The sequence below is a fragment of the Hippoglossus hippoglossus genome, chromosome 5 (assembly GCF_009819705.1).
Source record: "Hippoglossus hippoglossus isolate fHipHip1 chromosome 5, fHipHip1.pri, whole genome shotgun sequence".
Taxonomy (NCBI): domain Eukaryota; kingdom Metazoa; phylum Chordata; class Actinopteri; order Pleuronectiformes; family Pleuronectidae; genus Hippoglossus; species Hippoglossus hippoglossus.
This window is the reverse complement of record NC_047155.1, coordinates 1,493,956-1,545,153: the sequence shown is the minus strand read 5'-3', so window position 1 is coordinate 1,545,153 and position 51,198 is coordinate 1,493,956. Positions and strand designations below refer to the sequence as shown.

At 43.5% G+C, this 51,198-nt stretch overlaps 3 protein-coding genes and 1 long non-coding RNA gene across 7 annotated transcripts; 3 read left to right on the top strand and 1 right to left on the bottom strand.

Annotated features, from left to right (window-relative positions):
• The first annotated feature begins 691 nt into the window (after positions 1-691).
• LOC117762215 (cytochrome c oxidase subunit 6C-1) lies at positions 692-2,931 on the top strand. The gene is made up of 4 exons (XM_034586733.1): positions 692-810; positions 2,233-2,347; positions 2,520-2,652; positions 2,800-2,931. The coding sequence occupies exons 2-3, from the start codon at positions 2,243-2,245 to the stop codon at positions 2,643-2,645; spliced, it is 231 nt and encodes a 76-aa protein (XP_034442624.1). The 5' UTR covers positions 692-810; positions 2,233-2,242; the 3' UTR covers positions 2,646-2,652; positions 2,800-2,931.
• An 887-nt stretch (positions 2,932-3,818) lies between these two features.
• LOC117762186 (serine/threonine-protein kinase 4-like) lies at positions 3,819-26,375 on the top strand. Of its 2 annotated transcripts, XM_034586706.1 has the most exons (11): positions 3,821-4,170; positions 7,914-7,994; positions 8,728-8,856; positions 9,437-9,551; positions 9,669-9,833; positions 10,249-10,416; positions 10,626-10,763; positions 11,246-11,377; positions 11,496-11,697; positions 20,993-21,144; positions 26,092-26,375. In XM_034586706.1, exons 1-11 carry the CDS (start codon positions 4,133-4,135, stop codon positions 26,248-26,250), a joined length of 1,479 nt encoding a protein of 492 aa, XP_034442597.1. In that variant the 5' UTR covers positions 3,821-4,132; the 3' UTR covers positions 26,251-26,375. The 2 variants fall into 2 exon arrangements, with proteins under 2 accessions (XP_034442598.1, XP_034442597.1); XM_034586707.1 differs by lacking the exons at positions 20,993-21,144; positions 26,092-26,375 and adding an exon at positions 13,181-13,353 and having other exon boundaries at positions 3,819-4,170.
• A 5,528-nt stretch (positions 26,376-31,903) lies between these two features.
• On the bottom strand, positions 31,904-39,835 carry si:dkey-43k4.5 (potassium voltage-gated channel subfamily S member 2). Of its 3 annotated transcripts, XM_034586705.1 has the most exons (12): positions 39,665-39,835; positions 36,960-37,139; positions 36,034-36,167; positions 35,460-35,624; positions 35,208-35,379; positions 34,479-34,562; positions 34,244-34,405; positions 33,731-33,814; positions 32,966-33,058; positions 32,740-32,799; positions 32,235-32,601; positions 31,904-32,199 (listed from the first exon to the last, which is right to left on the bottom strand). In XM_034586705.1, the coding sequence occupies exons 2-11, from the start codon at positions 37,128-37,130 to the stop codon at positions 32,341-32,343; spliced, it is 1,386 nt and encodes a 461-aa protein (XP_034442596.1). In that variant the 5' UTR covers positions 37,131-37,139; positions 39,665-39,835; the 3' UTR covers positions 31,904-32,199; positions 32,235-32,340. The 3 variants fall into 3 exon arrangements, with proteins under 3 accessions (XP_034442596.1, XP_034442594.1, XP_034442595.1); XM_034586703.1 differs by having other exon boundaries at positions 31,907-32,199; positions 32,235-32,799; XM_034586704.1 differs by lacking the exon at positions 39,665-39,835 and adding an exon at positions 38,484-38,969 and having other exon boundaries at positions 31,907-32,199; positions 32,235-32,799; positions 36,960-37,166.
• On the top strand, positions 37,682-43,866 carry LOC117762210. Its single transcript, XR_004613966.1, has 3 exons — positions 37,682-37,712; positions 43,382-43,724; positions 43,820-43,866. It is a non-coding gene; the product is annotated as an uncharacterized LOC117762210 (long non-coding RNA).
• The last annotated feature ends 7,332 nt before the right edge of the window (positions 43,867-51,198 follow it).

Below are 51,198 nucleotides of genomic sequence, written 5' to 3'. Positions count from 1 at the left end.
AACATCATAACAATTTAGGAAGATAGATAGATAGATAGATAGATAGATAGATAGATAGAGTGATAGAGTGATAGAAGATATAAATAATGGTAATTATGGTTATAATAATCATCATAATAATCATCATCATCATCATAATAATAATATTCTGGTCAGATCACAACATTAGCTCAAGCTGAGCAGTATAATACTGCCACCTTGTGGACAAAAGTGGGAACTGAAGGAGCAATCAATCTATGAATTATCAATTACTATAATTGTATATATATATAAATATATATATATATATATTATATATATTATATAGTATATCTTTTTTTATATCTTTTTTTTTTTTTCTAGGAACAGTACAACAACAGTACGGCTTTTTTGTGCAACTGGTATATATATACTTATATGAGTATATATATACTTATATATACTAGCCTACAAAAAAAACGTTATGGCGGAGCGTTATGGAAAAACGCAACAAGAAGTCGCCAATTTTTGACGTTACACGTTCGATCATATCAACTTTAAATAGTTTATCTTCGTTGTTCTTGTTTTATATCCGGGTTATCAGATTAGATATATGGTAGATTTACTTTATATATATTGGACTTGTGTTTTATACTTATATATATATATATATATATATATATATATATTAATGTGAATATATAGAGTTTGAATCCTGTCCTCCTCCCCCATGTCCTCAACTCGCCCCGCTTCGCGTTCTCCGGTGCTTTGTCCCTCTGCGGCTCCAGTAGCAGCTCTTCCGGTAGAGAATCGGTGTGTTAGCGGTTTAAGTGAAGGTCGTGAGTCCAACCTGTGAGTATTCCTGCACCCGAACCGGTTCAGACCCTCTCCTGGGTCCACGGTGTAACCCTTTGACTCACTAACTGGACCCTGGCACCGGGATCTGACCCGTGTCTTTAATTCCAGCCTCTTTCCTCGGACGTCTGCGGCTCGTTAGCACTTAGCTTCCCCGAGCTAGCCAACGTTATCTCGTGCTGTCCTTCTCCCGACACCTCGCGGGACGCAGTGACAGTTTAACGTTAGATTTGTCTGTTAACGTGTTAACGTGTTTCAGCTCTAATACCGGTGTCGAGTCAAAGTGAACACAGACAGTCGAGGCCGGACATGTCCCAGTGACATCACGCGGATTTGACCCTGCAGCTCAGCTGGTGGACTGCTTGTGTTTTATATATTGTTTAATATCGTTATATTGACATTATATTTAACAGCTCCTGCTGAAGTTAACGTGTGTGTGTGTGTGTGTGTGTGTGTGTGTGTGTGTGTGTGTGTGTGTATATGATCTGTGCTGAGCTGCGTTCAGCTAACTGAAACTATAGTAATATTAAATAGGAAAGACGTCATCTGGACCAAATCAACAAATGTGCAAACTACTCGTTGACATTTTCTTTATTATTATTATATTATTAATAAAGTGACTCAGATTCAGCAGTGAAGGACAAACTGAACGTGTGATGCTGAACCTGTTCTCGGTTTCTGTCTAAATGGTGTCAGACATTTCACTTAAAGTCTCGTCAATGTTTGAAATCCACTTTGTTAAATGTGTTTTGCTCATTGAAGCTTATCACACTCACGTAAACCACTTCGGACCAGATCCAGATCTAAAACCACTTCACATAGACCCGTCAAACTGGACTGGATTATCCCGCAAGCTTAAGACTCTTTAAAACACGACTCACAGTTTGTTCCATGGCAACAAGGACATGAAAGCACAAAGGACATGTAAAAATTAAAATAGAGTCAAATAAAATGGAAGATGTAAAAAAAAATGTTCAGCAGACATTTTAAATACCAGAATATTTATCAGATTTAGCTTGAAACCACTCGGAGCTTTATTAAACATTTTTGACTTCCAAGTGTCCTTGATGCCAAAGGTCACTGTAGACATTGGATTTGTAGATGATGCAAGCGGCCGTAGAATTACAAGATGAGAGTGATTGCTTTCAGCTCCATCCCACTGCTCCTTTGTTTAGATAAGTGCCTTACAAATGGTTATTATTATTATGTATTAGACACACACAAACAGAACACCACATAACTGAACTGAATGAACAGATCCATGATCCAGTTATTTGAGTCAGTATCGTAATGTCACCTGATCCCAGTGCATCCCTTCCTCATGCAGTAAGAGAAGACATGATGCTGGGACTGTGCGTTCATGTCTTCACCAATCAGATCTGATTTTAGAGTTTGACCGGTGCCTCCTCTTCTCTGCAGGTGATCCACCATGTCTCTGCCAAAGCCTTTGATGAGGGGGATGCTGTCAAAGCGTCTGAAGTTTCACCTGCCCATCTCTTTCGCGCTGGCTATGGGGGCTGCGATACTGTTCAAGGTGAGCGCAGCACAGCACAGCACAGCACACACACACACACACACACACACACGGCCACATCCTTCAAAATCAATCACTGAAACTCGATTCTGACATTTTCAACTATTTCAATTTATTTATATGTTTTGATTGAAGCTGTGGATAAAATGTTTCTTTTCTTTTTGTCTTGCAGTACACAGTGACAGAGCCCAGGAAACAGGCCTACGCTGATTTCTACAAAAATTACGACTCAGTCAAGGAGTTCAACGCCATGAGGGAGGCTGGCATCTTCGAGAGTGTGCGGCCCTCAGGAGAGTGAAACCACTGTGAGTCCTTTCAAACTTCAACTGTTTTTTACATTAAATATTCTCACTTATGCGACATTACAAAAACATAATATTGGATAAACCACAGGTCGTTCCAAAAACATTAAGAACAATTTATAATTGTGGCGTTATGTTTTCTTCTTCCAGCTCTAGTTCCCCGTCATTGGTTCCTGGTCCGAGGATGAAGTTCCTTCTCTTTGATGTAATTTACTGATCAGATGTGAACTTCGCTTTTCTCTTTTGTTCCTCTCAATAAACTATTCTATTAATGTAAAAGTTCTCTGGTCATTGTCTCGTGCTTTTATAAAGTTTCTATTATACGTTTTTTTAAATAACCTGCAATCCAGTATTACTGAAACTGTGACTTATGTGCTATAACTAATATTGACAATTGATTATTTACTACTTATCTGAAGTGTAGATACAAAGGGCTCATTCTCATCTCATTAAATGTGACGAGGTGCTAATAAACACAATTATGATTATTATTTTACACATAGATCGAACTAAATCCTGGACACTGGACCTTAGACTGTATATAAAGATGAACCATGTGACAGCTCCCTGAAAGTGAAGCCATTTACCATTTCAGTAGTAATATGACTTTATTCTGATTAAATTACTTTATTTCAGTAATATGACTTTATTTTGAGCAAATTACTTTATTTCAGTAGTAATATGACTTTATTCTGATTAAATTACTTTATTTCAGTAATATTATGACTTTATTCTGATTAAATTACTTTATTTCAGTAATATTATGACTTTATTCTGATTAAATTACTTTATTTCAGTAGTAATATGACTTTATTCTGATTAAATTACTTTATTTCAGTAATATCCTGACTTTATTCTGAGTAAATTACTTTATTTCAGTAATATGACTTTATTCTGAGTAAATTACTTTATTTCAGTAATATCCTGACTTTATTCTGATTAAATTACTTTATTTCAGTAATATCCTGACTTTATTCTGATTAAATTACTTTATTTCAGTAATATTATGACTTTATTCTGATTAAATTACTTTATTTCAGTAATATTCTGACTTTATTCTGATTAAATTACTTTATTCTCACTAAATGTAAGCGGGCCCGTGTGTGCAGCGCCCCCTCTCGCCGCTGACTCGTACTGCAGGCTTTGTGTGCGCCGCCCCGCTTCCTCTTCTCTTCCGGGTTGTGTCTTCCTCTGGATGTGGCGGCGCAGTCTCACCGAGTGTCACCGAGTCGAGCGGAAGAAGAGCAGGATGAACCGGGCGGGCAGCACCGGGCAGCACCGGGCAGCGGACCGGAGTGTGTTCACCGACTGAACCGAGTGTCGGGGCGTCATGAGCGGACCTGCTGTGTCTCTGAACCCGCGGCAGTGAGTGTGTGAGCGGCCGAACCCGCTGCTAGCTGCCGCTGTTAGCATTAGCACAGCTGCTCCGTGAGTCTGAAGTTCGAGCAGAAAGCAGAGGAACCCGGAGGAACCCGGAGGAACCATGGAGAACAAGGTGCAGATGAGGAATCACCCCCGGAGGTAAAGAGCCCCAGCCCGGACGGAGCGAGCTCCTCACTCCTCCTTTTGTCTTTACTTCTTTGTATTTCTTCGCTGCTTCTGCTCAGTTCCCGGTGGTTCGTTCCTCTGCTGCCTCGGGACTCGGTTCGATTCCCGCTCGTTACAATACATCTCCCCTGAGTCCTGAAGAGGATGAAGTACACGTTCACAGGGTTTTCACAGGTACACAACATGTAGTCAGAGTAAAGACACGTTCATAACGTCAGGTGAGGACTGTTCACCGTGTTTAAAACCTCCAGTGAACGGATTATAATATAGTTTACTCATGTGTTTGTGAATATAACTAATGACATTTAACACTTAAATCTGTTCCACATGTTTAAAACCTCCAGTGAACGTGTTTGAATGAAACACAGACAGAACATATGTAAGCAGAGTAAGGAGGATTTGAGTTGAAGGGACTTTTCCTGGGGATTCCTGGCGGTATATTATAAACAAAATTTATGTAGAATAACATATTTAATAACAACTACAACTCCTGTAGATGCACAACTGGAGGCTAGTGTTAAAAAACAGCAAAGGACACTGTAATTAGCTGTTTTTGAATTTAAATGATAATTTCAGTCCCTTTTTTAAGCTTTTCCAACAGCAGCTGGTCCCAAAACATCAATGTTCACTGAAACATCTTTGGAATTGTAGCGATCGAGGATGTTAATTTGAATTCTGGGAAAATATAAAATGTATTTTCTTACATTTTATATTGTAAATAGGGTTAATCAGCCCTTTATTATAATGAAACTGCTTCTTACTGGTTTCTGGGACTGAAATAGATAAGAACAGATAAAACAAAATCTATAACATTGAGCTTGAGCCTGTGTTGATCTGTTGTGTCAAACCTCAGGATTTGTCACTTTCAAATCCGCGCTGATCCAGTTTAATGCATTAACTCCACTTGTTGATCTCCGGTAAGTCGGAGCACATCGGCTCAGTGTGGAATCAGACGCAGTCATTCATGTGCATCAGTTGAATGTGTGGTGGGTTGTTCCTCTGCCGACAGGCGCCAAAGGCGTCCGTCACCACAGAGCTGGTTTTGTGGCAGAAACTTTGACTGATGCTTTGGTTGATAACACGGAAAAAGGTTCAACTCTGCCGGATGTAGTTTTCAGCTTTTCAGTTGTATGTCACAGTTTGGCTTCTGGTTGTTTTAAGTACAATGTTGTAAATACAACATCTGCAAATAGACATTCAAGAGTAGAGTGGAGTAAAAGTTGTGCTTATAAAAATGCGTGCGTGTGTGTCATGTTTGACAGTAGGAACTGACTTGTTCCTTTTCTATCCACTTATCAGGAGGATGCTCGTTACACACACAGCTCACTTGTTATCGTGTCCATTCACTCGTCCACTGTTTCCTCATTCAACTGACGTAAGACGGACGTTTTCAGTGTTTCCTCCGCTAAAACCTTCATGTTTCATCTGAGAGGCTCCTCGGTGCCTGTATTAGTTTTTAATACATTTTGTTTCAATATTAGTTTACTCCTCTTAATTTAGATATTAAATGCCCAATAATAACCAGTAGTTGTTTTAAATGAACAGGCACAGCATGTTTTATCCAGCATCACCAGCATAGAAATATATCGGTCGATAACTTCTGTGTTGTCTTTGTTGTGTTGTGTGTTGTGTGTGCACTTTGACGCAGCTTGACTGAATGTAACCTTTGGGCCTTGGTGGAGGTTTAAGCTCCAATAGTGATATTCTTCTATTCAATATGATAAGTCTGTTGCTGGTTCACTAGTCGTAGAAGAACAACACAATAAGCAGTAGTTGTTTCTGAATGTAGGAGGCAGGTCGGTTGAACTGTGACTGCGTTCCTTTCAAAAATAGACGTGGAAACTTGAAAAATAAGAAAACAAGAGCTGAGGGAAAGCATGGGGCATTTTAAATATAGCAGTGTAAATATTTGGCGTGTTCTGTACTTTAAGCCACTGCAGATATGCACACATACATTTGCAAAAGTTCACAGAGGCTTCTTGAAAAGCAGATTATGGGCTGTTACAGTAGATCATCGGTTCAGTGCTTATTTAACTGTCTCCTGTGGCTTGTGGCTTGAAGTGGAAGCACTGGGCAGTTTGGCTGGTGGCCGCGCAGAGTTTAAAAACCAGTCCGGGGGGGTTAAAGAAAGAAAGTCACAGACTCACTGACAAATCAGGTCTTTTATCAGCAGACATACGAGAAGACTCATTACAGTTTGACCACATGGCGTCGCTGAGGTTTTTACAAGTGTTGCGTCAGTGTCTGTCTGTCCGTGATCACGTCTACACAACATTTTACTTCCACACTCACCTCTACAAACCACGTCCCGTGACACACACAACAGCAACACCTAACAAACAGTACACATGCACATTAGACAACAATACCAGTAACGGATGAGGACATCAGCATTAACCACTATAGGACTGTGAAGAGGTCAAGCTGGTTCAGCGACAGAAGGTCTTCTTAACACCATTGGGTTAAATGAAATATTAAATGAAAGCCTCGACACATTCACTCAAAAGTCTTTGTAACACAGAACAGAAATCAGACTGGAGCAGTTTGGCCTCATGCCTTTGATATCTAACTTTGCTATTTCCTCCCGTCTTCCTGTAATCATCCTGATCGGTTTGTCGCCGGCTGCATCCAGGACATTTCTGAGTCTATTTTTGTTCCGGACTATTTTTGTCTTTTGAGTTATCAGACATCAGAGACTTGTTTTTGTGCTGCTCACGTCAGGAGAGAGAGAGAGAGAGAAAAGGTGGAGAGCCACAGTTCACCCAAAAGAATGATTTTAATATTCTGCTTCTGATTGTATTAGATCCACACAGTCTGATTATAGAAACTAATAGAAAATAGCTGTTGGTGTTACTGACTGATCAAATCCTTATTAATATCTGGACTGTTTCTATTCTCAGATGTGTCTTTAAAAAATACAAAAACACATCAGTGTAAATAGGCCGCGACACATAAACTGTTTCTGTCGCTTTCTAATTCGTGAAGAGAGTTATTAGTCACTGGTCCATCTGTGCACTCAACACTATGAGTCAATGGGGATGTTTGAAAACCTGTTGGACGAAAACCAGGGGGATTCACAAATGAATGTCACTCGTGGTGTGTTTTCAGCGACTTGCTGTTCTCCAGTCAAACGGGATATTATAGTTCTATATAGACATAAAATGTGATTGTTTTCTGCCTAATTCTGCAATGATGAAATTTAGTTAAAAAAGAAAAGGTGATGAGGAAAGAGATTGAGATGAAATTCAGACTTTGACAGAACGTTTGGGAGGTTTAAAGTTTGGGCTTTTTACCTTTTTATAAAGTGATTATTTGTGGGTTTTGTGCTGTGAAGTTAAATCGAGAGATGAATGTGTCACCGTTGGTTGAAACAAGCGCTGATCTTACTCTTTGTGTCTCTTTAAATACATTGGTATTTATTTCCATATGTTCTGGGACTGAGCCCCAGTGTGTTCGTCTGTCTCAAATTTGGGCTTTACTCAAACTAAAGAAACGAGCTCGGTTAGCTGGACTTTCAGCAGAGGGGGTTTCCAAATAGGTTTCCAAGCGTTGGACGCCTCCCACACTCCCTCCCCTTTCATTCTCCTGATGTATCGGTACCTTCAAGTAATCATTATTTGAAGCCCTACCCTGAAATATCTACGTGAAAAGGTTTCAGTTTCACGTTGACAGCGTCTTGTTTGCTGCTTCACGTCTCTGTCGCTCTGTCTCTGCAGGCAGCTGAAGAAGCTGAGCGAGGACAGTCTCACCAAGCAGCCGGAGGACGTGTTCGATATGCTGGAGAAGCTGGGTGAAGGGTGAGTCGTCGCTCAGAGACGTCACAGAAACACCACGCTGTCCTGACAGACGTGTTTCCACACCTCAGTCTGCGGATCTTTGTCATTTTGAATCAACTTTTCTTTCCATTTTCTCTCCTCCACTCATTCTCTATCGCCCCCTCCATCTCTCTCTGCCCTATCTTCCTCCTCGTTGTTGACATGAAGCTCCTCCCCCCCTACCATCAACATAAACATTGCCTCTTCATTTCCTGTGTCTCAACACACTTCCTGTTCTGAGCCGCTGATTGACACTGTGTGTGTGTTTCTTACTTTTTGTTTGTTCATGTAATCTGGAGTGTAACACAATCATCAGCCACCACTGGCGTTTAATGTGACTAAACTACACACCAGTTGTGTTTGAAGTTGTTCACACTGTTTTCTGCCTTTTTATTGATTCAAGCAGGTCAGATAAAAAACAGATGTGTGAAAATGACCAAAACCAAACAGGAAATAATGACACCTGACACCAAAATGATGTTCCCCACACATCTTGTCGTCTATGTGAACACGTGGCTGAATATCTCATTTGATTTGTGTTGCTTTTGTGAAATTACAGAAAATCTGATTAAAATTCAGCTATTTACAGCTGCTGTGTGACAAAAACACACATTTGATCTCACAGTTATACTTTTGACTCCTGAGCAGTTTTGGTTGGTCACGTCCTCACTCACAGGGAACACCTGAAACACCTGAAACATCTGTGTCTCTGCAGGTCCTACGGCTGCGTGTTCAAAGCCAATTACAAAGAGACGGGGGAGATGGTAGCCATCAAACAGGTTCCTGTGGAGTCTGATCTTCAGGAGATAATTAAGGAAATATCCATCATGCAGCAGTGTAACAGGTACTATTGTGAATTATAGATTTCCTTAATCTTACATGATGCTTTTGCTGCTAAAGATTTGGGTTCTTGTATATTCTTTAGTTTTCAAATTATATGACTTTAGTATATGTTTGATAATGTGTAATTCAGGCAGCTTCAAACTCGCCGTGTTTATCTATTTTTGTCCAGAATGAGCTGTTAATGGTTTGAACTTCTGTGGAAACAAGAATCTCAAACTGTCTGTTATCAGGTTTGTTTTTTGAGACCCTCCGCTCCTCCCGACCAAAAGACTGCGGTCACGAAACTTGTGAGGGGAAACGGCAGGAGCGCCATTTGTTTATGAAAGATTTACTATCACACAGTCATTTGTAATAATAATAATAAAAGTTTTCGTAGGTCTTACCTTGTCACTTTGTACCAAACTATGACTGTTGTTTCATTTTCAGGAAGGCAGGATGCTTTTAACTAACTAAAACTGTGTGTGTGTGTGTGTGTGTGTGTGTGTGTGTGTGTGTGTGTGTGTGTGTGTGTGTGTGTGTGTGTGTGTGTGTGTGTGTGTGTGTGTGTGTGTGTGTGTGTGTGTGTGTGTGTGTGTGTTCAGTCCACATGTAGTGCGTTACTATGGCAGCTACTTCAAGAACAGTGACCTGTGGATCGTCATGGAATACTGTGGAGCCGGATCAGTTTCTGATATCATTAGAGTACGCAACAAGACGGTAATGTAATACTCAAAGACACACACACAGTTTACATAATTTCTTTATGTAGCAGCATAAAGACACAACGATTGTTTTGGCTGATGTCTTTTCCGTTCTGTGCGTGTGCACGTGTAGATAACAGAAGAAGAGATAGCCACCATCCTGCAGTCGACTCTGAAGGGTTTGGAGTATCTTCACTTCATGAAAAAGATCCACAGAGACATTAAAGCAGGAAACATCCTGCTGAACACGGAGGGTCAGGCCAAACTGGCCGACTTCGGTGTTGCCGGACAACTCACAGTAAGAAAACAAGGATCAAATAAAGAGATAGAATATGATGGGTACACGAGGAAGTACATGAACAGAGTGCAGTGGCACAGGAGGGTTGCACGAGGATGAGGTTTTCTGTTTATTAGAAAACTTAATTACTATTTTTGGCGACTTTGTTAATGGGAAATATAAACAGGTACCGTACACCAAAGTGTTCTGTTAGATTTGACCTGTTTTACTTAAAGACAGACATGAGCAATTCAATAGAGAATGAATTGACAATTATCTCAATCAATTCCACACATTACCCAGTGTTCATATTTGACTAATACTCCAGTAGGAAGTAGGATCTCACCATTAAGGCTCAATAGCTTCTGGAAGTCGTGCAGGGTTTTTTCATCAAACTGCATATTGAGCTGTCACGTCTCCGCTGCGCTCTCCTCAGGACACCATGGCGAAGAGGAACACGGTCATTGGCACGCCGTTCTGGATGGCTCCAGAAGTTATACAGGAGATCGGCTACAACTGCGTGGCTGACATTTGGTCTCTGGGGATCACAGCGATAGAGATGGCTGAGGGGAAGCCGCCCTACGCTGACATACACCCAATGAGGGTGAGCGAGTGTGTCTTTTGTCTGTGTTTGTGTTTAAAGGTGAGAGGTCAAAAGAAAGTGTTTTTTTTAAGCTGTTGAGAGGTTCACCCCCCCCCCCCCCCCCCGACGATGGAACGACTGAAAAAGAGTGAATATCAGGTTTAACGATTGAATGAAAAAGTGTTTAATGAATTCAGTTTGTGTGTACTGAATTATATTTCCTCCTCCAGGCCATCTTCATGATTCCCACCAACCCTCCTCCAACGTTTCGGAACCCGGATCTGTGGTCGCCGGCATTTCAAGACTTTGTTGGCCAGTGTTTGGTGAAAAACCCAGAAAACAGGGCGACTGCCACTCAGCTGTTACAGGTAACTCTATGTCACTGCTGAATTATTTTTGCTAATAGTACATGAAGTAGCATTTGTAAGGAAATGATTGATCAGATACAGATGATACATTTAGATCAAATATAAACCTTTTACATGACTGAACACATAATAATCTTAATTTGACTTTTCAAGAGCTTCTGGTGATAAAAGTCGACACCAGTGTGGATTTGCTTTAAACAACAACACTGAGCTTTCCGCAGCAGAGTTTATACGTCATGTTCCCCACATGCTCCTGTTGTTGTGAAGGAGTCTGACCTCCTGCTGCGTCCTTCATATGTGAAACACAAACTCCAGACACTATTTTACAGACACGTTCCAGAGTTGATGTCTGAAAACAGCTCATGTAAGAGCCGTTCAAATTGAATTGCTCATATGAGTGTGATTGTATTTGCTGGTAAGGAAAATGGAAAACATGTAGGATCATACCTCTTCTCATCAGTCCTTTCTCTCCCCTCCTTCAGCATCTGTTTATCAAGACGGCCAAGCCCAGCTCCATCCTCAGAGCCCTGATCACAGACGCCATGGAGATCAAACTGAAGAGACAGGAGGAGGCGGAGCAGAGAGAACTGGACGCAGAAGATGACGACAATTCGGTAAAGACACGAGGAGTCATGAAATTATGAATGAAGGCAGGAGAGGTTGTGTCAACTTTCCCAGATATAAACAATCAATCCTCTTGAAAGGAGACTTGGCTTTCTGCCTGTGTTTCAGGATGAGGACGAGGTCGACCAGGGGACGATGGTGCGGGTGGGGTCCGGAGACTCTGGAACCATCCGGTCCGCTGGCTCATTAGTGGGTTCGCTGGGCGGCACGGCACGGACCATGATCGAACACGACGACGGGACCATGCAGTTCCAGCTGGGGACCATGGTCATCAACTCTGAGGATGAGGAAGATGCTGGTACAATGAAAAGTAAGTTTTTTTAAAAAACTGTTAATTAATAAAACCCAATGCTGATTTGCTTGGGCTGAGACTCGCAATTATTCACTGATTATGGTCTCAACAAACTGTCACCAAAGGGATGGCAATGCATCCTTTACAAATGGGCCTGTACATGTGCAGACACACGTCATGATGTCAGGCCATGATCATGATTATGATGTTTCCCGGGAACAGAAGCGATGCAGATAAGGAACTCGTCAGAACTATGTAAAAACTAAGTTAAGAGAGAATGGTTTGGTCTTTGATTCAGTTTCCTCCTTATTACCTGAAGAAAAACAGAGAGTCAATGATTCACCACGAACGAGTGCTGCTGTCTGTTGTTTTCATCCAGTAGAGGGCAGAGTGTGACCATCAGACTGTGTGTGTGTGTGTGTGTGTGTGTGTGTGTGTGTGTGTGTGTGTGTGTGTGTGTGTGTGTGTGTGTGTGTGTGTGTGTGTGTGTGTGTGTGTGTGTGTGTGTGTGTGTGTGTGTGTGTGTGTGTGTGTGTGTCCTCCCTCTGCCTATGTGACCAACTTCAGTTTCACTGTTTAACTTTTCCCTTTTACTGTCAGGGAGCGTGGTGCGTTTGTGAGTTGTCAATAATCACTAAATTTACTTGACATATTAAATTTAATTCATTGTAGTCGTACATAACCTTAAGTCAAGATGATAAACCAGCAGAGCCCTTCCTGCAGTGGAGGCATTACGTTGTGCTGTGGTGTCATTTCAGGAGAGATGCGATCGTGCTGCAGGAGTCTGTTGGGAGTGTTTTTATTTATTATTGCAGTGTGGGAGTAGTAAGCGTTGGATGTATTGGCGGTTTTGGAAGGAGTCTCAATAAGAGTTGGACTCTGTTCATCGGCGCTGGCAGTCTGTGGGTGTGTTGTGTTCTGTGTTTGTTTTTATACGCTAAGAATTAACCTCAGTGAGCAGCTACAGCAAACAGCGTTAGTGTGTCTGTGTGTGACCTCAGTGCCGTACGACACTTTTCTAACCAACATAACTTTATTTTCTCCGATTGACTTTAGCGTCCACCTGAGTGAAAGTTTGTTTTTAGCTTCTCCCACAACACAATAACAAATCCATACGCTACACATACATCTGACAATATTGAAAATTAGCAGCTTGTTTACAGGAATACCAGAGAGTTAATCTTATAAAACCACCAGTGTTTCCTGATGCAGTCGTTCTGTGTTCTCTGCCTGTGTGCAATGGATTTCTTGTTGACCTGTGGGCAGCTCAGACTCTGAGTGTGGTGGGTGTGATGTATCTGCAGTTTGTGTGTTCATCCTTCCTGTGCACAGCTCGGTCAGATATACTGTTAAGTAGTTTTTGTGTCTTGCCTATCACCTTCCCTACATCGTTAACACGTCTGCAGAGCTTGTTTCTGTGTCGTACTCTCACTTTACTGCACCAAGCTGTTATGTTGAATGAGAAGATGCTTTCTACAATCCTCCTGTTTGCTATTTAAAGCACGTGTCAGCTTCCTGATCAAAACCAGTCGCTGGTTCGCTCTCTTTGAGTTCTCATCAGAACAAGGCTACTGTGGAAGATTACATCATAACATCACAACTCCTACACCACATCTCATGAGATGTTTGCTCAAGCCAAAGAAGTGTGGCAGCGTTTAGAGCAGCCGACTGGGATGAGCAGCACTCTGATGGTCACTGGGGTAATTTCCCACCATGCATAGCGCTGCTGAAGATGTCAGAAGGAACTGGAATTTAACCACAGGACAGCGAAGCGTCTGCAGAGTGTCCTCAGACAGGTAGACACCACAAATATCAAAGTTACAGCAGCAGTTACATTTCATTGTCATGATAGTTTGATGGCATCTTAGGAATCACTGTGAAATGTATTTTTTTAAACAGCTATCAGCTGATTAATCAATATCGATATCAGTACATACAGGTCCGGCCTGAGTTACAATGCAGAACCTGGTGTGTGTCCATCTGGTTGTGGATTTTATTTCCCATGTACTTCCCTCTAGCTTTGTATTAACGGGCACATTAACACAAAATTCAGCTGTGTTGTTTATCCCGTTTGAGAAACTCTGATAGGTCGATGTTGTACAAGAGTCAAACGTGTCCCCCAGCCACAGCAATGCGAGCGCTGCGTGAGATTATACAAGTGACCAGGATCCGTATCCTGCCCTAAGACCAGCACATTGAGGGGAGCCGGTCTGAAAGGGCAATAACACACACACACACATCCACTCTGTCTCCTGCCTGATGTCCTGCTATTAGGTTAGCATAGATCTCCACTGCAAGCAGTTTAAACTGCATTAACACTGGAACATTTAGAATTTATAACTGCATTAGTATCCTTGTATCCTCCAGTTGTGTGTTTGTGAGAGTGTGTATATCTCTGTTGTGTTTCGTACAAAGTTGTGTGTGTGTCCCAAACTAATTGACTTGATTGTCCAAAGCTGAAGAATCAAGACAAAGAAATTGATCCTGTCTGAATGTTTCAGAATGATAAAAAGCCTTTTAATTTACACTGATTAGCCACTAACCCTCAGTCACTAAAATCGATGTTAGAAACCTCTGTCACGCCCAGGCCCGCTCTGGTCTCGCCTCTTTCCTCCGTGTACCGATTCTGAGGGGCTGTTTACTTTCATTTGATTTAAAAAAATTAATACATTTCCTCAGTGTTTCATTATTTTCCTCAGAAGACCCTGGGATTCATGGTCAGCACAGGAGCTCCTCACCAGGACTGCCCCAGAAATACAGTTCAGAAATCAGAGCACAGATAAATAAGAAGATTAAGATCTTTGTGAAATGCTCCTTTTGAATTTTTTGATGGGTCTCTGGTAAAGTTGTCCTGTGTCCACGTCGAGATCTTTTCGACGGCAGCTGCTTCTTCACATATCCAGTCGCAGGCTGAAAAGCAACCGTATGATTTGAAGTCTGTTCATAAGAGAACGAGAGCATCGTCTCTTTTTAGAATATCAGTTCAGACATTTATTGCAGCTGAGCTCCTGAGATATTTTAAGGACTTAGTTTGAAATTTTTTTTTTTGCTCTCTCCAAGAATAAGATAGAATCCAAAGCACAGACACACAAAACTTCACCACAAGATAAATAAGCGATGCAGTCATGACATTTGTCAAGTTCAAATCCACACAATGCAGGATTTGCTCTTGGCTATACTCCTCGAGGTGCGATGCGTTCGGAGCCCCCCCCCCTGTGCACAGCTGTGCACACGTGCTTTTCTGGACAAGCTGACAGAGAGGAAACTGGCAACCTGAGAAGCCAAAGAACCACGTCGGGTGTGGCAGTGCGCGTTTGCACACTCACTGCACTCAACTCAGAGTAGAACATTATAGCATATAATCTAACAAGCTAACACAGCAAGCAAGAAGCTGATGCAGTTATCGATGTCTGAGCACGACGTGTATCAAATCACATGGAAGTGTTTGGCAAACTTGATAAGCCCTCCATTGAGATTTGTTTACCTGCTTCTTGATGATAAACTAGTGCGTCGACAACATCACATACAGCCAACGTCAAGCAGAGCAAGATAAAGGAAACAGACCGTCCAATAACAACAGCGCCACTTCAACATCTGTCCTGCGGCCTCTTTAAGCTCTCGCCAACAAGTTGAGTTTGCTCTTCATCTTCCACTTCCACGTCCTCTGTGGTTTCCTCAGTGGCTCCGTCATGACATCCACACTGAGAAGAGCGAGCTAGACGGATCTCGAAGCTCGCTGTCTGGTTGCTGGTGTGCGACGTTAAGCATGTCGTAATGTTCCAGCTCACGAGGAGAATTCCTGTCTCCCAGGGGGCACTGTGGCAGACTTGCCATTCTCCATTTTATAAGTTTGTTTACCATCAAAATGTCTCTGAAGTTGCTATTTCAAGGTATAAAAACGACCAAGTGTTGTTTTAACTTGTCTCTGTATCTCACACAAATGTGACTTTAGCAGCAGCCGACATTCGGAAGTGAGGTGGTTCAAACTTTCCATCTGTTGGTTGAAGTGCACGCAGATGGAACCATTATGTTGACTTAAATAAATAATTTAAATCACGGCTCTCTGAGCCTCTACAGTGTTCTCTGATCCTCAGATCTTAAATGCTCAGTGAATGCAGCCATTACACCGTCTTTAGTTGCATCTTGCTCTATAGTAACGTTCAACAACAAGCAGCACAGTGAACTATATTCACACTTAGAATAAACGCAGAAGTGCATTTTCTAAAAGCCTCTCCATAGGAGTTCTAGTTGAAATGATTTAATGCCTGTGTACCTGCTCAGCTCTCTGCACTCTATTAAAGTTGAATATTGTTTTGGGAAGTTGCAGCAGCAGATGGCAGCTCTCTTTGGAGTCCACTCTGGTTTGGCCTTCACCTTGAATTCAAACGTGTGGTTCTCAGCTCGGTTTAGAGGCTGCAGCACTTGTGAGAGTGTGTGGGCAGAATAAAGCATCAACACCACTGTGGTTAGAGACTTAAATCCCAATGAGGCCGATAACAAAGCCATGTTTATGAATTTCGTTTTCTCTGGTTGAAGAATGTCTAACACCTGATTTGTTGTCAACTGTTGTTAAAGCCCAACAAATGTATACATCCTCCCAGCAACAGCCTGCTGCCAAAGGTATAAATCCCATTGAACATTTTCTCAAGAACTTATGGGAAGCTTCTTCAAATTTGGTACAAATGTTCAGAAGGTCTCGAGGATGAACTGATTAAGTAATTCTGCTTTCAAAATTGTACTTTTGAGAAGTAGAGTCATTCTCTTGTTGACTTCTGTAGAAACATCACTAGGATTGTTTTATATTCAAGTTCTGCCAAAAGATCCCTTTCTCCTGAATCTCACTCACTGGATCTTTCAACCTGGAAAGTTTTACAAAGTTTTACAAAGCTCCACCGAGATAAAAACCAACAACATTTCTACTTTTTAATTCAAAGTAAACACAAACATGTCCACTTCCTGCTGCGCTGTGAGCACTGGGAGGTGATTAATGATCAGACTGGTCCGAGCAGAAGGAACAAAAATAATGGGCCCGTCTGTGGGCGACAAACATTAACGACTGAACTCTTTTTTATTTCTGTCTTCTTTTTATTTTGTTAGTTAGTTTGTTGAGTTTTTTGGGGTCTCAGCTGATCTGAGTGGTTCTGGGTACACGGACAGATTCTCCAAACCTCCCAGTGATAAAAGCTGCTTCCAGTAACAAACTCGAAGCTCGTTCTCTCCAGTCACTCATCACTGAGGCGTGTCTGTTGTCAGCACGTGGAAAAGTGATGACGGAATCTATTTGTTAAGAAAAGGTGTGTGGGTGCGGCAATGAGCTCATTAAATGAAAGACTAAATTGAACATATCTTGTAAGTGTTGGTGCATCTCTCAGCTCCCATGGACTCACTCTGATGTTTTCTGAACATTTTTACCAGGGGGCTGGTTTGAGAAGTTTCAGATAATTTGCGGAGTCACTGACTTGGACATCTACATTTTCACACACAGCCCTCTGAGACTTGAGGTCCTGTCTGAGAGCAGCTGCAGTTGCACAGAAACTGGATTAAGGCCAAGATGCAGATGTCGCGATCGATGCTTTGTTTGAGAATCTCCCCAAAAAATGTAATTTATTTAAAATGTGTAAGATGGATGTTAGGAAACATGAAAACTCGACCAGAATCATGTACGGTCAGATAGAATAAGTGCTTCTGCTGTTTGTCAGAGACCTCGTGAGTCAAAGCACTTTTCTCTGATGTGTCAGGCTGAAGTTTTAAGTGAAAAATCATGTTTCTAAACTTTGCGAGATGTGTGAGCACATTTAAATCGGTACTCCTCCGACACATCCTCATGTTGTAGGCTTTTGAAGAAGCTTGTTTGAGCAGATGCTGTGTTAAAGCTTCTTACATTGAGTTACGCAACAGAAAGATTAGCTGAAAGAAAGAAGGACATGTCCACACTCAGGAGCTGTGAATCTGCAAAGATCTTCACTGGTGAACTCCTTATGGTTGTGTTTGGTCAATCATCTCACTTGAGGAGATAGTTTGTTCAATGATGAGTTGGTGTGGACTACTGCCGAGGTGTTTCAGGAGCTTCGGTGTTTTCTCTGCAGGAGAGAAGCTCCCTTTACCACAGACTTTGGGATTTTTTACTTTGCGGAACTTTTACATTCTCAGAAAACCTTTATATCACACTCAAGGAAAGAAACACTGAAAAAACACATGTCTCCTTTAATAACTTCACGGGCTTAGTAACTCTTAACTGCGAGGGCGGCTTTGATTCAGCTGTGATGCTAAATCATCTCCGTAAACTCACAACGGCTCCCAACACATGACAGAAAATATATAATAAAAACATCTACATCCAGAAGCACAAAAAGATAAGACAGACGAAACATCGCTCACTGGGCTACGGGCCTCCACATGGGGTTGTCATAGCAACCAACAAAGCACAGCGGGTCACAGTTTATAGGAATGTGAAGCACAGTTGGAAAGAGTCTTTGAGCAGTCGGATAATTGGTCCAGTTTCAGCAGACACCAAACTGAAATCAAACACACATCAGGTCATGGATTTTTTTTTTAAGTCCGACCTTTCATCTGATTATGTTGGAAACACTGAGACGGGTTTCCTGAAACACTCGCATCTCTGAGGTCCGCGCTCCTCACTCAGTGCGGAGGCACCTGGCAACAGAAACGAGGATTCAACAGCCATTAGTATTGTTATTTCTTTATTTTCCAGTCATCAGGGTACTAGATTTAAAATAAAGCGTTTGCTGAATGAAGACAAACTGCAGATCTACAAGATCAGTGATGATATGTTGGGGGGGGGGGGGGGGGCATGAACCGACATGTCTGCATCGATCATCACAATCAAACTGAGAATAGACACATGCAGTGTAAATAGGTGGCTATGAAACGAGCCCACAGCAGGAGAAGCTTGATATATTCTCAGGATCTATAGCTGACATCAGAAAACTGAAAAAAATCCCTTCAGGGTTTGAGTTGTTCGGACTTTGTTGTTTGACCAAGACCCAGAAATCTCTGTCCGTGTGTCACGTATCTCAGGAACCGTTTCATGTTATCACAGTTCACATGTGGCATGTGTGTTGTAAAGGGCCCGAGGAAGTGCAGTGTCGAATTTGGTGCGATTTGGACACATTCAATATTAATAAAATGTCAATAAACAAGGCCTCAGTAAGGAGAGGAACAAATAGACTACAGGACAGAAGGGTTAACCGAGGACGGCGTTCTCCACCACAGTTTCAGAAAATACAGAATGTCTTGGAAGAATAGCGTTTCATGAACGTGGAGAGTCAATGCCATTAAACACTGAGACTATTGCAGCCGATCGCAGTGGCCCAACTCTTTTAGACACATTCTGTTGGCGTTTCCTTAAATATGTCCTGTGTAGATATGTATGTTTTAGGGCATTCAGCTAAAGATACCAGGGTGCACCCCAAGGATAATATAAGATTGAATTAGCAGCTGCGACTCAGCACCAGAGGGCCGAGTATCAACCCTGCTAAATGTGGCATCGTGGATGTCATTTTCACTTCCTGGTTACTCTGAGATTCAGGCACTTGTGGCCAGGGGCATGTCGGATTCTGTATTTTATTCTGTAGTGAACAGAAGAGATGTTGATCATTTTAAAGGATATGGATTTGTTTAAATCTTGAGCTAAGCAACGTAAACGCTACACAACCTGCCGGTTCCTCTCTGAGTCACAATCCTTATTCCAGTAAATGTCCATTTATATAACCTGATTATTGGACATAAATTAATTTTAAGTGCACACATGAACCAGGTCTAATTCCCTCTTGGTATGACATCAGATTTCCCTGCATCCAGTCGACTTTACTGTCAAATTAGAACAAGACTGAAAGAAGAAAGATGCCGCTGGTCTGTACACCTGAATGATCTCAGGTTTCTTCCGCAGTGAAGCTGTAGAATCTGAGCCGTGTTCCCACCGTCCACAGTGTGGCTGTACGAGACGCTCTCAGATGTGCACATCCTGTAGCAATGGGAACTGCAGCCTCTGTAACACCACGACAGCTTATTAACGCCGTGAATCAAAGGGAACTACTCTCAGTGATTTGCTCCACTCATGGACCCATCTGGGTAAAATCCGCGATGCAGAGGGTTTGTCCAGTGAAGCGGCTTCGTCTGCAACCCCCCCCCCCCCCCCCCCCCCCCCACGTTCACCTCCGCTGGCTGCATTTTTTATTTAGTGACTCTGCAGTGATCCCACACATACAGTGTTTGTGTGGTGTTTGTTGTGTTTTTTTTGCTTCATCGCCGGTCCGAGAGAAAAACAGTTTTTCAGTGTTTACTTTGTGCTGCAGCTACGAGGCACCTTAACAAATCCCCCCCCCCCGGTCCCTGTCTGCATTCAGTCTTGTGAAAACTGCACCAAACTCCACAGAAGAGCATTAACGTCATCCAGCAGCATTTGTCCTTGAACCTCCTCCGGTGTAGCTGCATGTTTCAGCTGTAATGATCCTTGTAATTAGTACTAAATAAAGGCCATGGCGTCTCTATTGGTTTCCCATGATGCATTTGTTTGTTGACTTGAGCTGCTTTCAGACCTGCACTGAGGTCCAGACATCTTCCTGCGTGAAGTGTCTCCGAACCCAAACATCTGCACGTTCCCCGAGTTCATGTTAGAAAACAGCTTTTGTGAAACTCTGCAGAAAATCCTATTACTTGTGCTCGTTTAATTTACAACGTGAACAACTGCTGTTAATACATTTTTGAATTTTCACTCACAAAAACCTGTTTGTGCTCATATACATCTTAAAAACAGTGCAGTCATTTTTGATTATTATTATTATTATTAATATTAATTAAAGCGACATAACCGCTGAGAGAGAGAGTTTTAACGCTCCTCATAACGCTTGTGGATTTGAAACATTAACTGAAAGCCCATTATGACAAACTGTTCACAAATGTGTCAGTGTTAATAAGTAGGCTGTCGGCCAAACCAGCTTCTAGAGTGATTGCAAAGTTCATCTTAGTTCACCGAGGGCGTTTGATTGGTTGTTGGCTGATTGGTTGACTCTCGGATGTTTAACTTCTCGCGTGTGATTATTTCTTTACCTCATCCAGAGAAACCACGTTCAACCGACCCAACAGTTAAGTCAGGCCGACATCCTCCTGCCAGGTCACCAGTTGGAGCTCGTGTAGTATCGGGCTACGCTTCAGTGGCCCTGTGTCTTTTATTTGAGTTGATATACAAGAGAATACGGTGTGCACAGTGTGTTACGGTGTGTTTGTGTCCTGACTACGAATGTGCTTCCTGTCAGTCAGCTGCGAGGAAGTAACTGTCGGTTCTGCTTCACAGGGAGAGATGAGACGATGCAGCCAGCGAAGCCGGCCTTCCTCGAGTACTTTGAGCAGAAAGAGAAGGAGGCCAACAGTCACAACGACGGAGGAGGACGAGGAGACAACAACGCAGACAACCGCAAACTGCCCGGGGAAGGAGATCTCGAAGTGGTGAGTTATAAGAAGCATGTGTCATAGCAGTTTAACTGTGGCCCACAAACACTGTAGCTGGGTCCCAATTCAGGGAGTCACAAATATTCGGAGTCAAGTCGATTCTTCCTCAGGTCGCTTCGGGCCTCATTTATACCCGCTGCGTACGCACCTTTCAGACCCCGTTTTGTGTCTACGCCACTTCTCGCGCAAATGTTGGGATGTATACAAACAAACTTGAAGGGACAATGTACGCAAACTTTAACCCACATTTTGCCCAATGAACATAAAACATGTTGAGCCAAAAGATTTTTAAATATAGAACCATGAACAAAATATTTCTTAACCCTCCATAAGTAATTTGAGCTATTTATTTTAAGTTTGTGACTTTCTGCTGCAAAAGTTAATAAATGTTCTACATATTCTATATTTTGTGGTATAAACAGGATCATACATAACAATCTCCAACGCGGGGCGTCCATTTTCAGGGGGTTTAATAATTTAAGTAATTTCATTGGTATATTCCCTTCAGTTTTGTTGATATAAATCGTGGGTTTGATGGACTTGACTCGATAAACTCACCTCTCTGAGTTCTGAGTGCCTTTAAGTGTCCGGGCCGCTGCAGGCTGGTTGTCTCGCTCCAGGACATTTAAGCAGGACAAATGGCTGCTGCTGGAATTAAATATTAAATATGTGACCTTTTTTAATAGGAGGTGGTTTCTGTCAGCAGACCACAGTGCTGCCTGCTCGGCTTCAGATATTCAGAGTACACCAACGGTTGTGATTATTAAAACAGGAACAAAAGTAGATTTCTCCACTAATACGCATCAGCAGCGTTGAAATGTTGAATTCTGTGTCGACGTATCTGTGTCATTCGACGTCTGAATAAAAGAACAAAGGTGTTGTGTACCAGGGTGACCCATGTGTGTGTTTTGTGTGTGTAGTGTGTTACACGACGAACCTATTGAGACGCAGATCTGTGCCGGTGTGCAGTAGAAGACGTTACGCTAACTGACGATGACACGTAACCGCTGGCTCACCCCGGTTCTCACTCTCGTTGTCCTGGATCGTTGATACTTGAAGAATTCAGAGAGACACGCCCACACACACACACACGTCGGTTTAGTCGGAGCATTTCATCTTGTTGTGTCACCTTCAGACTTACATATAGATTAGTGAATATAAGCAATGTGCGTTATGATTATTGTAATTCTAGAACAACACTGTCATGCTCATCCGTCAGGTTGATCCAGGATCAAGGGATGAATCAGTAACGGACTGATCATCGAAACTTTACAAAACACTAAAGCCATCGATCATTATTCTTCTTCACGCTCTATTTTTTCACTGCTTAACAAATGACTAAAAAGTCATTTTAAAAGATTAGCGTTTCGACCAATTTGTAGTCCTGCATTGTCCGGAAAACCTCCAATGGGCAGAGACAGCAGGTTATAGCCTCTAAGAAAATACATAAAACACATCTCTGTGCGTTATTGCAACAGTTAGAGTTTGTGGCACTGAGAATAAAATCACACATGAGGTTTTACTCGACGACATAAATCCCACTCGAGGGGATTTATTAGTCCATTAGAATTTCAAATGTGAGGATAAAACGTCTCATTTCTCCTTGAGCCTGAAGACGTCGTGGCGGCTTGTTGACAGCGGCGTGTTAATTTTAGATCCGTCTACTTTGCTATTTTTATACTTTGCTGCCAGATGTTTTTTCAGATAGCTCCTGGGACAGGAAGCTAAACGCAGGTTTTCTGGTTGTAGTTTACGTGTGCAGACCTTTTTCTTACTTAAATTGAATCCTGTTGTGTAAGGAGACAGTTAATCCACTTTCTCCACGGGTCAGGAATCCCACTTACATCTGGCTTTTGTCTGAAATGTGAATTTCACTCCAGGGTCAAATGACTCTGCAGTAGACGCAGGTTTTCACCGGCTCCGATCAGCAATGATGGAAACATGACATCCGGGTGAAGCTGCTCATTTCTTCTACTTCGTTTTGGCCATCTCGACGCTGTTGCTTCACCTTTTCTGCAATGAACGTTTGTGTACTTGTTATTTTACTACACTTCGGGACCAACGTTTTTCATTATTAGACAGCAAGGTTTCTGACGTATGTGCATCCAGCACGTTCATGATGCCAAACATGATTCAACAGTGGGAAAGGAGTCAATCGCCTCTTTTTCAGGAGTTAACCACGGCTTAGGTAACCTGCGTGTACCTGCTAAGTTTGGTTAAAGAGTGTAGTTGTACATCCAGACTTCATAGGTCATCATAGGTTAATATCACAGTAGTTGTGTCAGTATAGTTGAAGTCACAAATTACTTATCTGAACAAAATCAACCTGAAAATGTCTCCTTTAATATGTTAAGACCCGTACCGTCTGTTTTTTATATTTCACTGCCTCCTCTTCATATTTATCATTTCACCTGCAGTTTGAGCTCGAGCCATTGAAGTGGTTTGACAACGCAGCACAGGACACGTTAAAGCACAAACCTTCATTATTCACGAGGACGGGCGACGCACAACCAATCCCCCTCATTGCTCCTCTCCGCCCTCGCCCCTTTTCTCTATTTTTTTCTCCCCTTATCTATTTTTATTCTTCCTCTTACTGGTTTTCTTTACGTCCGTCTCTCCTCCCCCTGCTTCCTTTCTTCCACCCCTCCTCCGAATACATCTCAAGGAGGCTGCGGTCCTATCAAACAGGTCATGGCGAGGAATCAAACCTGCCAACAGTGACGAATCAGCTGCATCTTCTGTGTCTCCAGTGTCGTTGTGTCACGGATGAATTGTAGATCCGGAGGAAGTCGTGTGTGTTTCAGAAGGTCATCGAGAACTCTCTGTAGATTACTGGTTTTTCAAACTGACTCTGAAACCCTGAACAGAACTTGTTCTAGAGACCACGCTGGTGCAAGTTCAGGTGAAATCCGATACTTCATCTTTTGTTATGTTTGAATCTGTCATTTCCCTTCAACTGGCAGAATCTTCTTGTAACTGTTTGTTCCTCGGTTTAACCAAGACGTGTAGTTTTCAGCAGGTGACACAGGAAACTAAAACCTTTTCAAACATGCAAGAACACATTTTTTTTGGGCTGCGCACAGAAACGAGCCGAGAACACAACAGCAGTTCACGTTGTAATGGAAAACTCGTCCAGTAGATCCGGGGCAAGTGTTTGGAGTCGATTTTATTTCGTGTCCACTGAAAAAATAGATTTCAGATGAGTTGTAAGACTGAAATCCTTCAAGAGACCAGAGGGAACCTGCAGATTGTTGTAGTTGTCCACTGATCCTTTATTAATATAAATGTACTGATTGTTGCCACTAAAAAACAACAGGTGACTGAAACATTCACTATTTTTCTCCCATTCAAAAGAAACTACTTTCATTTCCGTTCCTTCTTGTGTTTCCTTCAGACGTCCTCTCTGTTGGATCAGGTCGTGTGTTTGTGAAACAGAGAGCGAGCAGGAGAGCAGAGCGTTTGTCAGCTGTTCGCTCAAATAGTAAATGTTTAATGACGTTAAGTGTTTCCCTGCAGGCAGCGGGAACCAGAGTCCTACAGCGGCAACAATAACAAATGTATATTTTCAGAAGGAATATTAATACTTTCTTAGATCTTAAGTCTGTAATTGTCTTAACTGCAACAGAGTTGATGGAGCCTGTAGTTTCCTGTTTGTGTTTCACTTTGCCAGGTAGCTTCATCCTGTTGAATATTCTAAACACCTTTATTGATAAACCCTAACAACAGGTACCAGCACCGGTTTGAAAGGTTTGATGTTTTGTATGTGGTGGATGAATTACATGATGCTGCAGAAGTTTCTCTGGAGACTTTAGCTTGTACGAGTTTTATTGATCACTGAGGCAACATTTAATGAATCAGGATTCACAGTCTGAAGACAAAACTAGTGGGAGCTTTAAACATGATTTGGGTTTTACTTTGACCCTGGTGTCGTCCAGTCGTCGGAGCGTCCAGCCGCTCCTCGCGGTTATCTGTCCAGTGGAGTGGGACGCCAGTGTTATTTCAGCTGCATTGATTGTGGGTAATAAATAGCCTGAGAGAGAAGTGCTGCTGGTAAAAGCCGAGAGGGGGGGAGCCCCCCGGGGAGGAGCCGGAGCACCGGGTCCCGGCTGAGGCCCACAACACAGAGGCAGATTGAATACATGTCAATAACTGGAGCGTTTTGAAAGCTACTGAAATAGATTCACTTATCAGACACCTGGCGTAGCGCTGCCATGCGTGAGATATTTTTAGGTTTTGGTAAAGATTTTCTTAAGTGTCCATTAATGGACTTGGTAGCGACTGATCTGCGGGATTCAAGTGATGAAATCCTCCGTCTGCACAGAGGAGCAGTCTTTAAGTACAGAACTGGCTTCATGTCACTGTACGAACCTCTCCACAGAATCAAAGACTTTATACTCAGTGAATTAGTTAAGTTTAATAGTATAAACTTTATTAATATAGCAATTATTAAAGATTCAATGAGAATAAGAGCTGACGGAGTTAGCGACATTTACAAAAACGTACATTTTCTGAAATAAAAAAGATTTGCTTGCATTTGGTTTTCATTTGTAAACCATCGCCTTTTCCTTAAACTTCATTAAAAGAAACAATAAAACTGGCAAACGTACCAAACGCTGCTCCTCCTCCTCCTCCTCCTCCTCCCTTGTTCAGCAGGAGCATCGTCTGGGTCTGAATCTTATTTTGATTATTTTATGAAACTCTGCTTCAATATTTCTATATCCCTTGTTTAGCTCGTCAGCCTCGATCTGAAACGCGACTTTAAAATCTTTTTTACTGGCTTTTGGAGATTATTTCTGAAAGGGATCTGCAGAAGTCAACAGTGTGAATGTAGTCCCACAGCCGTGTGAGAACGGTCTCACCTGGGAGAGGGACCGGAAAGAGACGATCAGACTGTGACTTTATAAACTTCAGGCTGTTTGACCTGTTCGCTGTGTCTCTGTTCAGGTCAGTACGTGGTCGGTGGAGGAGCTGCGGCTCAGACTCACCTCTCTGGACCCTCAGATGGAGCAGGAGATCGAGGAGATCCGTCAGCGCTACCAGGCCAAGAGGCAGCCCATCATGGACGCCATCGAGGCCAAAAAACGGCGGCAGCAGAACTTCTGAGGAGCCGTCGAGCTCGTCACTGCAGCAACTGGATGTTTTTCTCTTGGTAACTGGTCATGAAGCAGGTGGAAGGTGCGATGACACGACGGGGTGATCGTTAAACTGAGACTTGAAGACAGGAGAACGTCCGCTGGGCTGTTCCCTGTTTGACATTACGTTTGATTTGAAACCCGGATCTCGTTTCTCTCCCTTTGAGACGACAGTGGAGAGATTTAAATTCATCGTCAGCCGATCTGTGAGTTTTCTTTCTGCTGTTTTCTTGCTCGAGCTCGTCTGTGCTGATGTTAAAACCCCCTGCGGATCTCCAGTGTGGTACGTCTTGTAACTGCAGTTTCTTCCCGTTCCCGCTTCCTTCTTTGAACGATGACGCTGCTCGACGTCTGGGTTCCCGCTCGGGACTCTGAGCGTCTACCAGTTGATTTTCTGCCTTCGAAATTTTGAAAAACACAAAAATGGATGAAAATACTTGAGAATCATTGGATTGTTCCAGCAGACGACTTCCGTCAAGTTTCCTTCACATTCGGTGTTCGTCAGGTTCATTGTTCTAAACTTTAAAACTTTGCTTCTGAAAACTTATTTTCTGTATCAGGTACATTTCTAGGTTTACTTTTTTTTAATCTTTTGCCTTAAAACAAAATGTCATTGTTTGTATTCTCTGTTTCAACATGCAGCTAAACTGCTTCACTTTAATACAGATTGACTTTCTCTTTGGTTTTTGAAATCACCTCGTCCATGTTTAACTCAACGTCCGGAGCATGTTGAGTTCTTCTCTTTATTTCCCATTATTGGTGCAGCTGATGGAGATTAATATGTATTCATCTCTTCATGGATCAAACTGGATCTCAGTGTTTATCAACCTGAGATAAATCTGAACAGCCTCAAAATGGAAAACCTAAAAACTGGATTTCAAACACTTGACCTGAACCCGTCCAGTCACCAGTTACAATACAACGTTTAATGAATGGATTGTAACACAGAATAATGTAAATAGACTTTTTAAAAGACAAAAAGATTCAAAATAAGTTACTGTTATTATTCTCATACATTCATTATCTGTTCATACAGCCGTGTGTCCACAGGAGGAGCTATAGTTGTTAACAGATGCATTCATTTACACTTAGATCTACATATAATTACATTATAATGTGTTATAATTCAATTTATTACATGTTTACACACGACATGTGAATTCCAGCAGATGATAAAAGATTTGGACCCGGATTCATTGGAGTGGAGCCACAGTATTAAGATCGATGCTGTTTCATTTCATCCCGAACTCGACATTCAGACATGAATTTTAATTTCTAATCTTTACATCATGCTGCAGCCTCAATTTACTGAACGTTAGTTTATGCAGCAAAATGTTTGGAAGGGAATTTGATCAGATGATAACTCTTCCATTTGTGTTTTTGCTCCAACATCTTTCTCCTTGAGTAAAAGACCTGGGCGGACAGATTTATGGAACCGATTCAACAAAGCTTTTATTTTGTGGGTTTAATATTTTTAATCTGGCGCAGTGGACTCAATGCTGGCGTCGACCCAGGTCTCGTCTTCTAACATTCCTCAGAGCAGCTCGGCCGCCTCAGACGTTTCTCATCGTCCAGCACAGAAGAAGATAAAGGGATGCTTTATATTTTTGTACGTAGGTTTAACGGTTACACAGTCAGAGAACAGATTAGTTTTGATCACAGACGTGTGATTCAGAGTAAAAACGTCTCAGGTCATAAACTCCTCAGGGGTGTAAAATAATGACGAGAGATTACTGTAGATATTCCGGAGTCGTGTCTGTGTTAGGACTCGGCTCTGTTTGTATATCGTGTTGAGTTCGACCAGTTGAAGGTTTGAGACACTTCTCAGCAGGTCGTTGCTTTTAAATGAAAAACTCCTCCGCTGGATTTTCTGTCATTGATGTTTTGTCATTTTGTGTTACAAGCTACAGCGAAGTATCCGGGCCACTCCAAGAGATTCAGAGAACAACGGCGTAATGTTTTGAGGGTAAAGTTGAAAACGAAGAAATGCAGATGCAAATTTGACGCTAATAAAGTCTTGATACTAAAGAGGAGTGATTTTAGGAGAATAAAAATTAATATTACAGGCATTTGTTTTCTTCCTCGTGGCCCTAATACTCCGTCGTAATGAGCAGAGAACGAGGGATTTTATTTCCTGCCTCATCTTGCCATGTTTTCTGTGCACTGCTGTTTTTGAAGATCCAAACATAGAAATGTTTTTTTTCTGTCTTTAATTTTAGCTGAATTTTTATTGTTTCAAATTTGAAGCATGAGCTGTTTGGTGCTGACAGTGAACTGTAGTGAGGCGTCAGATAGAAATGAGTCGTTCACACTGGAGAACAGAGACTTTTTAATGTTTTAACTCAAAAACACGCTATTGTTGTAAATACACGTCTGAACACGTGTTTTAATGTTCATTTAACAACTGCAGCAAGAAGAGTTTGAATCAGTCGAATGTTTGATCTGTGCAAAAACCTTTCTTCACTGAGACACATCTGGAAAACAACTGGTATTTTGACATTTTGGTTCATTATTTAAAATAAGGTGTTTGTTCTGTTTTCAGCTCTGTTTCCAGGTAAAGTGTGAAATGTTCATATTCAGATCAACATTGCGCTGCAGTCTGGAGTCGGAGGTTTTTTCAGGTTTGTGAACGATCTGCTGTTCAGTCTCTTGTTTTGCTCGCTCCCTGTTTCTGATATTTCTGAAGTTGATCTGCCTTAAAGAACGATGCAGTGCAAGTTTGAGATCACTGATGTTTGTCTGCTCGGCTAATAAAGAAAACCTGAGGAAACATGAGGCCGTTGTGTGTTTGTGTTTCAGAGTTCAGTCCTGGGGTCTAACCGTGGCGTACGCACAAAACGGGGCCTGAAACGTGCGTACGCCACTTCTCACGCAAACGTTGGGATTTATAAAAACAAACTTGACGGGAAAATTTGCGTATTTCCACGCAAACTCTGACCCATGCGTACGAACGTTTTGGAGACGGGAAAGTGGCGACGCAGACGTGAGGTGGAGCAGAGTATCAGTGTAAAATCTGATATTAAAGATCCCGTAAAATGTCTCTTCACCTCCACCTCACTAACAAACACCTCGATGTCAGTGTCAGAAAGTTTCGCTTCCTCTTCTCATCGCTTGATGCCGTGACTCCGGTTTTTTAAAACGAAATTTTCTTTTGCGTACGCCGCTTCTGCCGTCATTTCCTCCTGCTCTCGCTTCTTTACCTATTTTGATCCAGATCTGACCTCAGCCAACCCTCTGTATTTCATATCCTTGTTTGTTTTATTTATTTCTAAGTACAGACTCTTCTCTTTCTGCCTGAGTCGAGGCCTCGTGTCACTTTTCTGACATCATCGGTTTTGACCGTAGAACCGATCGACTTTCTAAAAGAACCCCCTCGTCCCGCCGCATCACACACACACTTTCCTTTCTCCAGGCACAGCTCGATCCTTCGGTCTTGTTTCTTCTCTGTGTCGAAAGTTCTGTCGGCCAAAAGAGCAGAAATTAATTATTAATGCACCGGCTACGAATCTGATCTCCTTCCTTCACTGTGTGTGTGTGTGTGTGTGTGTGTGTGTGTGTGTGTGTGTACACGTACAGTGATATCAACTACATTAAAGTGTTAAGGTGAAATACACCTACTAACAGTGACGTGTGTGTGTAATCACTTATTATATTGATTATGTATCTGAGACATAATTGAGGGAAAAAAGATTCAGTCATGTTTCATTGAGCTCTTTTCAGTTGTTGGGTCAGAAAGTCTGAAAACATCTTCAAATGAATATTCAGGAAAACGTCAAATAACAAATTGGTGAAGGTGTTTGAAGGAGCATTTTACTGTCCTCTACAAAATAAGTTGCTATAATATATCGTCAGGGTTTTATATTATCATTATGATGATTGTTATTGTTATTAACTTAATATTATTGACAAGGAGATAAAAACTTCTAACGAGCTTCTTCATCCGGAGATATTTGTGTTCTTCCAGTTTCACGTCCGTCACGTGTTAGAAACCTCATCAACACGTCCACTCGCTCACGGGGAAGCTTCAGGACATTGTCCTGCTGTCTCCTCACATGGACTCACTTGGACATTTTACTCTGAGGCTGCAGGAGAAGATCCAGAAAATGTCCAGAGACACTTTTCTCACCTACAGAACCTCTGAAGATCTCGGGGCATTCATCAAGTTGGTCGAATAAGTTCAGTGCAAGTTTTCCAATGCCTGTATTCAAAGAATCACGTTTAATTAATTCCGTTATAAATGGAAGATGAGGAGTCTGTTAAACTTGCCTCCTCCCCCAAAGGAAGTTCTGTTTCCACCCTTTTCCACTCATTGAAATTTAGCGTGAATCTGGATCAAATTTAAAATTGTTCAACCTTTGAGTAGTTTCTTCAAAGGATTATTTGTGGATCTTGATGAAAAATCAGTCTGGCATGTTTATTGTTTAGGGGACTGATATGTATGAGTGTATGAAATTTGGTGCAGATCGGAATCAAATTCTGGATCTAGTAAATGTATTCATAAAGCCCATATTCACCGACCAGTTTCCCTCTTAGGACTGAACGAGGTGTAACATCCTCTGTCCTCAGCAAGACCGAGGAAAAACCACCAAGAACCAGTGTGTTCAGGACATTTTACAAACTGATACGATTCGATGAGGTTCACAAACAAAACTGAAATTGTTTGGTTTATGCAGTAAGATTTGATGATTGTCTGAAAGCACAACCCCAACTTTCTCTAGTGACACCTCAACCTTTTCTATGGAGTTACCCATAACTGGTGTAAGTGTTTGTGTTGAGTGATTAGCCCTGAATCCGAAGTTGCATTGAGTGCAGGGGCAAAGGAGCTACTGTTTAAATAAGTAATGATTTGTTTGGCAACTACTTCATCGAATACATCCCATAGTATGGGTGAGATACTGATGGGCCTGTAGCTGAGAGTCAGAAGAGGGTCGCCCCCGTTGAGACAGCAGCAGGTTTCCATGCATTGGAAGCTCCCTTGGCCCAAAGACGTCTTAATAGAACGCGCTAGAAGGTTAACTATCGAGGGATTGATCTGTTTCAGCTCCGCCCACAGCCCTTGATGGCTTCGGAAATGCATTTACCTTTGAAACGTCTGTCTGAGATACCGTAGAAGTGCTGGTTCGTTGGTAGGGATGGTGCGTACGTTGCTTTGTTGGACTCAGGGTCTATGGTGGCCACTGAATCGGCTTTGTTATTGTATAGTGTTGACTCGTCCCTTTGAATCAGACACCAAATAAGTTACAAGCAGTATTTTCAATGGTTGTGATGATGTCTCATATTTTCAGAGCGTCGTCCCATCCTGTCTTTAGTTTGTGAGCATTATCGTTCACCCAGGGAAGAGTCTGATTCATGTTTGTGTGTTTCGTCTTAATTGAAAATTCACTGATTATCGATTGTAAATTTTCTGTAAACTTTAGACTTTTATAAAGTTAAAAAGAATTTAAATAAAAGTAAAAGTTTTATCAACGAATACAATGAATCCTGTAAATTTGAGACGAACAGTGAAACGTGTTTGTTTCAGGTCTGGAGAACTTTTAAACAAGTTGGAAATTATATTATAATTAAGTAAATTATTATTATGATTAAGTTATTTTACGTCAGTACATTAAATAAGAAGCTCCGTCCTGTTAGCTTAGCTTAGCATAAAGACTGGAGACAGAGGGAACAGTTAGAGAAAACAATCCAATAATAATTTTCCTTTATTCTCTTCTTCCACAAAACTCAGTTTTTCATGTTGTTTTTTGTTCTGTTTCATTTTGATTAACGTGCATTTATCAGTTCTTCACTTCTTCTGCAGCAGAAGTTTTAACAGAGAAACTCGTCGACTATGAACAAACCTCCTGAATCTGCTCACATGCACAAAGGAACTCAAACAAACTACAGTTCAGTTTCAGACATGGAAGACCTGAAGTGATCGTCCGTGTCGTTTGCCGCGTCGGGGACGACACCGGCACCTTCTCAAGCTCTTATTCATCGTCCTCCGTGTTTGTTGGAGTTTAATGACAGTGATTGGTCGCAGAGTGACACGAGGTCACTTCCCTCTGATCCGACAGGTCGACCCTCACACCTGACGCAGCTCCTTCCTCCTCAGAATGGACGTGTAGGACGGATGCTCCACGTAGCTGTAATTGATGACACCTCCTTCATCCTCATAATCGATATCATCGTCCTCCTCGATATCGTCGATGTCATCGTCGTCCAAACACTGGCTGTCCCCGTCCGACCCTTCCTCCTCTTCCTCATCCTCGTCCTCCGTCTCTGGCTCGCAGCTCATCCTCATCCTCCTGCGGTTGTTGTTCCTCACCGACGCCTCCAGAGCTTTCTGTCTCCGGTAGAAGTGGGAGAACTTGTTGAAGATGATGGTGATGGGCAGCGCCACCACCAGCGTGCCGCCCAGAATGCAGCCGCTGGCCGCCAGTTTCCCGGCCACCGTGACGGGCACCACATCCCCGTAACCCACCGTGGTCATGCTCACCGTCCCCCACCACCAGCAGGCGGGGATGGTGTCCAGACCCACGTCCTGGAGACAAAGACCCAGAGAGGAAAGATTCAACAAACACATTTCAACAAAATTTTAAACGGCCATGTGAATTCAACCACGACGATCAAAAATAGAGAATAAGAAATCATTTGAATAAAACGTTAACATTAAAGTTTCTGTGAGGACTCAACACGTGAGACTTCACCTCTTCGTATTCTGCCGTGTAAGCGATTCCAGAGAAGACGGAAACTCCGACAGCCAGATACAGCAGCAGAATCCCCACCTCACGATAACTGTGCTGCAGAAACAAGGAGGAGGAACGACGTTAGAAACTTTACACGTCTACGCCTGAAAACAAAGATGGACGACATGACAGCTCGCAAAAGTGAAGCCAAAGCGTCCTAATTGCCCCCTGGTGGCTGGGTGCAGTATTGATCATAAACCCTGCCTCCTCGGTGTTGGGACATGGGCCAAACTACGAGAAGGACTCGTTAAATAAATTAAACCAAATTGTTAAATAGTTTCATATTAAATATTTAATATTAAATAGTTTCTGTCATTTTAGGTAAAGTTCTTATCACACAGATGTTTCTGATGAGTTTGGTTTCAAGATGCCACGGATCATTTTAAATAATGATTTATGAATTAATAACCTGACATGTGTAGTATATTTGTTGTTTTACACACGGAAAAACGATTCTGTTATGAAACATGAGTGTAACAGGAGCAGTTGTACTACTCTCCATCAGGTGTCATGAAACCAGCGTCAGATACATCGCTGATACACTGACGTCACATGGGACTTCAAATCCAGATGTGTAGTTGGATCAGATGTCACAGTGCTTCACAACGACTTCTTTAAACGCTACCATGTCGGGTGAAAGGTGTGTGTGTGTGTGTGTGTGTGTGTGTGTGTGTGTGTGTGTGTGTGTGTGTGTGTGTGTGTGTGTGTGTGTGTGTGAGGACTCACCCGAAGCGTCGCTCCCAGTGACCTCAGTCCGGTCGAGTGTCGGGCCAACTTCAACACTCTGAAGATCCTCGTCAGCCTGAGGACCTGAGGTGAGAGATGGGCGTGTTTCAAGACAAACGGCAGCAGAGAGGATTATGGGATATGGGAAATGTCTGGGGTGGGCGCTCTGCTGGTGTGTGAGGCTCGGAGCTGAAGTCGGATGCGAACGCTGCCATCTTGGCTTTTGACCTCATTTGGAGTCAGTCTGTGCGTTAGAATTGATGGAGCCACGGTATCGACCAATCACAAGTCAGTCTCAGCTGTCAATCATGACGTTTCAGCCCTTACAGCATTAAATAACATGGCGACACTGTAGGTCACATACTGCGGCTACCATTCTTAGACATGTTGTATCTTGTGGAGGCGGACGTACACTGAACTGACGGCGCTGAGGCAGCCCTGATACGCACACGTGGTAAAAACCAAGTTCACTGAGTTCTGTGTCAAAGTGTGAGTCAGATGAAAGTGTCCGACCTGAATGAGTCGTCCCAGGTCTCCCAGCTCCGACTCGGATCCCAGCGTCAAGTCGAAGAGGAGCGTGATGTAGATGGGAACCACAGACACCATGTCAATAATGTTCAGAGGGTGATGGAAGAACTTCTTCCTGTTCGGAGCGAGCAGCAGCCGCGTCACCACCTCCGAGAGAAAACAACACTTTTATAGTTTTAGTTTTGTAGCAGAGACTCACCTGTGTGTTTAGTGAGCTGACCTCGAAGGTGAACCAGCAGCTGCAGAACACCTCCACCACCTGCATGGTGGGGTCCTCCGTCAGTTTCCCCTCAGAGTCAAACACCTGACAACAAGCAGGAGAAAGACAAGTTAAACATTTACACCTATATTTAGTTTTTTAACCACGTCTTCTTCTATCTCAGCCTCATCAAGTTTGACTTTCATGAGCCACAATGTGAGGAATTCATCTGGCGGGATTTTACACAATATTTTGAAAGGGGCAATATGTGAGAATGCAAATGTACGAATGTCTGTTGCTGCATTTTCTGGAATCTTTCCTGCAGCCTCCTGGTAAAATGTCAGCGGGAGAATGTCATGACCTGCTCCTGATGTAAATATAAAGTATTTAAATATAAAGTATTGAAATGTAAAGTATTTAAATGTAAAGGCCCATTCTAGGGTAAAGAAAACATTAATTTGTACAGTTTAGATGAAACTTATGAAAGCATCATTAGGATTATGTTATATTCAGTCTCTTTCTGTCAATAGATCCTTTCACCTAAATCTTACACACTGCACCTTTAAATATTCAGTTGAAGATGTTTTCAGAGTTCCAAACAATCTGCTCTGCTTCTTCACACGAGAAACACAAACTCCAGACAATTGTCTGCACGTGCTCATGTCTGAAAACGTTCTGAAGAAACTTCCTGTCGAGTTGGTTTCAAAGCCTGAGTCTGTTTGTCTTCACGATGTGTCTCTCTGCTCTGACCTGATACTCGGGGATGCTGTTGATGCACATGATGGTGATGGACGTGAGCACCACAGCGATGGACAGCAGGCTGAAGAGTTTGCTGGGGACAGAGTATCCTGGGTTCTCCAGCGTCAGCCACAGACACCTCCTGAAGTTCCCACAGCGCACCACCTGGAAGTGCTGCATGTCTCTGAGGACGGAGACCAGGAGATTTAATGAAGGACACACCTGAGTAACGACGTGAGGACGAGGAAAGTCTTTCTCCTTCACCTGTTCATGTCCGATATCTCGTCCACAGACGTGTCGATGCTGCTGACGTCGCTCTCGTCGTCCCAGCTGCGATGGCGGCTGCTCTCCAGCTTGCGGTCGTGGTAACGGTAACTACAGCAACTGTCCAGGAAGAACTCATTGATGCCCCAGTACTCAATCTCCTGACTGTGGGAAAACAACGGAGAGACGATGTCAGTACGAGACGACGACAACTCCAACAGACTTCATCCACTGTCCCGTAAGAATAGAAATGTCTCTCCCATCACTGTAACCAGACTTTTCCCACATTTCGCAGAGAGAGAAGAACTCAGACGTTTTCCAACTCCTCACTCGGTGTCCGAGGTCGTCAGGCCTGGAGCTGAAATCATGTGACCTCACCAGCAGGTAGGAAACTTCCCCCTACACTCGTTATTCATGCGTTTGAATGTGTTGTGAGTCCATCTGCTGAAAATAACACCACAAACACTGTCGGCAGAACAACACGACACATTTCCCCTCTCAGAATCTTCAGCTTCTACCTGTGTTGTACGTGTTGTGAGGTTTGCATGTGAGACACGAGGACAGAGACACGGACCTGAAGGAGAAGACGCACAGCTCGTCCATGATGTGAAGTTTCCCCGTCTGGTAGAAGTGGAGGACGTACGGGAACAGGCCGGGATTCCTGTCGAAATAAAACTCCTTCTGCTGCACGTCGTAGTCGTCACACACCTACGAGAGGAAGGAGGGGAAAGAAGGATTCAAGTTATTTGTAAGATAAATTCAAAATTTTATTATTTAGCGAGACAGGAGAAAAGATTCAAGGAGATTTATTGTCATTCCAGAACATGAGAGGGAACAGAACTGAGTCCTGAGGCAAAGAAATGAAACACTGGAATATAAAAACTGAGCAGAAGCAGCAAATAAATACAAAGAAATAAAGAAAATAAAACAATAGAATCTGAAACTAAACAAGAATAAAAACAATTCAGATTAAAAAGGTGCAAAAGAGGATTGATAAATATGAGTAGAGATATTCAAGTGTTACATGAAAGAGTCTCTGGTGAAGTAAAGAAGAATCGTGAACATTGAGAAGTTCATGACAACAACTGTCAGAGTGAGTCGATGTTAGAAAACATCTGGAAAAGGTCTGGAACATTCTAACATGTGACGGACGTGAAACTGGAAGAACAAACATCTCAGGATGACGAAGAGGAGCCGTACACGTAGAAGACGAAGACGTCAACTTGGAAACACGAGGAGATTCCAGATCTGTTGGTGATGAGGGCCGACGCCGGTGTGGATGAGCTGTAAACAACAACACTGATCTTTCCACAGCAGGATTTATACGTCATGTCCGGCCCCCTGCTGCTCTACAGGCTCCGCCCCTCGCCTGGATGTTCTCCACATGTTACTGTTTGAACGAGTCGGACCCGACAACCTGCTGCTGCTGCTTCACAAACACCAACTACACAACATGTCAGGACGATATTATCCCGACATTTGTGTGAAAACCTGACCCACCTGCAGAATGTCCTCCTCCGAGTCACATGACAGCAGCTTTCCCAGTCTGGTGTCTGGGAACTTCTTCAGCGTGGTGGAGCACAGGCTCCTCTTCAGGCCTCCGACGTTCACATGGATCAGACCCTCGTCAGAGTCCCGGTGGACCCAGCGGGGCACGCTCTCCTTCACCATGGTTACCGACTGTGGAGGGGAAAAGACGCAACTCAGGTGAGTCTGAGAATAAAGGTGACAAGGAGAAAACGAGACCACACACCTGAAACCACATTCAAATTTACTAGATCCTGATTTTTATTTGGATCTGCACCAAATTGCACAAATATCAGTCCTCAGTGGTTGTGTGTCTTTCCTTGTTCTTCAGCTGCAGGTATTTGATTTGTTTTTTGTATTGTGATCATTTTGACTAATCGCAGCTTTAAATACTTTTTAAATCGAGGCCTGGACGTGACTCTGATCTTTTCTTTGAGTCACATGTGCTTCTTAACTTCATCTGAATGCAGCAGACAGTCACACACTGATTTGATGGACCACACAGTGTCAATAAAAGCTCAATGTTCACTGGACCTGAGCCCAAAAGACTTTGACTTGAAATTAGATCCTGAGACTGAATGTGAGTGAGTCCACGTCTGAGCTGAGTAAACGGAACGAGCCAAAACAGAGAGTTCTGCTCAGAGATGCTTCAATTAAGATTTAGTCTCGTTTAACATCAGCCAATGTTTGTAAGTACAGACACACACACACACACACACACACACAGTCACCGAAGTGCAAAGGATTGTGGGATAGGTGTCTGCTGCATTTGAAGGAGCCTTGTGTCGCTGTGAAGGAACCGACCTTCAGTCACAGCCTCTGGTGCAGCTTCAACTGTTCTTACTCATCAAGTTCCAGGGAAAACAGAAATGATCTGGCTCCGTCTTTTCTCCTTCGTGTTCTTCTCTCCGTCTCCTGGTGTAAACATCAGATCTGTGCAGTGCTGCTCCGACAGGACGGAGGAGCTCCACCCTGAGAGTGAGATGTAATGATGTTATAGTCTGTGAGTGTGCGCTGCAGGAAAGGGCCTCGTCTCAGACAGGTGTTGAACCTAACGTGGACTTGATGGTGTTTTTAACAGAGCAGCCGGACTTCACCTCTTCTCTTCTTCCTGCTGCTGTTTAATCCAGTTTCTCCTTCTCTCTCATCCGTTAGAGGACGGAGGCCGATGAGGAGTCATCGCTCCTCGAGGATGTTGGAGCGAAGCTTTGAGGAACTTGTACATGTTAGTTAAGAGAAAAAGATAAAGCTCCTGAAGCTCCTGAAACACCTCAGTGATCCACACTCTTGTCTCGTCTCATCTTGTCTCGTCTCGTCTCGTCTCAATTCCCAGTCATGATTAGATGAAGCCTCACATTTCTCCAGAGTCTCAACCTGTAGATGTTCTGGATGCTGCAGGTTGAGTTCAGAGAAGTTCATGATTGTTCACAGATTTTCTAATTCATGCATGAGTGACCTTCTGGTTTCCTCTTTTTTCCCATCATGCACTGCCCCCAAACAAACAGTGAGACCATGTGGCCCCTCCCCCTGGTCGATGAAGGAGCCATGCTGAGGCCTCAGGGAGCCGCCTGCTGCTCACACAGAAATAAAGTTGATCTATAATTCAGCACGAGGAAGCTCAGCGGCTTGAAATCTCAGCGGTGGAGAGAAGAAGAAAAACACACCTTCGATAACAAACTCCCTTCGACACCCGAACATGACGCAACTTCACTTCACTCCAGACAAAAGAAATCTGTTCTCGCTCGGGTCCAGTTTGAGATTTTGGCTTCATGTTTTCTTTCAGACGAGAGGAAATAAATTATTCAAAGTGCACATTGAGATTTTTATTTGATTAACGTTTGTGTTTGTAGATTAAAATCACAGCATAAATATTTAAAGGCTCAAAATGAGTTTTTTCTTCATATTCTGAAACTTTAGTAGTTTTATTCCAGTTTTATTCCTGTTTTTATTCTGAAGGTCTTTTTACTGAAGGGTTTGTTAGTATAATTCATATGTTATTTGTTCATATAATTTACAGCCTGATTTATAAAACATTTTATTCATAAAAACTGACACGGAGCAGATTTATAATTATTTCAAAGTGATGAAAAAGAGATACTAGTTTTATTTTGTATTATTTAGTTTTATTTCATGTAGATTAGGTTTGATAAAAGTCAGTTTTATTTGTTTTGCTGATTGTTGTGTTTGCATGTTGTTGTCCTGTTGACTTATGAAAACCAACAAATATAATGAAAAAAAGAGAAAACTATTTGCTTTCTCTGTGAGTTAAAGATCCAGAGCATCGTTAAAAGATCTGGATAAATAAAACACCACTGTTATTGTTGTTGTTATGATAATAATAATAATAATAACACATCCAAAATCGTCTCTCTAAAAACCTTTGACTCTGATATATCGTCAAAATCATAAAGGAATTGTAAAAAACAATGTTTAAATTGAAATTACTTCAGATTAACAAACATTTAATGACACAATACCTCATTTGCATATATATACAATATAATCTTTATTGACTTAATCTGAGCATTTATTATTTTCTATTTCATTGCCCATTCTTTTTTAATTCTTTTATAATCAATATAATTATATTTTACACTCTCACGTGTTCTCTAATCTCTTCACCTCTTTTATTCTGTTCTTCTTTTAATGTGAATATTAGTATTGATAAGTTTACTCACTCGTTCATCAGCATCCTCCTCAGATTCAGATTCACCCCATCACAAGTCCAGAGGTTTATCACTTTCACTGATGAAAACGATGCAGAGAAACACACAGCATCTTCCTCTCCTCCCTCTTCTTCCTCTTCTTCCTCCTCCTCCTCTTCTTCTTCCTCCTCTTCTTCCTCTTCTTCCTCTGAATAAAACTCTCTCAGTCCATCTCTCTGTGTTTGTGTAACATCACTGAGAAAAGAAACAGCTGCAGCTTCCTCCTGTCTCTCTCTCTCTCTCTCTCTCTCTCTCTCTCTCTCTCTCCCTCTCTCTCTCTCTCTCTCTCCCTCTCTCTCTCTCTCTCTCTCTCTGTCCCTCTCTGTCTCTCACTCTCTGTCTCTCTCTCTCTCTGTCTCTCTCTCTCTCTGTCTCTCTGTCTCTCTCTCTCTCTGTCCCTCTCTGTCTCTCTCTCTCTCTCTGTCTCTCTCTCTCTCTCTCTCTCTCTCTGTCTCTCTCTCTCTGTCCCTCTCTGTCTCTCTCTCTCTCACTCTCTGTCTCTCTCTCTCTCTCTCTCTGTCCCTCTCTGTCTCTCTCTCTCTCTCTCTCTCTCTCTCTCTCTCTCTCTGTCTCTCTCTCTCTCACTCTCTGTCTCTCTCTCTCTCTCTCTCTCTCACTCTCTCTCTCTCTCTCCCTCTCTCTCTCTCTCTCTCTCTCTCTCTCTCTCTCACTCTCTGTCTCTCTCTCTCTCTCACTCTCTCTCTCTCTCTCCCTCTCTCTCTCTCTCTCTCTCTCTCCCTCTCTATCTCTATCTGACTCTCTGTCTCTCTGAATCTCTCTCTCTCTCTCTCTCTCTCTCTCTCTCACACACTGCACGTGCTGATGATTGTTTCTGTGACGTGTTAGCTCCGCCCAGCGGTTGATTCAAATCTAATAATCTTTATTTAAAGCTGCTCACACACACACAGTAATAATGAGTTTGAAACGACCTCGAGCTTCTTCAGTTTATTAATATTCTGTGTCTCAGCTGAGATTTAAATATTAAATTAAATCCCAGGTGTCATCAACTCCTCAGTTTTTTAAATGACTCTCATGTTTCTCTCAACCCACAGAGACACGTTCACAAGCAGCTCAGAGTTTTTAGTTTCACTCAGCTGACACAACATTCAAGTTTCCTCTCAACAACAACTCAACACGGAAATAAAGAAAGTCACGTTTAAAATATTTTTGTGAACCAATTTAAAAGAACAACTCTGGATTTGAAGAACTTAAATAATTTAAAACTGCCACTCATTTCACATTTCACAGCCATGTATGTGAGGGTGGCGCCATCTAGCGGCCAGACTTTTACATCTCAGTGTAGATCTTCACCTCTTTAATGAAAATGTCTTCAAGCTGCAGAACCACAGACTGTACAGCAGAACCAGCAGGGGTCGCTCCACAGACCAGGTGTGTGTCTGTTGTCTGTTGTTCACACGCACAGTGTGTGCGCTACTGCATTTCCTTCAATACAAGGTTATGGAATAAACTGAACGTCAGGACTCTACGGGATGAAGACCTGCAACTTCCGGTCTGTAACAATCAAAGCTCCGTTTCAACAGAGTCAAACGCTGGAGTGCTTTTACTTTGAAAGGGGTTCAGGAAGTGTTGTCAATCCGTTTGTGACACAGACAGATGAACATTGTGGTTCACAGCAGAATAAACAGGACATGAGCTTTCACCTGAGTTTCAATGTTTATCTGATGAATTCATGTCACAAACATAAATTCATCAGATAAACATTGTGGATCAGCTGGTTCTTGTTTCTATGGTAATGAAGAGAAACTTTATTTATATTATTATTGTTGTCTGTAAAATATATTTCATGAGTTAAGTTGCAAACAGCAGTTTGAATTTTAACATATACACACAGTCTCACACACAATCACACACAGAGTCATGTGATTTCCAGTAACTACAGAGAGGAGGAGGAGGAGCCAGTGTCAGACTTGTTCTAACTACAAGGAGCAGACGGAGGAGACGTGAAGTCTGAGGCTGGTGAGTGTTCAGCAACATTTATATTATTTACAGAGGTGGGAAGTAACGAAGTACAAATACTTTGAAGTACAAATACTTCCTCACTGTACTTGAGTAGATTTTTCACATATCTGTACTTTACTTGAGTATTTATTTTCCTGACGACTTTTAAATTTTACTCGATGAATTTGAAAACAAATTTCTGTACTCTCTGCTTCTTATATTCTCAAAACTGACTCTTTACTTGAGCAGCAGGTTGGAGCAACGCGCGCCTTTACGCACTGCGCACCTCTCTCTCTCTCTCTCTCGCTCGCGTGCCCCCTGCCTCGGGAGGTGCGCAGGCCCCGCGGCGTGTTTGCCGTCTGGGGGGGCGGGGGGGGGGGCCTCCGGACGCTTAGGGCGAGGCCCTAAGCGTCCGGAGGTTGGTCGGGCTGCCTTGGTCGACCTGGGTCGAGCAGGCTTTACCGGAAATGATCCCTCCACAGGTTCCCCTTCAGAAACTTTGTGAAGAGTTTTACTTCCTCTAGATAGTGAGTTTGATCGACTTCTCGGCGCTCCGCCAGGGCCGTGACCGACTCTGGCAGGGCCGATCCGAGGACCTCACTAAACCATCCAATGGGGAGTAGCGATGTGTGTACAAAGGGCAGGGACGTAATCAACAGGAGCAGATTCCCCATCCATTTATTCCCTTTAGAATTATCCAGGTGCTCCTGCAGGAGCTCGGTTCAGTCTTTATTATTCTGTCTGAATTTGGCAGCAAAACTAGACTGTGTCCAGAGAGTTTTCTCTTAGCACTGTGCAGGTTGTTACAAAAGAGGGAAACTATCCTATTTGTGTGCCTAGGACTTGTTTCCTTTTGCTGAGTTATCATAAGGGGCATTGTGTATCACTGCTACTACTGATTAGAAAGTGAAAGGTCCATGTTTAGTGATATTTACAGAATTGTTTAGTGGTTATACTGTGGTCTATTAGTGTTCTGAGGCAGACACAAGAGCCACTTGTTTATTCTGTTGAGTTGGTTCTTTGTTGTCCCCTGAAGTTCAGATGCACTAGTCCATTACTATTTGAACCTCAGCATCTGGGGCTCAAAATGTGTAAAATTATACAGTATATGTATATTTTTGTTAGAATTTTTCAGTCAGTTGAAATAAAACCTGAAGAGAACAATTTTTGGTTGTTTTGTGTCTGTATAGACTATAAAAATCACTTTGCATTTTTAATTTTGGTAGTTGTACTTTTACTTTTGATACTTAAGTACATTTAATATGAGCGACTTTAAGACTTTGACTCAAGTCATTTTCTGACGGGTGACTTTAACTTTTACCGGAGTCACTTTCAGGTAAGATATCTGTACTTTTACTCAAGTATGGCTTTCAAGTACTTTATACACCACTGATTATTTATTATTATTATTGTCTGTAATAGATATTTCATGACTTAAGTTACAAACAGCAGTTTTAATTTTAACACACACTTACACACACGTTTGTAGTTTTATGTTAGTGAGGACACTCATTGGCATAATTCCTTCCCTAGCCCCTAAACCTAACCATCCAAACTAAATGACTAAACCTGAACCTCACCTCAACCTAATTCTAACTCTAACCCTAAAACCAAGTCTTAACCCCCAAACGGTCCATTAAAGGGGGGGGGTCACAAAGTGAGGACCAGTCAAAAGGTCCTCACTCCGTAGATTGTAGGCTCAAACTGGTCCTCACAAAGAAGCTGTACAAGAACACACACACACTCACACAGAGTCATGTGATTTCCAGTAACTGCAGAGCGGATGCAGCCAGTGAAAGTGAAAGTGTTCAGACTTGTTCTAACAACAAGGAGCAGACGGAGGAGACGTGAAGTCTGAGGCTGGTGAGTGTTCAGCAACATTTATATTATTCATTCATATTATTTTACTGTCACAGACTCTGAGTCAGTTTTCTACTCGTGGACTTTAGAGAGAAGAAGATTCAGGATGAACTTCTGTCAGTCAATCAACAGTTTGACTCAACGCTGTGATTGGCTGAGTCCAACACATTAAACCTACAACTGTCTCAGGTTACCGTGACAACAGGGACACAGTGTAGGAGGGTTGACTCTGTTCTATTTGAAGAAACACTGAGTTTACGTACCTGGCTTCATTGTGTGTGTTTGAGCTCACAGTGTTTTTCCTCTCAGACTGAAGATGAGTGGTTATGAGGAGGAAGAGGAGGACAGAGCCGAGTCTCCAGGGTCCAGCTGTGTGTCTCTGAAGAGTGACCGGTCCATGGAACATCCTCTATTCTTCAGTAATGAACCTGAACCCTCACACACAAAGTAAGAGACCTGCTCCAAACATGTGAACCTCCAAACTGAATCCTCAGAGAATGAACCAGTGAATGATGTGTTCTGAATAAAAACATGTTTGTGTTTGCAGAGGTCAGGACCACAGACTGAGAGCAGAGTCTCCAGGGTCCAGCTGTGTGTCTCTGAAGAGTGACCGGTCCATGGAACATCCTCTATTCTTCAGTAATGAACCTGGACCCTCACACACAGAGTAAGAGACTGTTTCTACTGTGACCTGCTCTGAAGAGGATTTAGTTTCCTCTAGTGTGGCCCCTGCATTAGGACACAGCTTCATTGAAGTTGGTGACTAATCTCTCAGAATCACTCAAAGAGCTCAGACCTCCACCAGGAACCAACACGCTCCTTATGAAACCACTTTGAGATTCACTAGAGACTCATTTTTATTTGGATCTGCACCAAATTCCACACAAATCCCCCCCCCCGATCTGGTTCACGGACCACAACCTTCCACCAAGTTTACTGGTAATCTGTCGTTTTTTATAATCCCACTAACGAACCAACCAACACACAAACATACTGGGTGAAAACAAAACCTCCTTGACAGAAGTAATGACAACCTGTGACTGTGACATGTGAGTTATCAGGAAATGTCTTCACAGAGAGAGGAAGAGGAGTCATGTTTCTGAGGAGGAGCAGTCGTCCTGCTGTGCTTCGTGTCAGGACGTCCTGAAGGATCCAGTCTCCACCAGCTGTGGACACTGGTTCTGCAGACAGTGCATCACCTCATACTGGGACCAGTCTGGTTCTTCAGGAGACTCCTCCTGTCCCCAGTGTGGACAAAGATCCAGAACAGGAGCTGGAGCTCAGACAGCCGGTCAGAGCAGCACTGTACATGTGTCTGCTGATGTCTTCACTTCTGACAACAGCACATGTGGTTTTATTTTGTTCCTTCATACAGCATCAACATTTAACATCGTTATAAAAGCACAAAGTTAAAAAGCTTTTATTTTCTGTAGTTTTTCTGTATCTGATGAAAACAATCAGCAGATTCTCTGTCTCTGACATTGTTTCTTGTCTTTCAGCAGATCGTGGTCTGCAGGAGGTTTTAGATGAACATAAGCTCAGTGTGAGGAGGAGATGTGAACATGTGACTGAAGGAACTGATGAAACAGGAAGTAGAACCCTCCTCAACAGGATCTACACTGAGCTCTACATCACAGAGGGACCGAGTGAAGAGGTTAATACTCAACATGAGGTGAGGCAGCTTGAGACGGCTTCCAAGGTGAAGAGCCTCCACGACACTCCCATCAAGTGCCACGACATCTTTAAAGCCTTCACTGACCAGCAGAGCAGCATCAGAGTCGTCCTGACCAACGGCGTCGCTGGCGTTGGAAAAACCTTCTCGGTGCAGAAGTTCACTCTGGACTGGGCCGAGGGTTTAGAAAACCAAGATGTGGGTCTGCTGACTGTGCTTTTGTTCAGGGAGCTGAACCTGGTGAAAGACCAGCAGCACAGTCTTCTCACGCTGCTCCGTGTTTTCCATCCAGCGTTACAGAAGCTCACGGCAGAGACGCTCGCTGTCTGTAAACCTTTGTTCATCTTTGACGGCCTGGATGAAAGCAGACCTTGTCTGGACTTCAACCACAGGGAGCTTGTGTCTGATGTCACACAGAGGTCATCAGTCAACGTGCTGCTGACAAACCTCATCCGGGGGAATCTGCTTCCCTCGGCTCTCGTCTGGATAACCTCCAGACCTGCGGCGGCCAATCAGATCCCTCCTACACGTGTTGACAGGGTCACAGAAGTACGAGGCTTCACTGACGCCCAGAAGGAGGAGTACTTCAGGAGGAGATTCAGTGATGAAGAGCTGTGCAGCAGAATCATCTCACACATCAAGACGTCCAGGAGCCTCCACATCATGTGTCAAATCCCAGTCTTCTGCTGGATCAGTGCTACAGTTCTGGAGCACATGTTGACCACAGACCAGAGAGGAGAGCTGCCCAAGACCCTGACTGACCTGTACTCACACTTCCTGCTGGTTCAGACAAAGAGGAAGAACAACAAGTACGGTGAGGGACATGAGACGACTCCACAGCAGCTGACGGAGGCTGACAGGGACGTTCTCCTGAAGCTGGGGAGGCTGGCGCTTAAACATCTGGAGGAAGGAAACATCATGTTCTACCAAGAAGACCTGGAGCGGTGTGGTCTTAATGTCACAGAGGCCTCGGTGTACTCAGGAGTTTGTACTGAGATCTTCAGAAGAGAGTGTGTGATCTTCCAGAAATCAGTCTACTGCTTTGTTCATCTGAGCGTTCAGGAGTTTCTGGCTGCAGTCTACATGTTCCACTGTTACACCAAGAGGAACACAGAAGAACTCAACAACTTCTTGGGAACATATGGGAACACATGGGGTACCTTCTCCCTGGATGACCTCCTGAAGAGAACCATGGAGAAATCCCTCACCAGTACAAATGGTCATCTGGACCTGTTTGTTCGCTTCCTTCACGGCCTCAGTCTGGAGTCCAACCAGAGAGTCTTAGGAGGCCTGCTGGGTTGGACAGGGAACAATCCAAATATCATCCAGAGAGTCATCAACAACCTGAAGGAGATGAAGACTGATGACATTTCTCCTGACAGAAGCATCAACATCTTCCACTGTCTGACTGAGATGAACGACCACTCAGTTCATCAGCAGATGCAACAGTTCCTGACGTCAGAGAACAAATCAGAGGAGAAACTCTCTGAGATCCACTGCTCAGCTCTGGCCTACATGCTGCAGATGTCAGAGGAGGTTCTGGATGAGTTGGACCTGAAGAAGTTCAACACATCATACCAGGGTCGATGGAGACTGATCCCAGCTGTGAGGAACTGCAGGAAGGCTCTGTGAGTCCAGACATGATCAATAACATGTTCAATCAGTGGAGATGAGTCGTTCTTCAAACACACTCAGTGTTAAATGGTTCTCATTGTTTGGGGCAGCATGGTGTTGCAGTGGTCAACACTGTTAGTGCAGCCTTTCTGTGAGGAGGAGGTTCTCCTGGTGTCTGCAGGGTTTTCTCTGGGTTCTCCAGCTTCCTCCACAAACCCACAGACATGTAGATCGGAGTCAAAATGTGATGAAATCCCCTAAAGACAGACTTGAGACATCATGTTCAAGAGGCCATGAACATGTTCTGTGACATTGACCTTTGACCTTTGACCACCTGAATCTAATGAGTTCCTCTGTTAGTCTGAATGAACGCTTGGACCAAATCTGAAAGGATTCTCTTGAGGAGTTTTTAACAAAAAGGGGATTTACCAGGGTGAGGGTCACATGATCACGTTTTGTATGAATGTTGTGTTTTCTGATTTAATTCTCACAGATTTGATATTTTCTTTAATTACAGACTCGGTGGTTGTGGACTCTCAGAGACTCACTGTGAAGTCGTGGCCTCAGCTCTGAAGTCAGACCCCTCACATCTGAGAGAACTGGATCTGAGTAACAAGCTGCAGGATTCAGGAGTGAAGCTGCTGTGTTCTGGACTGGAGAGTCCAAACTGTCGACTGGAGACTCTGAGGTCCTTAAATCCTTCTTCACTTTTCAGACTTTCTTTCTTATTGGGTCATTATTTATTAAAATTGTCTCAGTTCTGCTCTGCTCACTGTCCCTCAGTCATCTGTCCCTCACCCAGCCTGTCAGTCACGTCCACCTCATCAACTCCATTCACCTGCACTCACCTGCTCCTGATCACTAAGAAAGTGTCAGTAAATAACATGTGGACTGAGGCCGAGCACTCGTCCTCCTCAGGTTTTCAAAATAAGACACGTTCTTATTGAAACACGTTGGACAGTTGATAAGTATAGAAACAAACAGGAAGTGACTGTCAGGAGCCATCCCTACTTTAAACAGTGTTTAATTACACAAACCTGCTCAGTGACCAACACACAGAGAAGAAGCTGATCAGAATCAGAATCAGAATCAGAATTCTTTTTATTGCCAAGTATATTTACACATACAGGAAATTGCCTTGGTGTGGTTGGTGCCTTTGGACATAACAACAAATCGGACATAAAACAACAATATATACAGAAAAAACAATAGGCACGTGCGGTGCTAAGGTGCAGTGATTGGTTCCGGATAGTGCCAACAATATATAAGTTATAAGTTATGTGCGGGGGGGGGCAGAGTCAGTGTGATGCATGGGGCTTGTTTGTGAGCCCCACTGCCATGGGGAAAAAACTGTTCAGGTGGCGCGAGGTTTTGGTCTTGATGGCCCGGAACCTTTTTCCAGATGGGAGTCTCTGGAATAGGTGGTGGCCGGGATGGGAAGGATCAGCAATGATCTTGCCTGCTCTCTTCCTGGTCCTGGAGTGGAACAGGTGTAGGAGAGCCGGCAGGTCACAGCCGATGACCTTCTCAGCTGACCTTCTCAGCTGACCGAATGATCCGCTGCAGTCTGCCCTTGTCCTTGGCAGTGGAGGCAGCGAACCAGACGGTGATTGATGCAGTGAGGATGGACTCAATGATGGCCGTGTAGAACTCGACCATCACTTTCTGCGGCATGTTGAATTTCTTCAGTTGCCGCAGGAAGAACATCCTCTGCTGGGCCTTCTTGGTGATGGTGGTGAGGTTCTCAGCCCACCTCAGGTCCTGTGCAATTATAGTCCCCAGGAATCTGAAAGACTCCACTGTTTTAACTGGGGAGTCGCACATGGTGAGGGGGGTGGTTTGGGCTGGGCTCCTCCTGAAGTCTGCTACCATCTCTACAGTTTTCGAAGCGTTCAGCTCCAGGAAGTTCTGGCTGCACCAGGAAGCCAGGCTGTCAACTTCCTCTCTGTAGGCGGCCTCGTCCCCATTGGAGATTAATCCAATTAGGGTTGTGTCATCTGCAAACTTCAGGAGTTTGACAGAGGGGTGGCTGGAGATGCAGTTGTTGGTGTAGAGGGAGAAGAGTAGAGGGGAGAGCACACAACCTTGTGGGGCTCCAGTGCTGATGGTCCGGGGCTCAGAGACAAGCTTGCCCAGCCTCACGCGCTGCTTCCTGTCTGTCAGGAAGTCAGTGATCCACCTGCAGGTGGGCTCAGGCACGCTCAGCTGTGTCAACTTGTCTCCGAGAAGAGCTGGGGCGATAGTGTTGAATGCGGAGCTGAAGTCCACAAACAGGATCCTGGCGTAGGTGCCGGGGGAGTCAAGGTGCTGGAGGATGAAGTGGAGTCCCATGTTGACTGCGTCGTCTACAGACCTGTTGGCTCTGTAGGCAAACTGCAGTGGGTCGAGGAGGTGGTTGGTTATGGCCTTGAGGTGGGTCAGCACGAGGCGCTCAAAGGTCTTCATTACTGCAGAGGTCAGGGCGACTGGTCTGTAGTCATTAAGGTCTGTGATCCTCTGCTTTTTGGGAACGGGGATGATGGTGGATGATTTGAGGCAGGCAGGTACCACGCATTCAGCCCGTGAGGTGTTGAAGATGTCCGTGAACACTGGAGACAGCTGGTCCGCACAGTACCTGAGTGTGGAGGGGGAGACAGCGTCTGGTCCAGCTGCCTTGCGGGGGTTCAGTCTCTTGACATCACATCTCTCTCCTGAATGGAGAGAGGTGTGATGGGGGGGAGGGGGCAGTCTGGGACCATTTTGTGGGGGGGGGGGGGGGGGGGGGGGGAGTGTCTTTGTCCAGGCTGGGAAGAAGAGGTGTGATAGCTGTGGGGGGGGGGTTCAGAATGTGGGGTAGGGTTAGAACTGGTCCATTGTCTGTCGAATCTGCAGTAGAACTCATTCAGGTCGTTTACAAGTTGAAGGTCTTCCACAGAGTGGGGGGATTTGGTTTTGCAGCCGGTGATCACCCGAAGGCCTTTCCAGACTGACGAGGAGTCGTTGGCTGCAAATTGTTGTTCCAGCTTCTTTGAATACTGTCGTTTGGCCTCCTTAATCTCCTTGCCAAACGAGTATTTAGCCAGTCTGAACCTATCCTTGTCCCCTCTCTTGAAGGCCACCTCTTTCTCCAAACGAAGCTGTTTGAGTTTTGCTGTGAACCAGGGCTTGTCGTTGTTGTAACTCACCCTGGTGCGTGTTGGAATACATCTGTCCTCACAGAAGCTGATGTATGACGTCACAGCATCTGTAAATTCGTCCAGGCTGTTGGAAGAAGTTCTAAAAATGTCCCAGTCTGTGTTGTCCAGGCAATCACGCAGCTCCTCCACAGCTTCTCTGCTGCTCCAGTTCTTAGATCTCAGCACAGCAGGTTTAGAAAGTTTGAGTTTCTGTCTGTAGGCCGGGATCAGATGAATAAGCGCGTGGTCGGATAGACCCAGAGCAGCGCGGGAAACTGCATGATAAGCCCTGCTGATGGTACTGTAGCAATGGTCCAGAGTATTCTCCCCCCTGGTCGGGCATTTAACAAACTGTTTGTATTTGGGGAGTTCCTGAGTTAAGTTGCCCTTATTAAAGTCCCCAATGACAATAACAGGGGAGTACGTGTTCTCTCTCCTTCTCTCCACTCCTAGTATCTGATCAGCGCGTTTAAAGCTGAGCCTCGCGCACGTCAGCTTGCGGTGGGATGTAAACTCCGGCCAGGATAAAAGAAGTGAATTCACGGGGAGAGTAAAACGGTCTGCAGGTGATGAAAAAAGATTCCAGGTCAGGAGAACAGGATTGTAAAATCACTTTCACGTCGCTGCACCAGCAATGGTTTATATAGAAACAAATCCCTCCGCCTTTTGCTTTGCGTGAGAGGATCGGGTCGCGATCCGCGCGTAACAGCTGAAAGCCGGTCAGCTGTGCGGCAGAGTCCGGTGTAGATTCCGTCAGCCACAATTCCGTAAAACACAAAACAGAAGAAAGGGAAAAGTCTCTATTTGTCCTGATGAGAAGGCGCAGTTCGTCCATCTTATTGCACAGTGAGCGGACATTGGAGAGGAGTATACTCGGGAGAGGCGAGCGTAATCCTCTCTCCCTGAAGCGCACCAGGGCCCCAGCGCGCTTTCCTCTCCGTCTCCGCCTCACGAGGACCACGGCACCTTTGATAAGTAAATCCACTAAATCCACGGAAGAGGCGAGAAAGTTGGGAAATAAATCAGATGGTGTTGTGTCCCTGATGTTAAGTAGCTCGTCCATCGTGAAAATAATCCGAGTTGAGTCGCAATTAACTGAGTTAAAGACTAAAAACAAACAAAAAAGTGCGCACCAACACACCGAGGCGGCCGTTCGAGGCGCCATCATCGAATGCAATGAAACAATGATGAATGAAACAATGGTCCAACATGTCTGATCTGATATTTATCTTCAGGTCACAGACTGG

Coding starts and splice junctions, on each gene's coding strand:
- LOC117762215 (XM_034586733.1), top strand. CDS start 2,243: ATGTCTCTGCCAAAGCCTTTGATGAGGGGGATGCTGTCAAAGCGTCTG. Junction 2,348..2,519: donor GGGCTGCGATACTGTTCAAG/GTGAGCGCAGCA, acceptor TTTGTCTTGCAG/TACACAGTGACAGAGCCCAG.
- LOC117762186 (XM_034586706.1), top strand. CDS start 4,133: ATGGAGAACAAGGTGCAGATGAGGAATCACCCCCGGAG. Junction 8,857..9,436: donor ATCATGCAGCAGTGTAACAG/GTACTATTGTGA, acceptor GTGTGTGTTCAG/TCCACATGTAGTGCGTTACT. Junction 9,834..10,248: donor GTGTTGCCGGACAACTCACA/GTAAGAAAACAA, acceptor CGCTCTCCTCAG/GACACCATGGCGAAGAGGAA.
- si:dkey-43k4.5 (XM_034586703.1), bottom strand. CDS start 37,130: ATGGTGAAGGAGAGCGTGCCCCGCTGGGTCCACCGGGACTCTGACGAG. Junction 33,815..34,243: donor ACCTGGGACGACTCATTCAG/GTCGGACACTTT, acceptor CTCTCACCTCAG/GTCCTCAGGCTGACGAGGAT. Junction 33,059..33,730: donor CACTGGGAGCGACGCTTCGG/GTGAGTCCTCAC, acceptor TTGTTTCTGCAG/CACAGTTATCGTGAGGTGGG.